Here is a 72,089-nt window from a genome sequence, read left to right as displayed (position 1 = left end):
TTGGGAAAACGTCTGCTCGCTCAGATCGTAGTTGCGCGTGGCGACTGGAGCCGCGCAGGTGACATCAGCTTTTATTTCTAACTTATAGTGAAATCCTGTGTATCCTAAGTGTGTGCCTGTTCAGTATAAATTACCAGAAACTGACATCACGCTTTTGTCCTTCTTACACCTCGATTTCAGCCTTGATCTCTGTTGGTCACATACAGTATGGATGTTACTTTGCACGTTCTAGAATTCTGCAGGTAAACAAATGAGTCATTATGTATGTCAATCCGCGACGGAAAGCGGCCATCGTATTTCTGAAAACTGACACAAATGGCGATGAATTTTTTGATATCGCACGCATTTTATCTCCTAACCAATGTTGAATATAATGTAAACTTCACATTTATCATTCCATAAGGTATATGATAAAACCTTTACGGCCCTGATACGACTTTTGCGGCCCTTGGTCGCACAGCGTACAGCGTACGGTCGTACAGCGTACGGGCCCTCGCACGCTCGGGCCCTTCCGCCGTACGACCTCGGGCCGCAAAACTCGTATCAGGGCCGTAAAGATTAAAATGAAATAATGGGTTATTTATTTATTTATTTATTTATTTCAAGGAAGACCAACGGGAACAAGTCCCATTTACAGGCTCCGAAAAACATAAAGTTTAAAAATACAGAAATTTAAAAATACAAATATACAACCCACAGTACAGAACATTAAAAAGTAAGCAAAATGAAAAAACAAACAAAAAAGTCTACCAATTTAAACATGACAGTTTTACCAAGCGTCTAAAACTTCCGTAAAATGAAAAAAATGTCAATAGCGGGGTTTGAAGTGCACAGTTCATTTAAAGTGCTCATACATCTTTGTAAAGCGGAGTACTTAAAAACATTGAGTTTGCTAACTGGAAGTCTAAAGACTGTGCGAGTTCTAGTAGTTTTCTGGGGGACATTATAAGTAATACGAGAAACAATAAGGGGACAGTCATACATATTATTTACACATTTATATAAAAATATTGTATCTAAAAATCGTCTCCGATGATATAGAGGTGAAAGGTTAAAATGCTGACACAACTCTTCATAATTATTACTGTTGTAAGGGTGATTAGTTTTGAAGCAAAGAAACTTAATGAATTTCATTTGTACTCGTTCTATATTATCCTGTTGTTGTTTTTGCCAAGGAGACCACACTACAGACGCATATTCCAAAATGCTTCTTATATAAACTATGTACAGTGAATTGAGGGAGTTGATATTGGAAAAAGTATTACAACTCCGCTTAATGAAGCCAAGCATGCGAAAAGCTTTGCTGATAATTGTGGAAACATGCATGGAAAAACTCAAATCACTAGCAAATATTACCCAAAGATCCTTAATTTTATCAACTCTTTCTAGTTGGATATTATTTAATGAATAGTGAAAATAAAAGGAACCTTCTTTCTAGTAAAAGAAATCACTGAGCATTTAGAGTTATTTAAAGTTATTTTCCAGGTTAAACACCACTCGTTAAGTCGCTTAATGTCCTCTTGTAACAAAACACAGTCATCTCTTGAATTAATAATATTGTAAATAATACAATGCTAATACTACTGAATCTAAAAGAAAGTACATGACAAAAAACTACTGTCTAAGTTGGGTACAGCAACCTGGGTAAACACCATTACTATAAGGGTTGAAAATTCAACATGCATTTTTTAGTCCAGTCAAAATAGGGTTAGACCCACCACAAATTGTAACAGAATTTTTTCTTCAGATGCATTTTGGAGAGGTGCCCAGAACAACATATCAAAAGTTTACTCTAATCTACCTAGGAGAAATGTGTCTAATTTGCATAAATCAAATATGGCTGCCAGCCGTCCTACAAAATAACATACTTGGCCATATATCACATGTTAAACAAGCTATTTCAGTGATTTCAAAGTCTGACACTACTTTTTTAGCACGGGGCATCACTTTGGAGATATAATGTTGTGCATAGGCAGTTCGTTAATTTGCATAATTCCAATATGGCCGCTAACATTCCTAATATTTGTGGTCATATACCACGTAATAAACAAGCTATTTCAGTGATTGTTAAGTTAAACGTATATTTCTTTGGTATGGACAAACAATTTTGGAGTTACAATGTTCTGTACAGGCAATTTGTTGACTGCCTAGCTTATAAGGGAAAGTTACCAGTCCTTTTTGTTGAGTCCATTCGGGGCAAGGGTGTCAAGCTCATTAATAATTTGGAGTTCTAATTGCTTTCTGATGGCGGTTTTCCCTGAAAAAACTTTACAGATACCGGAAAATTGAAAATTCCCAATGCAGTGGTTATTTTGATTAAAATGTTGGGCGACTACTATGCATTTATGGTTTTTTATATTGTACATGTGTTCGTAAATACGTGTTCGTAATTGTCTCTTGGTCTCCCCGACGTATAGTTTGTTGCATTTGGAACAGGTAATGAGATAAATTAAATTTCGTGTGTTGCAGTTCATGGTTCCAGTTATTTTAAAGAATTTATTTGTGATTTGGTTAATGATTTCTTGTCTTGTGTGAAACATGTATTTGCAAAATTGGCATTGGTTGCAGGGGGTACAGTGTCCTTCTTCGCTTATCTTGGCGTCGGGGTGAAGTTTCGATTTCACTATCATCATTTTCAAGTTTGGTGGCTGTCGGTAAGCAATTACAGGTGTTGACGAGAATGTTTCCTTGGCAAGTCTGTTTGATTGTAGAATGCTCCAGTGTTTCTTGACAATGTCGGAGATACTGGGAAGTGATGGGTGAAAGGTGATAATGAGTGATACAGGTCTGATTTTGTCACTCTTTTGTTATGGTAATTTATGAGTTCTCTTCGATCAATACTTTGGGCCTTGGCGATGGCTGTTCTGATGGTAGATGTGTTATAGTTTCGTACTGCAAAGTGCCCTTGAAGTTTGATGGCATCTGCATCATAGAGATCATCATTCGAACATATTGCCAGAGTCTTGCCTTCCTATCAAACCCATTGACGTTTACTTCAAGCTCTGGCTTCTTATATAATATCGTAGAGTGCCTATTGCTGTAGTTGGACTGACCTAGTTTATCTACCAAACCAGGTTTTAATGTCAATAAGGTTCTGGAATGGTATGTAGCACTAAGAACCTATCAAGAAGAATTGTGAAGTGTTTAGACATTTGTGGTTACAATGGTGGTTTTTCTTTATATGACGGCTAAAAATGTTTGTTAGCCGTCTGCATTATATTTTTTCCTCGATAACATTGCGTTCATCTGTATACGACATTATTTGTAAGTTGTATGGGTGTTTAACACTATACAGTGTCAAAACATGTAATCTGTAATGTTTACTGTTTAAAGAAACTACTGAACCTCCTCCTATTGACGAGTACATCTGGAAGTACATCTGGAAAAATGACACTTTTGTGTATTATGAGACTTAAACAAACGGTCTGATAGTAATTGTGTTTGCTCATGTTATTCGAAGTTAGGACATTTGGTGGGATTGTGAGTTCTAATGTATTGTCTGTGTTTTTTGTATGCGATAATCAGTTGTTTTGGAAATAGATTCTTTAAACTTTTTCTTAAATTCACACCACTTTTCAGTCAGGGCTTGTTTGATTCTCTTAGTTCTGATGTATGGACTTCATTGTTGTGAAAAATAGACTCTCTTCCTTGGTTTTATTTGCTACATTTCGTTCCACTTGCCTTCTTGCTTTACGCACTGTTCCTCCGATGATATGTTCTCTTTCCCGTTTTTCGTAATGTCAGTCTTGTCGGTATTTCACTACAGTATGTCACTTTCTGTGTAAAATCATTTTTGTTTTTGCATGTTCTAATATTCCTCAATGAGGCCCTTTAATGTTGCCCTAGCGTGACATGGCTTTCTGCGATTTAACTTGAATGTATCAGTTGCTTTTGTTTGTTCCGGTGGCGAGAATTTTCTTTGTTGTGTCCGCGACCTTTAAAATAGACTGCTAGGCCTGAATGTTATTAATTAAAGTGCTGATAAATTTTGTGCCTCGTGATCGAGTTTTGTGTATTTTTGGCAGGAGGTACGGAAGTGGTGTCTGTATTTACTGTTTAATAGACTAAGATATTTATGTGATAATTGATGTGTTTTTATCATACATTTTGTTGTTAGGTTGTTTATTTCTTCTATTGTTCGTTTTGTGCCATCTGCTGTTAACTTTGTCTGGTATCGCTACTCTCCCAGTTGTTTCCGAAGTTTCCTTATGTTATCATCAGTGTCTATAGCTGCTGTTCCCCTATATTTATCAAATTTATAATTGCTATATTCTTATTCTTAGATAGAATTTTCAATGCCTTGCGTTCTGTAAGCATCGTGTGATTTTTCTGGTTTTGAAAGGGGATTTTCACAAGTGTCAGTTACTTAGCTTTCAAATAGTTTTCTAAACTTTGTGTTTTCTGTTGTTATGCGAGGTTCAATTTGATTTCACTATGAAGGGAAGTTTCGTGGTTTGTTAAAGACACATTATATAACGAAGTGTCTTTTTTACCAGATGTACAGGTTCGTATTGTGTAACAGTTTGATTCCGTTGGGCTGATTAAGTGTTTGAATGAATTTTAAGCCTTTGCTAAGCATGCAGTTTTCAATTTTTGTAAGTTTGTGTGTTGATAAGGTTTTTATGAGTCTGACATTGTTTGCAACAATGCTAAGTTTTAATTTGTGTGTATTGTGGCCTTTGTTATTTTTGATCAAATTATTTTTTTGTATCTGCATTTTTATTAGCTTTGTTTTGTTTATTGTAGTTTTGCTGTTATATGTAATGACTTCTTGCCTATCATCTAGGGGGATCTAGTAAAGATGCACTCGTCCATAAGAAGGGAGTTCAGTTTAAATAAAAAACTAAAGATTTTGTACGCGTCTTTTTAAATAAAACCCAGTAAACATTACAGATTACATGTTTTGACAAAGTACAATATTAAACACCCATACAAATTACAAATAATACCGTACACAGATGAATCCAATGTTACATTCAGAAAGAGAATATATTCGGACAACTAAAATATCTATTAAAATCGAATGACTTTCTAACATCTCAAATAGCAAATGCGCATCAGCATCTACTTATTTAAATCCATTATTAAAGGCGGAGCCTCCGTTAAAGGACGCGAAGCTATGGCGGCGTTCATTGTGTAAGTGGACATCAAACGGGCAACACGCGGGCACACGCTCCAAATGCTACTTTTTACTTTTCCCCGGCCGCAAAAACGCAGACAGGCTGGCAAACTGTCAGCGCGAAGCTTCTGCCGATCAAACGGTGGTTATACTCAAAGTCTAACGCGATTGGAAGATAATTTTTAGGAAAGTCGAGCGTTTGTGATGGGGAATCAATGACCATTGGCGATTTGAACCGACAGTCAACACTTTTATAAACTCTGTTTGCAGGATTAGAAAAAAGTGACAAAAGGTTGAGATCAGTTTGTGTAATTAATGTTATAGAAATCAAGCATTGTACTGGCTAAGTGTTTGACTGGGAGGAGATACCACTAATGCGAGAACCTGGGATTGAAAAGTGCGGCTTTAAGTCATATATGTAAGGCTGCCAAATTCGCTTTAATTTTTTTTTTCCAAAATACAGTATATTTATGGGGTATTTTAACGCATTGAGGTACCACAAACACCTACAAAATTAATTTTAATTCTGAAATGCATCGTTACTATAAATAAATTTATAGGATATTTTTCACATTTTCAAAAATAAATGTCTCAGGACTTTACAGTTTCTTCTTGATAGATTCCTAGCTAGTGCTATAAACTATACCATTGACATTTGAAACCTATTAAACAATGGGACAATGGGACTATGCAAATTATCAAAGCGTCTTTTTATAACATTGAACCACCAAAAGTGTTCCTTCATGCCCAAGAAATATATTTTAACTTTGAAATCACTGAAATAGCTTATTTACTATGTGGTATATGACCGCAAATGTGCTTAGTAGGTATGTTGGCCGCCATATTGGATTTATACAAATTAACAAAGTGCCTACACAAACCATTGAATCTCCAAAATTGTTTGTCCATGCCAAAGAATTATACTATTGTCCGAAAATGTATTTTTTTGGAATGTTAGCGGCCATATTTGAAACATGGAAATTAACAAACTGCCTATACGCAACATTATATCCCCAAAATGATTGCCCGTGCCAAATAAGTAATGTCAGACTTTGAAATGACTGAAATGTCATGTTTAACATGTAATATATGGCCAATTATGTTATTTTGTAGGACTGCTGGCAGATAGGTAGATTCGAGTAAAATTTTGATATGTTGTTCTGGGTACTTCTTCAAAATGCATTCTGAAGAAAAAAATAATGTTGCAATTTGTGGTGGGTTAGGTGCCACAATCTCGTAGAATGACTGGACTATTTTGAAAACAGTGTACATCAGCTCACTACAGCCCTTTCACTACATCATTCATGCACCTTCACACACTACCATACGTCCGAGCTACACATTCGCGACAATGCATCTGCATTTGTATTGCTTCGATGCCTATTATAAATATATCATTCGAGTTAATCGCAATGGATATTGTAGGTCCCTTGAAAAGAATGCGACGCGGAAACAAGTTTATTCCAGTCATCATAGATTTTGCAACTCGGTATCCCAAGGCTATACCAGACCAGAAAGCCGAAACCGTTGCTACAGCATTGATCGAAGTTTTTAGTCCTATTGGACTACCTGGTGAAATTTTGACAGATTTTGGTACAAACTTTATGTCGCGTCTTATGACTGATATGTGTGTTAAGTTGAATATCTCAAAGATTAAAACTAGCCCATATCACATACAAGGAAACGTTTCATCTGAGAGATTTAACGGCTATTTACAATGTTTTGTAGCAGAAGACCCGAAAGTGTAGGGCCGATATTTGCCGTACCTTCTTTTTGCATACAGAGAAGTACCGCAAGCGAGTACCAATTTTTCACCTTTCGAGCTAATGTATGGTCGAAGTATAAGGGGACCACTAGCTGTGATCAAGGATTAGTGGACTGGGAAAAGTTCACAAGAGGAAAACTTAGCGCAATACGTAATAACGATGTGAGAAAGGCTTGCTGACATGAGTAAAACTGTCAAGAAGAACATGGAAAACACCAAGGCACGACAAAAAAGGTGGTATGATAGGGGAGCAAGGAAACATTCTTTTAAGAACGGCGATAAAGTACTTGTACTTTTACCAGCCTCCATGCTTAAGTTGAGTGCTCAGTGGCAAGGACCATTCACTGTGGTAAGGAAGGTCTTAAACGTTGATTATGAAATTGAGCGAGGTGGCTGTAGAAAACCTCAGTGGGTTTATCATATCAACATGTTCAGTTCACCTGAAGCAATCATGAGCAGAGAATGGCGTAAGTTACTCAGCAGTGACGTGACTGCTTTGGTTTTCCTTGCCGATGACAGTCGCCCTTTGCCGTTTCGAATTCGGGATGTTGGAGGACGGCGAAGTAATTTGCAAAAGACGTTTGCTACGCGTAGTCACATTGGGCAAAATACCGCGGCGGGATTTGAGATTACTTTCAAGTGCGTCCATTTTCGCCCGACCAGCATACAAACTTTGCATGTTGTCGTAGCATCTCTTGCAAATACTGGACCATTTATGTAGATCTAGGGTCAGGTTTACGTTGTAAATTTGCTGCAACTTCTGATGAATGTCCGTGGTATCAGAAAAGATAGATCGTCTTTTCCTTGCGTCCAATGTGTCACCGCAAACTCTGCATTCAGTCAACGTCAACGAGAACGACCCCAGAAAATTGTCTTCATAGGTGTTGCTTTAACGCCATGTAAGAATATAGAACCAAAATTCAAATGAAGAAAATTTCCATAAAACTTGAACAACTTGCGTACACCCAAATGCGGTCTCGAAAGCAGATGCAGTGTGCTAGTACGCTCTCACCTACGTAGAAATGCTTTGATTTGAGTCAATTATGCAATCCCCGATATACCCCATATTTGAGATCCAAGACTGACTGTCTCGGCTAAGCTGTTGATTGACAGATATTGTCATTGCTACCGGAGTATTATGCATGCAAATAAAGTTGGAAGATGAATATTTAAATTAGATCACTCGGGAAGTTTGCGTATATCGGCAGGTTCGGGCGTGGCTTTTTTTCTTTGATGCAGCCGGCTAAATGTACAGACTGCTCACAGTCGTGTTTTCGGGGGCGGAGGTACGGAGCACCCGCACACCACTGGGCTTTACAGTCTAGAGCAGGTAGTGCGCTGCTTTTTTCAATTTTTTCAACTTCTGAAGCAAATAACCTATGTGCCACATTCCTACGTTTCTTGTTCGACTAGAAGTTATGCCGCTCCGCGAAAAAAAAACAAAAACAAAAAAACCCCACTCGTATACAGGCCTGGCCCTTGCGCAGATGGACTGTAAAGCCCAGTCGTGTGCGGGCGCTCCGTACCTCCGCCCCCGAAAACACGACTGTGAGCAGTCTGTACATTTAGCCGGCTGCATCAAAGAAAAAAAGCCACGCCCGAACCTGCCGATATACGCAAACTTCCCAAGTGATTTAATTTAAATATTCATCTTCCAACTTTATTTGCATGTATAATACTCTTGTAGCCATGACAATATCTGTCAATCAACAGCTTAGCCGAGACAGTCAGTCTGGGATCTCAAATATGGGGTATCGAGGATTGCATAATTGACCCAAATCAAAGCATCACAACGTGAGAACGTACTAGCACACTGCATCTGTGTTCAAGACCGCGTTTGGGAGTACGCAAGTTGTTCAAGTTTCATGGAAATTTTCTTCATTTGAATTTTGGTTCTATATTCTTACATGGCATTAAAGCAACACCTACGAAGACAATTTTCTGGGGTCGTTCTCGTTGACGTTGACTGAATATGCAGTTTGCGGTGACACATTGGACGCAAGGAAAAGACGATTTATCTTTTCTGATACCACGGACATTCATCAGAAGTTGCAGCAAATTTACATCGTAAACCTGACCCCAGGATCTACATAAATGGTCCAGTATTTGCAAGAGATGCTACGACAACATGCAAAGTTTGTATGCTGGTCGGGCGAAAATGGACGCACTTTAAAGTTATCTCAAATCCCGCCGCGGCATTTCCCAAATGTGACTACGCGTAGCAAACGTCTTTTGCAAATTACTTCGCCGTCCTCCAACATCCCGAATTCGAAACGGCAAAGGGCGACTGTCATCGGCAATGAAAACCAAAGCAGTTATATGGAAAGCCGCAGCTGTCTTAAGTGACGTCAAATGATGATTTGATGAACATTTGTTATATGGTGATGCACATTCGTTATATGGTGACGGGAATTTGCTATATGGTGATGCGTATTTGTTATATGGTGATGAGCATTCGTTATATGGTGATGCGCATTTGTTATATGGTGATGTGCATTTGTTATACGGTGATGGGCATTTGTTATATGGTGATGTGCATTTGTTATATGGTGATGGGCATTCGTTATATGGTGATGGGTATTTGTTATACAGTGATGAGCATTTGTTATATTGTGATGCACATTTGTTATATGGCGATGGACATTTGCTAAATGATGATGCATATTTGTTGATGATGGGCATTTGTTATATAGTGATAGGCATTTGTTATATGCTGATGTGCATCTGTTATATGGTGATGGGCATTTGTTATATGGTGATGGGCATTTGTTATATGGTGATGTGCATCTGTTATATGGTGATGGGCATTTGTTATATGGTGATGGGCATTTGTTATATGGTGATGGGCATTTGTTATATGGTGATGGGCATTTGTTATATGGTGATGGTAATTTGTTATGTGGTGATGTGCATTTGTTATGTGGTGATTGGCATTTGTTATATTGTGATGTGCATTTGTTATATGGTGATTGGCATTTGTTATATGGTGATGGGCATTTGTTATATAGTGATGGGCATTTGTTATATGGTGATGGGCATTTGTTATATGGTGATGGGTATTTGTGATATAGTGATGGGACCTTGTTATATGGTGATTGGCATTTGTTATATGGTGATTGGCATTTGTTATATGGTGATTGACATTTGTTTTATGGTGATAGGCATTTGAAATATTGTGATGGGCATTTATAATATAGTGATGGACATTTGTTATATAAAGATGAACATTTTTATACTGTGATTGGTAATGTGCATTTGTTTTGTTGTGATGATCATTCATCATCTTATAATTTAGATTTTTATATGGTGATTTGCCATCGTTATATTGAGATGTGGATATGTCATATTATATTGTGATGTGTGATTGTTTTTTTGTGATGTTGATTCTTTCTATTTTGATTTGGAATCTTCGTGATAACGGTGACTGTAAACTTTCGAATTGTGAGTTTCAAAATTTTTAGTTGCATAAGTAAGTTTTTAATCATTTAATCATTTTCAAATGTCAAACTAAGAATTTGGTTTATCAGTACTTAGTACGTCTATTGGTTGAAAATACCAGCATTCTATAGTACTGTAGGCCTAGTATTTATATTTTGCGGTACCCTCTGTGAGGCCATTATTCTATTAATCCCGAGGAGGACTGACTGTCTAGGGATATTGTGTGTCGGATTTCCCGCCTGATCAGCGACAATTACCCAAGAATTTGCACCACAGCAACTGGGCAGACTTTGAACTGTGAACGACATTGGACGATTGCTGTCGTATAAAGTGAACACCAGTTCAATGATATGAACTTGGACAGAGAGTGAGAGACGTGTTTGGAGTTTTCGTTTTCTATCATTAGAATTGCCGGGTGGTCATTGTAACCCTTTTTTACTTAATTAGTCACCTCCCCTCTCACACTATTTAAAACAAGTCATGCCATTCCAAGAACATGAACAAATTATAGAAAAGCTCGCAGCATGACTGAATGTCTTTGTCTCCCCTCTCAACCAGAGTCTAACAGTTTATGCCCGCCCTGTTGCCATAGTGACTGTTGTCTTTCCATTCAGAAAATCCGTACAAGACAAAGACTGACACTGCACAGTGATATTTATTTTTATCTGCAGCCTAGATCGGGACAAACCTCTATACCATCAGCAATAAACCACAAAAGTACACGATACAGCATATATCTCGATATTAAGATCTTAGAAAATTTGCACAGGAACATTGACGTGTGGAGTTCGTACACCCATGACAGCCATGAGTCGCCTAAGCCTTAAGCCGCAAAAACTGCGTGTGTTTTTTTTCGGCCAAACGATTGTGGCCTAATACACCGATGTCAAATGGGCCGGTGCAAAAGTTACGCTACAAGCCGTTTAATCTACAACGAACACGTCGGCTAATGAACAGAAGCGAAATAGCCTGGCGGTTCAGTATACGTGCACAGGAATAACTTCCGGTTCTCTTCCGGTCAAGCTGGTACACGTCTGTAAACTACAATATATCCGTCCGTGTGATCAAAATTTGAGAGTATTGTCGCATACTGTGATATCCAAAACATTGATATAAAAACACTCCGCAATAAAACTAATGCTACCACAAATGATGATAATAATTAAATAATAAAAGGGTTCACGATGATTAGCGTCAAGTCTGTTTAATAACGAAAAAAGACTCTAGCTATGTCTTTAGCCCCGGTCTTACATGTGCGGTTATCGAGGTTCATGTCATTCATTTCGTGTTCACTCATTACATAGCCGTGCAATATATGTCCAGCAGAATTGTTCGGAGTTCAGAATCCGCGACGGTCCTGTTGCTATCGTTGCAAATTCCATTGGTAACGGTAACTTTGCTGCAGTCATTGTCGCCTGTGGGCCGTACCCCAGCTTTTTCTGCCGTGTTCGCTATGTAGCGCCGGGCGGTGTTTGTGTAGCGCTATACGGGCCGGCGCTGCGCTACACAGCCAACAAGGCAGAAAAAAGCCGGCGCACAGCCCGTCGGCTACAACTATTTCAGCTTCATGTAACTTTAACCAATCCGACTGTGAAAATCAAGCTCACAACTTCGTCAGACAGTCCTCCTTTGGGATTGCGCGGGCTTCCGGCTTCTCAGAGGACGCTTTCTTAACCCCGGTCGTGGTCGTACCGTAAAAATTGTATTACGCCAGCGATGCTATATTACGAGTGGTTATAATTTCAGTTTTTTAAACATATTAGGCGGTGATATACCTAATTCTTAGTTATATGATATTGTATCATATGCCTAGCTACCGTTTAGAAATTGAGTTTCATTATTCTAAACGTTTCTTGAATACACAAATATTTATTTGCATCTCAAAAATAGGCGTTGTATGGTCCTCATCACATCATGAAAAGTCCACAGCACAACATGATGAATCCACATTACAATATAAAGAATGCCCATCACCATATAAAGAATGCTCATCATAATATAACGAAGGCGTATCACAATATAAAGAATATGTGTCACAATATAAGAAATGGCTATCACAATATGAGGAATACACAGCACAATATAACAAATGCCGGTCGCAAAATAAAAAATGCCCATCACAACATAACAAATGCTCATTATAATATTACAAGTACCCATCACTATATAACAAATGTGCATCATCATACAACAAATGTGCATCACTATGTAACAAACCCGCATCAGCGCATAAAAAAGTGCCCATTACCATATAACAAGTACCCATCACTATATAACAAATGCACATCACCATATAACACATGCCCACCACTATATAACGAATGCCCATCACCATATAAGAAATGCCCATCACCATATAACAAATACCCATCACTATATAACAAATACCCATCACCATATAACAAATGACCATCACCATATAACGAATGCCCATCACAATATAACAGATGCCCATCACCATATAACAAATGCATATCACCATATAAAAAATGCACATCACCATGTAACAAATGCGCATCACCATATAAAAAATGCCCATCACCATATAACAAATACCCATCACTATATAACAAATGCCCATCACCATATAACAAGTGCACGTCACCATATAATAAATACCCATCACCATATAACGAATGTGCATCACCATATAAACAATGCGCATCACCATATAACAAATGCACATCACTATATAACAAATGTACATCACCATATAACAAATGCGCATCACCATATAACAAATGCACATCACTATATAACAAGTGCACATCACCATATAACGAATGCACATCACCATATAACAAATGGGCATCACTATATAACAAATGTCCATCACTATATAACAAATGTCCATCACTATATAACGAATGTGCATTACTTTATAACAAATGCACGTTAAATAACCATTATACTTCACTTAAGACAGCTACGGCTAGAAAGCCGTAGCTGTCTTAAGTGAAGTATAATGGTTATTTAACATCCATTTGTTATAAAGTAATGCACATTCGTTATTTAGTGATGGACATTTGTTATATAGTGATGGACATTTGTTATATAGTGATGCCCATTTGTTTATATGGTGATGTGCACTCGTTATATGGTGATGTGCACTTGTTATATAGTGATGTGCATTTGTAATATGGTGATGCGCAAATGTTCATCAAATCATCATTTGACGTCACTTAAGACAGCTGCGGCTTTCCATAGCTTTCCATACAGTTACGTCACTGCTGAGTAGCTTACGCCATTCTCTGCTCATGATTGCTTCAGGTAACTGAACACCACTTGGACTTTGCCGAGCCAAATTTGCTCTCGCGTGTCCGCATCCCGCAAGGCTGAACCGATGAGGGCCGCTCTGATGCCAAGCTCCCTACACTTTTTAACTTGATCTTTCATTAGTGAAATCAACGGTGATATTACCAAAATAATAGAGCCCGAACGATCGTTTAGAAGGTGCATAACTCGGTGTGCCAGTGAGTAGATCAACGATTTCCCGTATCCAGTCGGTAAAGTTACCAACACGTCGTACCCACTGCAAAAATTCTCGAGAGCGTCTCTTTGTTCACGTTTCAATTCGATACCGCACTCATTGGAGCACTTTTCCGCGGCTTCAGCAACTCGATCTGACGACAGTTGTTCCATGTTGTAGAACAGGCTTATTCACGGGTATCGGAAACTACGGGAATCCCAAGGTGTTTGTTGATGTTGGCATGTAAATTGGCGAATTTGGGCGGAGTAACTTCTACGCCACTGTTTACTTGTATGCTAATGTTGATCACTCAAGTTGGAGCTGTCATGTCGGCTTGCACAAACAGCAGACAATCACATGTCTGAATAATGCAATGTGATTGGCTCCAACAAAAAATTGTTGGAGCCGGCTAAATGTACAGACTGCTCACAGTCGTGTTTTCGGGGGCGGAGGTACGGAGCGCCCGCACACGACTGGGCTTTACAGTCTATTGCACAGAGTGATCGAGTCAATCTATTTTCACTAGGTTAGGGGGTCTTTTCATCACCTAGGATACGTACATTTGTACCCGCTGGCCATGACAGTGATCTATATCTTTTTAAAAGTGATCTATATCTTTTTAAAGGTGATCTACAAGTCCAGGCAAAAGTGATCTATATCTTTTTAAAAGTGGTCTATATCTTTTAAAATTGATCTATAAGCCAGGCAAAAAAGTTATCTATATCTTTCCAAGTGGTCTATTTTCAGTAGGCTAGGGGGTCTTTCCCTCACCTAGGAAACGTGGGTCTTTCCATCACCAAGGAGACATACGTTTGTATCAGTCGGCCATGACAGTGGTCGTTCCAAAAAAAAAGACCCCCTAACTTACCCAAATGTTCTATATCTTCTCATAAAGGCCCCCTAACTTCCAAAGTGGTCTATGCAAGCCCCTGCACAGGTGGTCTATACAAGCCCCTGCACAGGAAGTGGTCTATACAAGCCCCTGTACAGGAAGTGGTCTATACAAGCCCCTGCACAGGAAGTGGTCTATACTGCCCATGTACTATTCCCCACATATATGTTTAAATTTGAAAAAAGAAAATTAGGCTCCATCAACAGTAATTTTGGCTACTTCTTCAGTATTTCAGTACTATTTATCAATTACAGTTTCTTAACCATCCTACAGCATAAAATGCCAAGTATGTTTGTAAACACAGCCTGTATATTTGTTATGACTGACAATTGAATTCTCATCCCACCCATGTAGAAAAGACTGCCCTGAGAAGCTAAATATTAGGGATTTCATCATGCTTCAATGACTTGAATGGGAAACTAAAGTTGATATGCAGAACAAAAATGCTTGGAAAAAAGCCCCCTAAGTTGTGGCTAATTGAGATAAGAATAACAGTACTGAGCCATAATCTACCAAGTTAACATATGATTCATGTGTACCCATTTTTTGGCATATCTTACTCACTGAGAATACGTCATCTTAAAAAGTCGTAGTACAAGGATCATTTTGTGCGGAAAAGCCAATATTGAGGGGGGGGGGTTTGAAGTAAAATATGAGTAAGAATCTATCACATACCCTTAATGTGCACAGGGAACCTTTCACATCTTAGCACAGGGCTGTGCCAACATCCTAGCAAAGCTTTGAGAAGCACATCCCTGTACCAGCTATGTACTTGACAAAACTGTAGCAGCCATAATTTGTACAGAGCTCTAGTATGGGGATGTGTGCTGTAGGCATGTAATGTGCCCAGCACTATATACATGTACCAGAAGTGCTTTTCACTTGTGGCACAGTGATGAACGCATCCGCATACCAGCCCTGTTGAAATTTTCAGCCCTTTTTTCACCTTGGACACATATATACTTACCTCCCTGTACTAGTCTTATTGTAAATACACAGTGCCGCTGTGGCTATGCATCCATTCATGTACCAGCTATGTTGGAATTTCCCCAATACAGAACTGTATACATTGCTGGTACAGGGCTGACTGAGAAGCAGATGGTCAAGCAGAGTTTTTCAAACCCATGTTTTGCAAAACTATTGTACTGGACTGTTGACACACTAGGCACATGAATGTGAAATTAAACATATTTTTTGACACGAAATACTTATGTCACAATTGTAACTATTTTTCAACTGCAGTTTTTCTGCCAAAGACACTCTTGAGAAAAAAACTGCCAACATTTTGATGCCTGTTTAACAGTAAGGAAAATGGCAAATTATGTTTAGTTTTGATACATCCAAGTAAAATTCAATATCATAAACAAGGTGCATGCAAGTGGCTCCCCTCATATGATTGATTATTATACACCTGCGTCTGTAACCTATGGAGTTTCGTCGTACTGTAAGTTTTGGTATCAGAGGACGCGGAGTCCAATAACTTTGTGGTTGAGTACAATAATTTTTGGTGTTATTGGACGCTATTTGACATTTGACCTCAAAAAACCTTTACGTTCGCGCAGGGAAAAAGGAGAGATGATTTTAAACTGTAAAAGTATCAATATTACCAGATATAGTCCCGAAATTGCCTATATTTATCAGGTATATATCGGCGATTTCGCAGACCCGGGATGTCGAGATAAGAGACGCTTTGAGTAGGTTCGTCTTCAGACATTAAGCTTAGAGACCCGAAATCGACAATATTAATATTTGTCTGGTTAAAGCCGGCGATAGTAGGCTGACTCCAATACCAACCACATTGTGTAGTATCGACTAGTATCGATTATAGAGTCCCAAAATCCCTTATAAAATAATCATCCTTGAAAGGTACGGAGCATAACTTTGTATCTTTGACAGTTTTTAACATGAGTCGCCCGACTTTCTTTAGCCAATCTCTTCGAAAAAGCTGTTCTGTGGGAAAACGGTAAAAACTAACACCGTTTTTGTTCTTCCTTGAGTCATTTTTGCACCCAACTGCACAACAGTTAATCATTTTTCATGCTACTGAGCATTAAAAAGTTGTAACGTGCAGAACTGCACTAATACAGTCATAGACTCCAATGCTACGGTAAGCTGTCACACACGTTCGTGTATCGCCGATGACGTCACGCACGCTCCTCCCATGAGCCCTTTCGCGCCCATGGGATTCCGAGCTCATTTTCATAAATGTCGTCTACTTCAACGTCTCCTTTCGTCGCGCCGTAGTCGTTGGCGCGTGCAAATATGTGGCAAATTTGAGCTGCATTTTATTCAAGAGTGATTTTAGAAGGGATAAATGGTGGGTGACATTCGCTGGACTTAGGTTTCTCTTAAGCATTTCAACCAGGAAACGCGACGCGACGTTACACAGTGTTCGCGCCGCTGAGATTCAGTCGATTTTAGTTCTAGAACAATAAGGTAACTTTTTCTCAGATAAATGTCTAGGCCTATAATGCCATCTTTAAAATAACTTCCTGGAAGGTAGTGTTGTGTCAGATCATCAGCTGGCATTTGCTCCGTACACAAACGTTAGTGCCGTGAGCCTCGCTCACACGACAGACAACTTGGAATTATTGACAACTAACCCACGGCATAATGATATTACTCAAAAAAGTGGTTCAGAAGTTTAAACGCGGAATTGTTGAGGGAAAACTCTTTTTATTTTGCAAACTTTCCTTGTGCATGTGATAATTATTACGTATATTATTTCTTTATTCTGCTCTGAAAATACTCGTAATGTAATACCCATGTTACCGCTCGTCTTCGACTTGTGGTGGCATGGTCATTATGTCACTCGTATTATCCTTTGACGAACGAAGAAAAATATAAAAGAATAATATCTAATTACCTCAAAATATCTTAACGTACACAGCAACCTTTATCAAATTTTGTCGACGCTAACAAATGTATATCCTTATTTAGGAAAGCTAAGTAAAAATACAGATTATAAGCTGATGTAAATCCAGACATACATTCACTATTACAAAGTTAATTTTAGGACAATTAGTGATCATTATCTTTTGTAAAAATGCCAAACAATTTTCATTACTGTTACATCATAGTATCTTCATTGTGTGTAGCAAATTCCATCGACTTTAGTTGAGGCAATCTAGATATATATTCCTCAGTTGGAAAGTTCGTATAATTTGCATATTACTGTTTGTTCGATATGAATATACAAATTGGCTTTTAATTATGCTTTATCATAGTATCTTCAATATACATTGCTAGTTTCGTAACCTTTGGTTGATTCATTGGAATATATATCCCTTATCGGAAATTTCATTTAACAAGTCATCGTTGATGACACAGTCCCCACTTGTTAATGGGTGCTTTGATTACAGGTCCTCAGAGAGGATAGAGTCCTCTTCAATAGGTCTGTGATAAAAATACTTTTGAATAAATTCGCTTGATACATGTCTGAGTTGTAGTTCAGGACATGAAAAAATCGTAATAAAATGGCCACATGGTGGCCATATTGGATCGTATCACAAAACAAATTGATGTGCATAGCTATGACATTGGTCAATGTCCTTGTACCAACTTTGAATAAAATCTAGAAACATGCCTGAGTTATGGCTCTGTACATGAAAAATCGTAACAAAATGGCCGCACGGCGGCCATATTGGATCGTATCACAAAAAGAATTTACGTGCATATCTATGACATTGGTCAATGTCCTTGTACCAACTTTGAATAAAATCAGTTGAAACATGCCTGAATTATGGCTCTGTACATGAAAAAATCGTTATAAAATGGCCGCCTGGCAGCCATATTGGATTGTATCACAAAACAAATCGACGTGCATCTGTATGACATATGAAGTAATCCTTTTACCAAGTTTGAATGAAATCGCTTCAGGCATCTCTGAGATATCTGCGTGAACGGACGGACGCACGCACGCACGGACGCACGCACGCACACACGCACGGACATGACCAAACCTATAAGTCCCCCCGGACGGTGTCCGTGGGGACTAAAAAGCAAATGAGTCATCGTCATATAAACGTTTTGCACTGTACATGACATGAAATCAGTCTTATATTTCAATGATTAACATCGGTAAAGAGATTAATAATATATATTACTGTCATCAGCTCTGAGAATATCTGATTTCTATCAAAATAATTATGCAGTTTAGTGTAAATCTCCAATCAATTCTTTCAATTCCGATACCAAATTTTTTTACCAAATTTGATTCGCCCCTAAAACGCTGCTTTTGAGATATTATGCCAACAAACAGACAACATAACAGACATACACATATTTAGGACAACACCTACTGTGTGTGCGCAAGTCAGTTAACCAGATTTGAAATGAAAATGCTCCCGTGTTTCAGTATATATTTCAATCGTCTATAGGAATAATAAGTGATATTTATATATTCAGTACTACAGGCCATTGGCCTTCATGTACAATGTATCTTCACAGTTTATAAAAGAACATGTAGTCACTTGAGATGATATCTCACATAAACAAAAATCATTTTTCTTTTATCAAAAACATTAACTATGTTCATCAAGAAGATTCTGGCGCTTTTTGAAAGAATGAAAGACATACTTTCCTAGGTTTTCTAAGGTATTTGGATTTTCTGACTGTAATAGTAAGAGGAATTTCCATTTACTTGCAGGTAAGTAGAAAAATTGACAAATAAATCTAGATCTAATGTTCTCATATTTTGGACATACAAGAATAAAATGATATTCATCCTCGATACAATTGCAACCAAATGGACATAATCTCTGTTCACGTGGAATGCCAAGTTCTCTACCCTTCTCAATAAGGAGGCAATGTGATGATAATCTAAGACGCGATAATGCATTTCGGTATATAATATTTGGGATACATGCATGATATTAAAGGCGGAGCCTCCCTTTAAAAGACGCCAAGTTATGGCGGCGTTCATTGTGTAAGTGGACACCAAACAGGCAACACGCAGGCACACGCTCCAGAAAATGCAACTTTTTAGTTTTCCCCGGCCGCAAAAACACAGACAGACTGCCAAGCGGTCAGCGCGAAGTTGCTGCCGATCGAACTCTGTGGTTATATTCAAAGTCTAACGCGACTGGAAGACAATTTTTTAGGAAATTCAAGCGTTTGTGGTGGGGAATCAATGACCGTTGGCGATTTGAACCGACCGTCAATCAAAAGCTTGCATAAACTCTGTTTGCAGGATTAGCAAAATGTGACAAAAGGTTGAGATCAGTTTGTGTAGGCCCTAATCAATGGTATAGAAATCAAACATCGTACTGGCCAAGCGTTTGACTGGGAGGAGAACTCCACTAATGCGAGAACCTGGGATTGAAAAGTGCGGCTTTAAGATACTTTTCACATGTCAAGTGAAATTTAAATTTTGAGTAGGTACATAACTTTGAACTTTGACATATCTCAGAATGCCACTTTTGCATCGCAATATCGCAACATCGCTGTTTAAATTGTTGAAGAAAGACTCCATTATTTGTCACATGTTGGTTCAACCATACCTCACCAAAACCAAAGTTACAAAGCAAGTTTTTGACATATAATGCCCAGCAGTTAAAACCTTTCTGTGCTCTATCATATTGATATTCATAACAATCTTTCACTATTTCAGGGCAGTCAACCTGTATACACTTGAGCCAGAAACGTAAAATTTGCATATCTATATGAACTCTGATAGGATATCTTCCGAGTTCCCCCCTTACAGCAGAATTTGTAGTATTCATATTAACCCCCAAAATAAACTTACAGAACTTATGATGTATTTTCTCAATTTCTACACAATCGTGGGTTCCATACATAGCACTGCCATATAGGAGAACAGGAAGGATCTTACAATCAAAATATGAAATGCTAAATCAGGTTGAACTCCATTACATTTAATAAGTGTTTTTTTCTAAACTAAACAAAGCTTTCCTAGCTTGAACAGCAATATATTTTTGTGCTTGATACCAAGCACCAGAACTAGAAAATATAACACCCAAGTAATTATATTTTGGAACAACTTCGATTCTTTGGCCTTGCCAGAACCATTTCTCGGTTTTCTTCAACCCCCCTGCTTTGCGGACACAATAATTTTAGTTTTGGCAAGATTTACATTAAGTCTCCATTCTTTACAATAACCAGCTAATCGGTTGAGGAGACGTTGCAAACCAATGGGGGTACTACTAATTAAAACCAAATCATCAGCATATAAAAGATACAATAGTTTTAACATACTAGAATACACCACTGTTTCAGTACCTTGTTTCAGTGCCTCCTCTAGATCATTTATGTAAAAACAGAACAAAAGTGGGGATATTACAGATCCTTGTTGCACATCAATATTAATGTCAAAATAATCTGTGATGCCTTGGGGTGTTTTAACCGTAGCTTTCACATGAGAATACATAGAAAAAAGAGAAGATAAAAATTTCCCTCTTATACCTGTTTTTGGAATTTTATAGAATAATGAATAATAGTGAATCCTGTCAAACGCTTTTTCAAAGTCTATAAAGGCGCAATACAGTCGACTCTTTTAATGGAATACATATTTTTCTATAAGGGTGCGCACAATAAAAACATTTAACAAGAGTGCTTCTTTTTTTCCTGAATCCACATTGTGCTTCAACTATCTCTTAATGCTCATCAAACCACTTACCAAGCTGTCAGATATAATATTTGTGTAAATTTTACTAATAACATTAAGTAGCATGATACTACGATAGTTACCCGGAAGGTCTTTACTTCCCTTCTTGTATACTGGATTTATCAAACCCAATGCCCATTGTTCAGGAAAACTACCACTATTAAATATTTCATTAAATAAAATATGTAACATGTCATAAATTTCTGTGGGTGCATATTTCCAAAATTCTGCTGGAATCCCATCTTCTCCAGAAGCCTTGTTATTTTTCAATCTATGAATACTAGTTTTTATTTCTACCATGGAAATGGGACAATTCAGACTTGAACAGTCAATATCAGAACTATCCAAATCTTCCCAGTCCAATTCATCAACAAAGTTCTGAATTGAAGAGTAAAAATCTTCCATGTCCTCTGCTTCCGTTAAATCTGGGTTAAACAAATCATTGAAATAATTAAACCATTCCTGCTGGGAAATTTGACTTGAAATACCAGTGGACTTCTGTCTCAGCCTTTGCCAGAATAACTTTGAATTTGGATTGGTTGCTAACCGTTCAAGCTCTTCCCGTTTCTGTTTCTGATACAACAACTTTTTTCTCCTTATTAAATTTCTATAACTATTTTTAATCTGAATGTAATAATCTAGATTCTTTTGATTACGAAAATTTCTGAAATGATTTAATGATCTATAAAACTGCTTTCCTTGTCATAAGACATTTATTATCAAACCACGGGTTCTGTCTATTACTTCTATTATATTGTAACTCCATCTTCATTTCACTACAACATGAATGAACAATATTTACCAGACACTTTGCTGCATCAATCGTCTATAAATCGATACTTTCCTCTGACATTATTGCCATGAGTTTGTAACTCAGTAATATTCTTAAAATCAGCGTAACGAGCAATATTCATCAATTAATTTTCAACATAAATAATTTAGTATGTAAACCGGTAATCAGCAGAAATTAAAATGAAAAAGTTCTTGCATTGCTATTATATCATCGTATTATCACTTTCTGTAGTAATTAAATGGTCCTGTACCATCTTGGAAGCCAACAATAATGAAGCTCTGGTGACCTTATTGATGTAAGTGGTTGAAAATCAGGTATTAAAGTAGATGTGTACACAATTTCTACACAATTCTTCACTGTTTTTTTCCACGTTTACAAGCTTATTGACAACAAAGGGTTCTTTGTGTGCGTAACTGTTTGTGCTTGCACTCAGGAGTACAGTCTCATGTGAATATTCCTATCTCTGGTGACCTTATTGATGTAAGTGGTTGAAAATCAGGTATTAAAGTAGATGTGTACACAATTTCTACACAATTCTTCACTGTTTTTCCACGTTTACAAGCTTATTGACAACAAAGGGTTCTTTGTGTGCGTAACTGTTTGTGCTTGCACTCAGGAGTACAGTCTCGTGTGAATATTCCTATCTGCCAGGGAAACGAACGTATTTCCTTCGTAATACAGCTATAAACAGAGTTCCTCTATGAAGGAATTTCCAGAGAGTGACTCGATGTATGTATATTTCACTTACAAAACATATGTTTAACTTGGGTTTCATAACGCATTCAAAGCCACCGACTCATTGATTAATTACAGTAAACCAACAAGGTGCAACCGCTCTGTCTAGACTGTGAGATACACTTATCTACAATGTGTGGCTTTTTTATTGACTTTCTGTTGAGAAAACCTTCAGCTCTTTAACTCTTAGCTGAAATTGTGAAAACAGTTACATTGTAAATTAAATGTTTTGAACTTTTATCTCTCTGTCCAGACAGAAAGGCTGCCCCTTGCAGGTTTATTGTAATTAATAAATGATTCGGTGGCTTTGAAATGCGTCATGATACCCGAGCTAAAGGTTTGTTTTGTAAGTGAAATGTATCCGTCTCATACACTAAGTTGCGGTACCTAGGTGAAACGCACTGTAGATGCCATATGTTGTGAGTTCGAACACGATTGAAAACACCGTATTGATTGTAACAGGATGTTCAGATCTGTTGGAAAATTACAATATGCAATGCATACACACTGTAAAGTTAAGTGTTACAGGATAGAACACCGATTAAACGCCTTTTTGTGACACTTTTTGAACGCGTCCAGACGTTCAGAAATTTAACACTACGTGTTCAACCAACGTTCAATTTTTGAACACACGTGTGCAGATTTTGAACGCTACGTGTTCATCAGACATTATATTGAACACAATAGTGTTCCATATTAGAACACTCGTTGCACATGAAATGTGTTCAAAAGATTGAACGCATTTACGCGTTCAAAGGGCTGTAACACTTTTTGAACGCATGGACGCCGTTCATCAATAAGTGTGTTAAAGGCTAGAACACATGATGCGCGCTTGTTGAACACCTTTAATTTTGGGCGTTCAGGGGTGTTCAAGCCTTGAAATAACATTACAGACCACTGATATTCAGTAAAATTATTTTATTCTAAAAATACATAAAACATTTATGCGGTACAATACAATAATTTACTGTAAAATGGGCAAATAAACATTGCTACTTTGTATGTAAAGTTTGTCAGAGGAAACTACCAACGGTGTTAACACCCTCCTATCAAAAACATAAGCAATAAAAAAATCCCCATAAACACTGTAGATCGTTTTAAAAAATATGAACAAAGTAATGACAAAACTGTTTTACTTAAATATTACGGATTACTTTTATGTTCATACTTGTTTAAAACGTACGAAACTCATCTGAAAAAGCTCACAATTTGGCTTACATTTTGTGCGAAAACACGTATATGTATAAAATGCATATTCCATTTTGTAAGATGGCTTCTTAAAGACATTTCCTCTTGTGTAGACAATTGTAAATTTTGAAGAAAAAAAGTTAGTCAAGGCTTCTCTAGTGCACATGGTATATAGTTGTCCTCACTAAAGTAAACACAACATGTCAAGTTGTCAAAGTGTCACAGTAAGGCACAACATGCAGAAAGTGGGGAAAGTGGGTCCTTGGCAGGATAAAACCTATTTCCTTGTCCAACGAAGTCCTTCATAAACAAAAAGGTTTGTTTGTTTGTAATATCTTTAAATAAACCCTGAAATAAATCGGTGACATTTCAAAAATCTACTTTTCAGAAATTAAAAACATATTCGTAAGACCTTTCAAATTCTGGTGTACCCTGCTATTAATTTTTATACAAATTTTTTTACCAAAAATGGTAAAAATCACCCTTAAAAATAAAAACAAATGTAGATTTCATCATAACTTGAATATATTACATTCTGGTAATCCCTAATGTCTTTAAAATGTCTGAAATGTCTTTAATGTCTTAAAAATACAAAGTTGCAAATTTCTGCATAATTTGAACAATCTGAAAAAGGCTATCAGTAGAGATCTATGTCCTAAATATCAAAGCTGTTAAATTAGCAGTTTGAAGAAGATTTTTTAAAGATTTTTTCACCAAAAATGACAAAAATTGCCATGAAATATAAAAATTTGAATATTTCATCACAATTAGCACAAATTTGACTAAGGTCATTATTAGGGACATGTTTACCAAATAATAAAGACGTCAGTAAAAGAGAAGAAGATTTTTGCCAAAAAATAGCAAAACTAGCCTCAAAAACATAAATCTGCATATTTCATCATAATTTAAACATATCTGATTAGGGTAATCCCTGGGAACCTGTAATCCAAATATTAAAGGATTCGTACAGGCTGTTTTGAAGAAAAACCTTGTTATGTACAAATTTGAGTACAATGCTACACATCCACTTATTTAGCTGACAGCAAAGCTAAAAAACAGTTGCTAAGAACAAGAAACGCTTTGAGCTACAATACAAAATAATCTTAGGTTTGATAGCAGGCTACGATCAACTATTACAGGGGCATAAGCTTTCAAAAACGTGAAGTCTCCTTCATCAGATGCAAGGGGAATGAAAATTGAAGCAGAAAGTGACAGAAAATTCAGAGTGAAAATTTAAGAAAATTCAGTAATTCAGAGTGGACATTTTTTTTTCTGAATTTTCTGTTGCTTTCAGCTTTAATTTTTCATTCCACCCTTGCATCTGATGAGGGAGATTACACGGCTGTGAAAGCTTATTCTCCGGCAACATATAGTTGATCATAGCATGCTACCAAGCTTAGATTAATAAAGAACACACATACAGAAACTTATCAAAATTCATTTACTGACCCTTGAAAGTTTAAATCTACATTAGAGATGAATTGGGGTCTCAAGCTTGGTTCCAGACAGCTACCTCTTCTGTAACAACACTTCAATATTCAGTTAAGTCCATTTTTTATATCCTGAAAATAATGCAACAATAGGTAATATGGCGAGATGAAACTTTTTAGGAAAGACAGGGGCTGATTAGGTTAAGGAAAAGGGGGCCTGTTTTCAATGCTGTTACAAAATATTTGCTTATTCTTGTCATCAACTGATTAAAATAAAAAAGCCAAACTCTCATATGCTGAAACAATACATTGTATAATCTACGATGTTTAATTGATGTTTTACATGCGATTGTCTCTACTAAAAGACATGTTTTAGCTGTGATTACGCAGCGGTACTATGAAGGCGTATCGATCGCGCTCAGGTCAAGCGTTATCGCTACAGTTGTGTTGCGATGACCCTTGACCCGAGTGAGATCCATCGATAGGCCATGGCCAAAAGTACCACTGCGTATTCACAGCTAGTTGTTGGTATACCAGCCACTGAAAGAAAAAAGGTTTCTTCACGTAGTTAAGCTATTTCAAAGTACAATACAATTAATTTCAAAGGATAATAATACAGATGCTTCAAAATCTAAAACCTTTTACTATTTTGGAGAGAAAACCTACCCTTTCAGTCTTGTTTCCGCACGATCACGACTTCAGCATGCGATTACAAGGAAAATGTCGCAACTTCCGTTTTGATGCATCATGGGATAAGAAAAGGCACTAAACTTGAACACCAAGTGTTTAGAAGTAGAACGCCTCTTGCACGCCGATGTTAAAATTTAAACGTTCATGGTGGTTTTCTGATTGTCTTTTCAAATTTTCAAAATTTAAACCCGTAATAAACGTGTAAAATTATTTTTTATACTTCCTTTTTTAGAAAAAACATGCTTTCAGCAATTGTAGACCGGAAATATTTTTCACTTAGTGTGAAATTTGTCATACCAAAATCCGTGTACGTATGCCGGACAGCGAGGCAGTAGTAAAGTTAATATAGCAATTGTAAAGTAAAAAAAACCAAATGATTGTTAACTGTTTCAGAGTACTGTAACATTTCTGTGATGCTGAGTTTTTGAACACTTGAAGGAGATGGTTGTTAACACATCGTGTTCAGGCTTAGAACATCATTGTTAATAATATGAACACTAGTGTTAACAATGTGAACACTAGCCGTTCAAATTTGAACACCGACATGTACATTTTGAACGCGTAAAGACGCGTCTAGCGTCCGCTATTTTTACAGTGCAGGGTGCTACGAGTGTGCACTGAAAATAAAAAAATAATGATTGAAAATAATTTTTGCTTGCAGTGTTGATGTATTTTTCTCCCATCTTCATTATTTTTAAAAGCAACCTGTTGGAATATTTGGCCAAAGAAATCCCCCAGACCCCTGATATCAAAGTATCATTTTCGTAAATAAAGTTATAAAGATATAAATTATAAATGCGTAAGTCTTAAATGCCTATGGTCGCATCAAACTCGGAATGGTAATAATCAATCCTCCCTATGAAGTACAGAATGATGCAGCCCTATATCTCATGTGTCATCTGCGCATGTCATTAGATACCTCATTTTGCCTTATTTTGGTATGACTTCTTCTCTCAACGTGTCCGCCAATGAACATTTGTGTCTAATTTTGGATCGACTTGTATGAGCATAATGTTAAGCTGCAGCATGAAGCATGTGCATTGTACAGTAAAAGTAAACTTTAATGAACACCTGTATACATTTGCTACTTTTGCTTCAATACCATCTTGTGTATTCTTATTGGACATGGACATGTCTTACTTTGATTGACACTTCGAATGCACTCTACTAATATCATTTTCCTTGTTTTGTTTCTCTTCACAGATTTCTACAGGGTCGATTACTATTAGGTCAATATAAATTCGAATCATAGAACACACTCACAAACACAAATAAAGGCAAACTTCAATTATCACACATCAAGTAGTGCAAAACAACATCACTTGCAACATGATACAATCAGTATTAAATCTTAACTATAACATTAAACTCCCCACCTTATGGATCACAGTGTGTGAAACAAACACTGTTCCAAGGTGTTCCTAAGTTTAGCAAATCATGACATAATTTGATCATCGTTCAACAGTCATTCATGACCTGACATTGTATTTTATTTAAAAATAAAAGTATAATAATTACATAGACCAAGAACCATTAATATGTTTTAACATATTCCAGAGGAATTCCCGTAGAATTTCATCGACAAAATAAATCCACTTTCCTGGTGAATTTAATGATCACATTTCCTACTCAAACCAATTTTCCATCCTCAAAAACATCAACTATGCCCACTTGCTCAAGTTAAATCTTACTTTGATTCACAGTAGGCTTGCCTACGTCAACTTCAATGAAAAGGCCTACCATTGATACATTTTTCAAAGATGATAACCACAAAATACAAACGTCATATAAAACAAAAATAACTAGTAGTTGCCCTTTTTCCTTTCACATATTTCTGAAGACCTTTATGACAATACCTTATAAAATGAGTATGAATTTAAACTATATATTACTTTAATGAAAAAAATAATGGCATAATATGACTAGCTATCTATTCAACACGCGAGTTTATGCTTTCAATAAAGTTTTATACCATAGGTCCCTTTTGTGATGAGTTTTGTAATTACACATTTTGTTATTCAAACCAATATCTTGCATTTAATCTTCCATTTTTCAATCATTGCCGCGTTGGCAACTTAAAAGGACATAAGCTGTAACTTATGGCAAGTTTTTTAGTATTCTACTTCTGTATATCAACTATCGTCTATGACCGTGTATGACCCTAATCCGTTTGTCATGCTGAAATTTCGAGTATTCTTTTTGTCAACACAGCTTGTATGTGTGTAGTGATCATTGTTCATTGTTTACAAATGAATTCTAGTCCGGACTGAGTACACTCTCACAATAACAATGTAGATTATACTCATATAGGTTGTGTTGATATGCTAAATTACTTTGCATGAAATTACAGTTTAGGGATTTAAAGCAGACAGTGTAGGGAAACCACAAAACAAAAGTTCTGAAAAATAGCCAAAAGATACAGCATACGGAGCTTTAAGTTTTACTTTGATTTATTATATAGCTTAACTCAGACAATTGTCACTGTGTTTTTTTGGCGAAAGCAGCTTGGCGTCAAAACAGTTGCCATGTATGTTTACATTTTGCTCTGTTTATTTAATGATCAATAATGCAAAATGAATATACAAATTTACAAATCGGCAAATATCATAAGCGATTCACTTATCTAAACTGGCTTGCAGAGAAAGTTTCAACAATATTACTTATTCCTGATCGCACAACCATCAGATCATGATAAAAATTGTTTAAATCTTATACTCGTTTGTTTACATGTTGAAGTTTTGTGGCCAGCAACATTCATTAAAGGCAAAACAAATTTAGGGTAAATATGAAAGCGACTACCAACAAATTATATACTGCTTAATATCACAACTTAATGCCAAATTGGCGGGCTTTTTCCCAAGACGCAAATGTGGCCAAAGGTAAATCATAATGATAACTATAAATAATAGTTCTCAGAGGCTAAAGTAGCCAATTTTGATTGTATGAGAATACCTGCAATTTGTTTCGAAGGCTTACTTTATGAGATTGAATTAATACATGTATATATTTTATAGGAACCCATTATTGTTATTGGTATTATCTCAAAGACTATGTGCCGATACACAATATTTTGGGTGAACACGATATTTTTAAAACTCTGTATTAATAATGCTCGTCACTTTTATTATATATTGGTTAACCCAATATGTAATGAAAACTTCCATGGATTGTCTAGTTATATTTTATTACATATTTAGTTAACCCAATATGCAATAAAACTTTCGTCCATTGTCTCTGGAAACTTTATTACATATTGGGTAAATGGCTCGGTATAAGTTTAGGTAAATTTTGATATTGAACACAATGTCATCACCAAAATGTGCATATTACTTAGTGCTATTTGACGACATTTTTCAAAAAGTTTTAAACGTCTGACAGAACATTTTAAGGTTGCCTTTATTTTTATATAGCAGAAGATGCCCATGTACACATCTATTTCTTGTGTGATTGAGTAATAACTTCCTTACGGAAATTCTGTGACCAGTAAGTGATCGGTAATTTAATGATTGCACGTTGAATTTTCTATCCATGTCCATGCACTCAACGATCAACAGCAGTATTCCTCAAGTGCGAAAATGAACTTAATTGCAAAATAAATTTGTTGCAGACTCTGCGTTTGTTATATTTTGTGCATTTAGTTACTCATATAATCGTGAATATCGTGTTTTTCTTGCAAAAGCAACTGAACTTTAGGCAGTTACCAAGGATTAAAAGCAGTGGCCATACATTTTCCTTTATTTACTGACCTAAAAATCGCCGACTTGCTGGGCATACTTATTATTTTTTGCAACTTTGCTGACCTCAATAATAATCACCATCTACAGTTTCATCACAACGTTTAAAGTGCCGTTGGTTATTAAGGACGTAGTAATGGTTGCTACTTTTGTCTTATTTTGCTCAGTATTATATCCCAAGTTAAGTGTTATTACATATAGGGTCAAGTGTTATTACATATTAGGTTAGTATTAGATATTGGGTTAGTGTGACAGTATTACAGTTAATTGTTGCATATTGGGGTGATACAGCTGACGTTCAAATATTGAGAGATGTGTAGAAATATTGGAAAGTCGCTACTACAGTTGAAAATATGTACAGCAGAACCAGAAACTGTAGACTATGCCGCAAAATACAGGCAACGCATAACTAAGTTGCAGTATCTAGGTCACAAAAACGTCATGTTAAATCAGCAACCGCCAAAGCAGCAGACTGAAAAGTGGTGTAGGAGTATCGTGGACAGTACGTGAACATGAACTGAAGACAAATTGTTGTTTAGCATACGGGGAAATGTGTAGAAAGAGAAAAACAGAGAGAGATGGAGAGATAGATATATGGATGGAGGGATGGATGGATAGATGGATGGATGGAGGGATGGATAGATAGATAGATAGATAGATAGATAGATAGATAGATAGATAGATAGATAGATTTTTTGTATATTTTAAACATTCAGTATTTCTGTGTTTTAATGAAATTGTTGACATGTCAGTTGTAAGATAGGAATTTTAAAGTTTCAATTTTAAAGTATTCCTTTGTTTATCGTGCAATAAATTATTTTAACAATTTACGTACTGTTTTTCACAATATCACCTCTGTACGCCAATTTAAACGAATGCTTAAATCCTCCAGTGTGATTATGTGTAGGTTTTGCAGTATTGTATACATTTGTATATTGTTGTCTTTTTGTTGCCACGTGATTTTACTTTGTCTACCTTGCTATGTATATTGCTTTTTATTCCCTTTTAGTGTTATTTAAGTTTTATTTATTGCAATGTTTTATTTTGTTTTACACTGGTCCTCCATGGAAATCAATACATTTTTGACTGAGGGAGCTAAACAGTATAAAGATAAATAAATAAATAAAAAATAAAGATAAAAGTAGTTTGAATGAGCTGTGAATATATTTAACACTTTCTATGCATAACCAGATGTCCAGAACTGCTGACATAAATGGATGTCAATCATTAATATTAAAGAGAACAGCAGTAAGTCAAAAACTTCGATGGGGTTATAGACTTACCATCCAATTACATGTCCTAAGAAGCCATGGAGAGCCATTTTTATTGGTTGCAGCGAAATCTTATATGCGCAGTGTCTGAGGGGACCTTTTCTTTAACATTGAAACCATGAAAGCACAGCTAATAGTGACAAGAATGCCTTTTGTGTTAAATATCATTTTAGTCTAACAAAACACCTTGTATTCGAAAACCTATGACACATAGGAAAATAATTGCATCAATGAAAACGAAAAACATCTTGTCATTTTTTTCTTTCTAAAATATATCAAATGCATTTTGAAATATTAGTGCATGTTGCTTTCTTATACTGAATTCTCATAGAGGAAAACAGAACAGAATCAGGATTTGTTGTGTTTTTATATGAACTGCAGATTTCATAATGATTACGCTTTGCAAAACAGACTTTGATTTGCAAACATCCAGATATATCTGATATTTCTCTAATATATTAAAGTTATGCGCCCGAAAGGCACGTCGAAAACTGAAATGATGCAATTTGTGGCGCATCGTCTGATATATTGAAGTTACACACCCGAAAGGCGCAACGAAAATGCAATTGAATGATGAAATTCATGGCTTGTACGGCGTATTTTAGGCAAGTATAGGTCCGTGTTCTAATTCAAAAACACACTCACTCCGCTATTGAGCATTTCAAACATGTTGATCCCCCTCATCACCAAGCAAAAACAGGGTGACCCCAACTATGAATCCACCCCCGGCCAAAGAAACTGGCTTATTGACCCTCAATGACTTATATCCAGACATTTTTGGTGACATGCGGAAATGCAACATTTTCCTCTGAAAAATGCATCTATGTGAAAATTCAAAACGGAGACCAGTCCGAGGCCTCATGATTGTTTTAATAAAACTTGTGGGTGATTTTTTTGAAAAGATAAATTTATTCCAAAAAAGTGGCAATTAAACATATCTACATAACTGTGAATGTGTCAAGCGTTTCAGCTAAATTACAAGGCAACTAGTCTGAAAAAAATCAGCTATTTAACTAAGAAGATCATCATCTAAATCCATGCAGGGCGCATCCTTCTTCAATGTTTCTTCTTCTACAAGGCTTGAAAACTTTATGATAAAACTCAGCTAATGTATTCATCCATGAGGAAAGAAAAGTGACTTAGTTTGGACACCGCTCTTTGTCAGATAATAATTCTCGAATTCTAAAATATCAAAGTTTTCTTCATTTTGGATGTTTAAAGTGATGATTGTTTTCAGGAATCTGGAATAGAATTGAGAAATGATTCATACTCTGTCTTAATTTCCTCTTGTGCATGTCTATTTATACCTCCTCTAATTTTTGCAATTATTTCCCACTGTTCAAGCCATTCATTTCTGTTATCATTCGAGATGTCTTTAAGCCTTATAATTCTACTCTTTGACCATTTTTCATAAAAGAGGACACTTCCTTTATTCTTTATTATTGCATTCTACCTCAGAAATTCACTAAGAAGATTATGTTTTGATGTCGGTAAATTCACTCTTGTAAGTCTAAGTGACTACCAGGTATTCAACATATTCCCATACACCATTTGATTCGGTTGTTGTTAGTCCATGCGTAGCGCATGGGACTAGTAGATTAGGTCCGTCTGTCATCCGTGCATCCGTCACCAATGATATCTCAGCCATTTGTAAAGGGATTTAGAACAACTTGGGCTCAGTATTGAACCCTATGACCACTCAATGCACGCCACTTTTTCACAAATAATCCAATTTGACCACCAAATATTTTTTTTTTGGCTTGACCACCAAATATTTTTTTTTGGCTATTCAGAGCTACATCCCTTGAATCTGATCAAAATTACCCTTGACATCTGGTATTCAGACTCGTATTTTCTGAATCCGAATCCGAAGTCATGTCCATCCGTCATCTGTAACCAGCCATTTCTCAGTCATTTCTGAAGCGATTTTTCAACAACTTGGTTTAAGTATAGTACCCTATGGCCTCCCAATGCACGCCTGTTGTCTTCACAAAATACCCAATTTGGCTACCAAGGATTCACATTTTTGGGCTATTCCGAGCTACAACCCCTGAATCAGAATCTAAAATTACCCTTGGTGTCTGGTATTCAGACATGTTTTCTCTGAAGCCGATTCCGAAATGAATGTTGAATCGTCTCTCCAACGTGAACGTGAAAAGACACTCAGATCCCAGTTTGTCTCAGTACATAGGACGCGCCTCATTCTACCCAAATTTTGAGGGATAAAAAGGTAGGTGTTTTTTTTACATTGGCAATGCTTCGCCTTAGTATATATAGATCATTTCATTCAATCGCTTAATGGGAGATATAAAGTGGGACATGGCGAAGACGATCGATTGTGTCTTACTCGGCTGAAGCTAGCAGACAAAACCCAGCAGACATACTTTATCGTGGAAGCTGGCAGACAAAACGAGTACTCTTCTCTACGACCTCAACTTTGACTGAAGACTACTATATTACCATATTTATACTGCGAAGAGTTAAAATATCCCATATTTTTTTCGGAAAAATAATGTCGACGGCTTGAAGTATTAGACGGAATACGGCAGTACGGCGACAGTACGTTGCACTTCCTGCCACTTAACTTGGCATACAACGATGCTGAAATTAGACTCAGTTTCGGATTCGGTTTCGGATTCGAATAAATGAGAATGGTTTTATTATTACTTTATTTTATAAAATTTTATTTTATTATTTTTTCGAAGGATATAATAACTACTGATACACAAGGAGATATTTTAACTAGATCACCTTACTACACATGTAACATGTATTTCATGACATAAATGTTTAATACATAATCATAATTTAAACAGTTTAAAAAACAAAACACTTAAGGCAGTAGAGCAAGAAACTATAGTGCATAAAAACACTAGACAAAACTGCTGAAAAATTAGTCAAAAGTTACAACTTATAAAAACAATGGGCATTTTGCAGTTTGGACTATTCAAGCTAACTGTACTAAGCACAATACAAAGAAGTGAATTCAATGCAATCTTTATTATACAACATATTAACTGATAGTTTTAGTCAGGGAGTTTAGTATGGTACATTTGAAATGAAATCTATGTAGAAGAACACCAATCAAAACAAAAAAGTAATACTACACATTAGCATTACACCACGTGATACACATTGTGACAAATAAACAAATTAAAGTATAAATGTTTTTGTAAATGTTGTTTTCCTTGCTCGACACTTCTTTCAATTTTGAATTAAAGTAGTTTGAAATTTTCTGTAATTTCTATTTTTTTACTATTTTAATTGTGAAAACAAGCACACAATTTAGATTTAAAATATATACTAGTAAAAATTGTTCTTGACGACAAGTATTTATCTTTGCATACAAGGTACTGCTCACAATTTATTTTAACCAGAATTTATTTTAGCCGAAAACAGATTTTCATTGTTTGCTTACACTACACTGAACTGTGTGAGGGCGCTTTTTCTTGATCGGTGAGCAGACCTTTTTACACATATTATACAAAATATAATATTGGGTAAAAATTCGATAAATACGTGTGAAAAACTTGTATATCTTCCCTTAAAAATGCATATGTCGTCTAAGATTAACTTAATTTCTGCATAAAATTACTATATTTATGTCACACCATCGAATAATCTCATTTAATTTTTGTATTGCACTCAATGAAAGAACAAAATTGACTTCAGGCATTTCAAATTGAGTGTGCATCCATCTCAACTAGCGTGTCTAATTCACATATACCCATACTACCACAAAATACAAATGTCATTGTCTAATTAGTTTCTTTGCATAAATTATCTTCAGTCTAATCAGCTCCTGAAAACCAAATTTGTACTTTTGCCTCTAATAAAACACTGTCTGCTGGCATTTCAAATTGAGTGTGCATCCATCTCACCTACCAGGTCTAATTCATATATACCCATACAACCACAAAATACACATGTAATTGTCCAATTAGTTTCTTTGCATAAATTATCTTCACTCTAATTAGCATCTGAAACCTGAATTTCTACTTTTGCCTCTAATAAAACACTGTCTGCTGGTATTTCAAATTGAGTGTGCATCCATCTCACCTACCAGGTCTAGTTCACATATAATTGTACTACAACAAAATACACATGTCATTGTCTAATTAGTTTCTTTGCATAAATTATCTTCAGTCTAATTAGCACCTGAAACCTGAATTTCTACTTCTGCCTCTAATAAAACACTGTCTGCTGGCATTTCAAATTGAGTGTGCATCCATCTTACCTACCAGGTCTAATTCATATATACCTATACTACCACAAAATACACATGTCATTGTCTAATTAGTTTCTTTGCATAAATTATCTCCAGTCGAATTAGCACCAGCAAACCATATTTGTACTTTTGCCTCTAATAAAACACTGTTTGCTGGTATTTCAAATTGAGTGTGCATCCATCTTACTTACCAGGTCTAATTCATATATACCTATACTACCAAAAAATACACATGTCATTGTCTAATTAGTTTCTTTGCATAAATTATCTTCAGTCGAATTAGCACCAGCAAACCATATTTGTACTTTTGCCTCTGATAAAACACTGTCTGCTGGCATTTCAAATTGAGTGTGCATCCATCTTACTTACCAGGTCTAATTCATATATACCTATACTACCACAAAATACACATGTCATTGTCTAATTAGTTTCTTTGCATAAATTATCTTCAGTCTAATTAGCATCTGAAACCTGAATTTCTACTTTTGCCTCTAATAAAACACTGTCTGCTGGTATTTCAAATTGAGTGTGCATCCATCTCACCTACCAGGTCTAATTCATATATACCTATACTACCACAAAATACACATGTCATTGTCTAATTAGTTTCTTTGCATAAATTATCTTCAGTGTGATAGTACGTGAAACCTGAATTTCTACTTCTGCCTCTAATAAAACACTGTTTGCTGGTATTTCAAATTGAGTGTGCATCCATCTTACTTACCAGGTCTAATTCATATATACCTATACTACCACAAAATACACATGTCATTGTCTAATTAGTTTCTTTGCATAAATTATCTTCAGTCTAATTAGCACCACAAAACCAACTTTGTACCTTTGCCTCTAATAAAATACTGTCTGCTGGCATTTCAAATTGAGTGTGCATCCATCTCACCTACCAGGTCTAGTTCACATATAATTGTACTACAACAAAATACACATGTCATTGTCTAATTAGTTTCTTTGCATAAATTATCTTCAATCTAATTAGAACCTGAAACCTGAATTTCTACATCTGCCTCTAATAAAACACTGTCTGCTGGCATTTCAAATTGAGTGTGCATCCATCCCACCTACCAGGTCTATTTCATATATACCTATACTACCACAAAATACACATGTCATTGTCTAATTAGTTTCTTTGCATAAATTATCTTCAGTCTAATTAGCATCTGAAACCTGAATTTCTACTTTAGCCTCTAATAAAACACTGTCTGCTGGCATTTCAAATTGAGTGTGCATCCATCTCACCTACCAGGTCTAATTCAAATATACCTATACTACCACAAAATACACATGTCATTGTCTAATTAGTTTCTTTGCATAAATTATCTTCAGTCTAATTAGCATCTGAAACCTAAATTTCTACTTTAGCCTCTAATAAAACACTGTCTGCTGGCATTTCAAATTGAGTGTGCATCCATCCCACCTACCAGGTCTAATTTACATATACTCATACTACCACAAAATACACATGTCATTGTCTTATTAGTTTCTTTGCATAAATTATCTTCAGTCTAATAAGCACCTTAAACCTGAATTTCTATTTCTACCTCTTATAAAACACTCTCTGCTGGTATTTCAAATTGAGTGTGCATCCATCTCACCTACCAGGTCTAGTTTACATATAATTGTACTACCACAAAATACACATGTCATTGTCTAATTAGTTTCTTTGCATAAATTAACTTCTGTCTAATTAGCACCTGAAACCTTGATTTCTACTTCTGCCCCTAATAAAACACTGTCTGCTGGCATTTCAAATTGAGTGTGCATCCATCTCACCTACCAGGTCTAATTCACATATACCCATACTATCACAAATGACACATGTAAATATATAGTTAGTTTCTTTGCATAAATTATCTTCAGTCTAATTAGCACCACAAAACGAAATTTGTTCCTTTGCCTCTAATAAAACACTGTCTGCTGGCATTTCAAATTGAGTGTGCATCCATCTCACCTACCAGGTCTAATTTACATATACCTATACTACCACAAAATACACATGTCATTGTCTTATTAGTTTCTTTGCATAAATTATCTTCAGTGTGATTAATACCTGAAACCTGAATTTCTACTTCTGCCTAAAATAAAACACTGTCTGCTGTCATTTCAAATTGAGTGTGCATCCATCTTACCTACCAGGTCTAATTCATATTTACCTATACTACCACAAAATACATTTTCCATGCTTTTAAATTGACCTTTTTACCATTTTTAGCTCCCATATATGCATATATATATATGCAAATGGGAGGTATTCGTATAAGGTGGAAAAATGTCGTCTGTATGTATGTATGTATGTATGTACGTATGTATGTATGTATGTATGTATGTATGTATATATCTATGTCTGTCCACATCAAAAACTCCTAAACCGTAGCACCTACTGTCTAGGTATTTGGTGTACAGGTGCACCTAGGGGTGGAGATGTGAATTTGTTCAAATGAACATGTCAGTGCCAAAAATATGCAAATGAGGGAAAAAAAGGAAAAAATCCTGCAAATGGCTAAAACTCAGTAAGCATTGGTCAGATTTTGTTCAAACTTGGTATGCAGATTTCTTTAGATATTCTAAATTATGTGTGCAAAAATTGGGATGAAATTTGCATGTTTGTATTTTTAGGGTATTTTTTCTGCTTTTAGTCAAAAAATCTTGTTCTCTGAAATTGCTCGTCTGATTGCCATGAAACTTAATATTCATGTTCCTCAGGATGACCTCAGTCATGCTTGTACAAATTGTATTGATATTGTCATATTTGTAATTTTGGGGCAATTTTCCCAATTTTTGATAAAAAATTGTTTTATCCAAAAACTACTGATTTGATAGCTTTGATATTTGGTATACAGGTATCTAAGATTAATCTCAATATAATGTATTGAAGGTATGTTGAAACTGGCAATTTTTTTTATTTTTGGTGCAATTTTTTGCCTTTTTTGGTCAAAAAAATTTTCTCCTAAAACTTCTGATCTGGTAGCTTTGATATCTAGTGTACAGGTTCCTAGAGTTTATGTTAATTAAATATATTTAAAATTAGGATGAAATGTGCAATTTTGTATTTTGGGGGCAATTTTTCTCATTTTTGGTCAAAAAACTGTTTCTCAAAATTTACCAGTCTGATTGCTTTGATATTTAGTAAACCGGTTCTTAGGGTTTTTGTTAATAAGGTATATTGAAATTAAGTTGAAATCCGGAATTTTGAATTTTTGGGGCAACTTTGCGAAACTGTCAGTTTTACTGGGATATCTTTCATTTTGTATTTTTAAGATTATTTTTGGTAATTTTATACCTACTGGAACTAAGAGTATGTAATGTACGTGATATAGTAAGCATTTGATATGGTAAACTGTATTTGGTGTTGAAATGCGGTAAATAAATCCTGGCCGATTTTGAAAAAAATCCAAACAAATGCCAATAAAAAATTCAACCAGAGAAGGTTTCACAAAAAGAGTGGGGAGAAAAGAATGTACAACAGATCGAATAAAAAAGATAATGTACCTCATCGATCTTCCAGACACCGTCCCTTATCAAATGGTCCACCCAAATGTATTTTTGTGCGCAATTAACCATGCAGTGTATTTTAGTTTAAGATGTCAAGTTAGGTAAGGATTTGAAAGGAATAGTCAAGTTCACCACAGTTTAACTTTATCTCATGTGTCATCATCCTTGTGTAATTGGTTAAGTTTGTAAGTTGTTCCAGATGTGGATGCACCAGCTGTTCTGGAAGAAAACAATGTTTACTTTTCCCTGTAGGGTTTCTGAGTTGATGATTGTATGTTGAAATTTCTCCATGTATCTGGTGTATGGGCAAAGTGTAAACATTGGTTGCATGTTATGTATGATCAGTCTATGTCAAATATTGTAAATGAAAAATCAAGAACAGTTTACTGTGTGCTTGTAAAAGATAACATATTTGTCAATACATAAACTACCTTGCAGATTGATTGTCTTAAAGATTATCACAGGAGTAGTAAAGGAAAATAAACTAATCAAATTGCTGTAACATATTCACTCTCAGTGCCTGAATAGGCCTATACTTAACTATTTTATCATTACATTCAGCTGTTGTTATATCTTTATCACTCTCCATGGCCAAGGCACACTTGGGGTCAATGTCATCACTCTGTGCCAGTCTGTGTATGTCAGTCTGTCTGTATATGTATGTTCATGTTTCATACAATTGTTAACTTGTTTTGATAACTATATGGGAGCAAACAGTGATGTTGTCACTATTTTTTATAAAATGTGTCAATTTAACATAGTTGACCAGCTTTTCCAATAACTTCCTACCACTCATACCCAGAGAGCCTTGGGGGTCGATGGCAATGATTTGCCTTTCTTGTATTTGCACTGTCATCCAACCAAGAATTGTTTATTAAGCCTATGATTTTCTGTTGTTCAATAACAAGTCCATAAATTAAAATGTCCTCCATATTTTTTACATCTTCCACCATCAATTCTGTCCTTTTTTGCTCACGTGTTCACACACGTGAGCATATGGTTTAGCCATGTCTGTCTGTGTGTGTGTGTGTCTGTATCCCCATTATCTCAAAACGGCTGAACGTATTTCAGTCAAATTTGGTAGACATCTTCAGAATTCAAATGGCTAGAACTGAAAAGGTTTTGGTGGGCGTGACTTGCATATTAATGAAGTTATCACAGTTTTAATTTTTTTGATACATGGTAGTCTATGGGAAGCATGATGACCATGGTTCTGGGTATCTGTGGTTTGAGGGCGCTATCCCCACGTTACACTCTGGCCAGACGATGCTGAAGTTAGACACGGTTTCGGATTCGGTTTCGGATTCGAGAGACTGAAAGAAATTTTATATTTTCAGCCAATTGTTACACTGTGGAATACTGGATTTTCCTTACTTTCCCTGGACCTTTTTTCAGCTAAAATAATATCTAATCACACTAGACAAAGTGAAAATAAGATCACAATAAAACAATGCATATATTTCATGGCATAAATTGTGTGCATATATTCACAAATGGTTAAAAAAGTAGAAATTACAGAAAGCTTCAAAGCACTCTAATTTAAAATTTAAAGGAAGTGTCGAGCAAGGAAAACAATATTTACAAAAACATACTTTAATCATTTTATATGTCAATGTGTGTCACATGTTTTAATGTTAATATGTTGTATTAATTTGATGTTTTGATTGATGTTGTTTTACATAATATGTTGCGTAATAAAGATAGCATTGAATGCATTTCTTTGAATTGTGCGTAGTACTGTTAGCTTGAATAGTCTGAACTGCATAATGCCCATAATTGAGATGGACAGCTCATAAGTTGTAACTTTTGACTGATTTTCAGCAGTTTTGTCTTGTGTAGTCATGCATTACAGTTCCTTGCTCTACTGCCTAAAGTGTTTTGATTTTTTAAACTTTATAAATTATCATTATATATGAAACATTTATGTCATGAACTACATGCTACATTTATGTGATAAAATACATGCTATTTGTGCAATTTCATCTAGTTAAAATATCTCCTTGTGTATCAGTAGTTATTATATTCTTCGAAAAAATAATAACATAAGCTGGAAATATAAGAACCGAATCCGAAACCGAATCCGAAACTGAGTCCAACTTCAGCATCGTCTCTGGCTAGAGTAAAGCCGTAGTACTCATCGTCAGAAATATCGTCGAAGGCCGGCTATTGCTGGCAATCCGAAGCAAGGTAACGGCACTAAGCTGCTTTATAAACCTTAGTGCATCTAGAGGACCGTCACAGGAAAAAGTCAGGTAAGTGTTTCACTCTTTTGTATGGTAACAAGTCGCGATGATACGTGTTACTGTTAGTGTTAGTGGAAAAACAAGGTGGCCGATGTGGCTAAGGTGTACGGTAGATTTTGCGTCAAAAGATTAGACTTTGTATTTGTGAAAATAGACAAGATTTCATCTAGCTAAAGGTAAATTTGTTCATTATGGAAGCGATCAATAATTTTGAATCTCGAGAACGGTGTCCTTGATGAGTCGTAAATATGAACAAGTGGTGAGGACACGTGTTAGTGGAAAAACAAGATGGCCGACGTGGCCAAGGTGTACTAGTAAAGTATGCGTATCCGTGCGACGTCAGAAGTTTATTGCGTCAAAAGGTTAGACTTTGAATTTGTGAAAATAGACATGATTTCATCGAGATAAAGATAAATTTGTTCATTATGGTAGTGATCAACAATTTTGAATCTCGAGAACGGTGTCCTTGATGAGTCGTAAATATTCAACAAGTGGTGAGGACACGTGTTAGTGGAAAAACAAGATGGCCGACGTGGCCAAGGTGTACTAGTATGCGTATCCGTGCGACGTCAGAAGTTTATTGCGTCAAAAGGTTAGACTTTGAATTTGTGAAAATAGACACGATTTCATCGGATAAAGATAATTTGTTCATTATGGTAGTGATCAAAAATTTTGAATCTCGAGAACGATGTGCTTGAGGAGTCGTAAATATGGAAAAAAAAATCAAATTCGTTCAATAAAAAATACGCATCTCCAATAGAAATATGGCCGACTATGGTCATTCAAGACACAGTACACATTTTTTCAAGGAACCAAACATTGTATAGAGGGGGAAGTGTAGTTGTTGTATATAAGGGTTGTTTTTCAAAATATTGAAATTGAGCAGATAAATCATAAACGTTTACCTGGAAAATGCCTAGGGTAGGTCCGTTTATTTGCATATTTTATGGTATATGTCTTCCTATTTTTTGTCAAAGAATTTTAGAATTCGATAGACTGATATATTATACAGTTCATGGTGGGCTACATACATGACTCAAATTTGTTGCAGTTATTTGAAAAGTCCTGATCAAATGGGAGCAGTACTTTGGCAGTATTTTTGATAGGGTGACATTTTGTTGGCATGAACTTTCTACTGGTTTTTTTTTGAACTTTAAATTTAGGGACGGACAATTAGACTTTGGGAGGGCAGTGGTCACGACTGGATTCTGAAAATTTTTTTTTTACGTCCGATAATTTTATTTTTTTCAAATGAAAATAGACTTGCAAATTTTTTTTTCTTCTGAGTTTTGCAGAATTTTTTATTATCGGTTACGTTCTGAATATTTTTTATTTTGGAGAGAAGTCTGAAAATTTTGTTTTTCAAATTTTCTGCTCTGAAAATTTTTTTTTCCGGTTCTGACCACCCCTCCCCCCCTTGCCAAAGTCTACAAAGTCTAATGGTCCGTCCCTTAGCCCATGCTGCCACTCAAATCATATATTGATTTTATTTCTTATACAGATTACATCTACAAGCCGAAGTCCTGCACCACTACTGCTCAAGAGGTTGATTTTGCTGTAATAAGGCTTGTATTTGGCCGCTAGAAGGCTCATATTTGCACATTTGGCCGCTGGAAGGCTCATATTTGCATATTTGGCCGTTGGAAGGCTCACATTTGGCCGTTGGAAGGCTCATATTTGGCCGCTAGAAGGCTCATATTTGCACATTTGGCCGTTGGAAGGCTCACAGAACGCTCAGACATTTGGCCGTTAGAAGGCTCACTTTTCACTATTATAACAATCACACCATCATAAGAATCAAATAAATATTTAAAATTGGAAGATTTGAGTACTTGCTTTAATTTAATAGTGACTGCCACAAGATATATATACACAACATACAGAGATATATTTATTTATTCTTGGTGTTTTATCTAATAAACCATCCATCCTAGAGAATACAAGGATAACTTGTACACGAATTCTTGAGTGAAACACAACAGCATTTATTCCAGATTACACCTTTTTGATACTGCAACAACTACAATAATCTGAAGGAATCTTATCACATCTGTTAGAAGTTGAATACATCAATACAATGAGAGTAAAGAAATTAAGCCACAAGGCCAAAATGAAAAGAGAAAATTGCATCTCCAACGTAAAAGACAATGTCCACAAAATTCTTACAGAAAGGTGGTTATTGAGGGTGATGGCAATTGTTTATTTAGGGCTATAAGTCAAGGTCTCTTTGGATCTCAGATTCATCATAATGCTGTAAGATTACAAATTGTCAACTATATAATTGATCATTGGGATCAATATGAGCAGTTCATTAAAGGTGAATATCAGAGATATCATGTGAATAATCAAGATGACTACAGACAGTACATGTCTATATCTGACCCAGGTTTGGCAACTCATGGTGGCCATATTGAAATAAATGCAGCTGCTATGGCATACAGTGTAAAAATTGCAGTTCATCTAGATGTTCTGAATGAACCATTCGACACTGAAGGTGAATCCTCTGAAACAATACACCTATTATACCATGCAATCCGTGTAGAAGGACAAATTGATAGTGGGCACTATGATTTCCTTGAGGAAAGAGATACAGAGACATTTCATGACACGGCTGAAACCACAGACTGTGCAAATTATAGAGAAAAAGAGAAAGTGAAAGACAAGAAAGAAAGCAAGAAAAAAGGAAAATGTAGAGTTCAGAGAAAATGAACAGCAGAGAAATGTTCAATCAATGAAATTAAGACGGTCTGATGAGGTGTACAGACAAAGTGAACAACAGAGAAATGTTCAATCAATGAAATTAAGACGGTCTGATGAAGTGTACAGACACAGTGAACAACAGAGAAATGTGAAATCAATGAAATTAAGACGGTCTGATGAGGTGTACAGACAAAGTGAACAACAGAGAAATGCTAAATCAAAGAAATTAAGACGGTCTGATGAAGTGTACAGACAAGCTGAAAAAGAAGGTGATGCAAGAGCTAAGAAAATTAAAAGAAATTGCAGTGGTGCCAAATCAATTAATGAACTTATTGAAGTTTTCCATAAATCAGTTCAGATGGTCCAACATTTGTATGTGTGTGCTGTGAACAGCTGTGGTACAGAGAAAGTGTTGTAAATTACAATAATATTAAAAGTAAATTGTCATCATTGGCATCATCCTATGTAAATGCCACAGATGATGAAATGTCACCATTATGTCAAACTTGTTACTCATATTTAAAACAGTCCAAGCTGCCACCTTGTGCTGTAGCAAACAAAATGTCATTCCCAGGAATCCCACCAGAGTTAAAATTACATCCACTCGAAGAAAGACTTGTTGCCTTACGTATTCCTTTCATGCAAATCAGAGAATTGCCACGGGGTAGACAAGTTAGTCTCAAAGGCAATATTGTAAATGTCATAGCTGATGTATCTAGCACTGTTTCAACATTACCCAGAACTATCAATGATTCACAAACAATACCTGTCAAATTCAAAAGGAAAATAAGCTACAATCATGCGTACCAAGTTGAAAATATTAGACCTCACAAAGTGATAATGGCAGCAAAGTGGTTAGTTGAAAACAGTCCTTTGTATAAAGCGGAAAAGATAACAATTGGTACAAATTGGAATGTTTGTGATCAGAATGAATCTGATGACTGGGAAGAATTTTTGCAGGACAATGATTGCAATCTTAATTCTGAAATAGATGAACAGGAATCCTGTAATGAAAATGTTGATAATAACAATGATGATGATTGTGATGATAACAATGATGATTGGACAGAAGAAATCAAATTAGAGGATCAGGCTGCTGGAACATTAGATACAATGCTTTCACTTTCTTATGATAGAAACATAGATTCACAAGGAGCATTTTGCTTTGCCCCGGGTGAAGGCAACAGACCTTTAGGTATATTTCAAGATAAGTATTCCGAAGAACTCTCATTTCCAACAATTTTTTGTGGTCAGCCGAGACAAAGTGAACAAAACATCCCAGTATCATACAGTACACTATGCAAATGGGAACTGCGACATAAAGATCGAAGAGTTGCGAAATCTGTTCCGAACATTTTCTTCAAACTGAAAAAGTTACAAATTCAGCAAATCAAAGACAAAGCATCATTATGCTTACGCAAATGTAATCTGAAGGCCGTAAAGTAACAGCTAGTGAAGTGCAATCTCCTCAAAATGTAGACAAGATAGTTAGACTTGATGAAGGATTCAGGGTATAAAAACATTGAGAGGGTCACCACCATATTGGGAAAGTGCTAAGAGAGACATTTTTGCTATGATACGCCAAATTGCAATTCCTACATACTTCATGTCCTTCTCATCAGCAGAGTCCAAGTGGATACATCTTTTGAAAATTCTTGGAAAGACAGTTCATGAAAAGGAGTACACAGACAATGATATATTAAATATGTCATGGAACACTAAGTCTGAACTGATCAAATCAGACCCGGTTACTTGTGCTCGACACTTTGACCATTGCTTTCAGCAATTATGCATGATTTTCTACTCAGTTCACACCATCCACTTGGTGAAATACAGGACTACTTTTACAGAGTCGAGTTTCAACAAAGAGGGTCACCACATGTACACATGCTTGTATGGATCAAAGATGCACCACAGTATGGTGAGAATGATGATGATGAAATTATTAATTTCATAGATCAGTATATTACATGCAGCAATGAAACCAGTGATGAAAACCTTGCAGAGTTGATAAATTATCAGATGCATAGACATGCAAAAACATGTAAAGTCAAAGGTCAGTGTGTTTGTAGATTTGGCTTTCCTCTACCACCTATGCCAAGAACAATGATATTGCAACCATTACCTATGGATATTGATGAAACAACAGAACAGAGCCTTAAAGAACACTATACACGTATTAAAAATGTACTTACTGATTTACAATTTGGTGAAAACATATCATTTTGTGAATTTTTAGACAAAATACAACTTGATGAGGAGACCTACATTAAAGCAATACAGTCATCCCTAACATCTGAAAAAATCTTCCTCAAAAGATCACCTAATGAAATCAGAATAAATAATTATAATGAAATTCTACTGAAAGCATGGAGGGCAAACATGGACATTCAATTTATTATAGATCCATATGCCTGTGCAATGTACATAGCATCTTACATCAGCAAAGCTCAATGAGGAATGAGTAACTTGCTAGCTAGAGCTGTAGATGAAGTGAGAGAAGGAAATCAAGACATCAGGGAGAGTGTCAGACATATAGGAAACAAATTCCTAAATCATGTTGAAGTTAGTGCCCAAGAGGCTGTGTATCTAACTATGCAAATGAAATTGAGGAGAGCATCACGAGATGTCATATTTGTTAATACATCACCCCCTAATGATCGAGTTATTCTACTGAAACCACTGGATGAAATACAAAATATGCCGGCAAATGCTACTGATATAGAAAGTGACAACATCTTGAAAAAATATGAGCGTCGTCCAAAAGCCCTTGAGAAATTGTGCTTGGCAGATTTTGCAGCTTGGTATACTTTTGAAAGGGAAAAACCTGATGAAGTAGAGAAGAAAGACAATGATGATGTTTACAATGATGACAACAACAACAGTGGGACAACTTATCGTGTCGGTAAACTTATCTACAAAAACGCACAAAAAGTAAAGTCATCCGATATGTTCGTTTTCATAAGAGAGAGACTCAGAAAATCATTACAGAGAGTTAGTAATGTTGTTTTATCATTGGAGACATGAAAATCAACTATTGGCTGGTTGTAGTACATACCATGACCGCTATTTGCAAATAAAACAGGAAGTAGATACTAAACAAAAGGATTACAATAAAAATGCTGAGGCATTAGATCTAGCAATTGAAGCAGTACAGAATACAGCTGTGGATATGTTTGACAATATTGCTCCAAATACAGAACATCAGGAAAGACAAGACTCTGCAGAAGGATGCAGACAAAGTGACACAATGAACATATTTGCCCCACAGAATGACAGTCATTCACAATATGACATAGGACAAGACATTGGCATGGCTGTAAACAATCCCAATATTGAAGAACTTCAACACCCACGAATGCCTGACAGTCAGCTGTACCCCATTTTACAGATTCTTAACAAGAAGCAAAAAGAAATATTCTATCATATAATTCATTGGATTAAAACAAAAACAGATCCTTTGCATGTGTTTGTTACAGGTGGAGCAGGTGTTGGTAAATCTGTTGTTCTGAAATCACTTTATCAAGTACTTTTGAAACATCTTTCAAGTCGTCCTGGTGAAAATCCTGACACTGTATTACTATTACTCATGGCACCAACAGGCAAGGCTGCATACAATATTAAAGGGAGTACAATTCACTCAGCGCTGCAGATTCCTGCAAGCCAAGGATTTCACTATAAACCCTTAACATCAGAAAGACTAAATACTTTGCAAGCAAAATACAGGAATTTAAAAATTATTTTCATTGATGAAATCTCCATGGTTGGCAATGGTATGTTCAACTACATCAACCTTCGGCTTCAACAAATCATGGCAAACAATCAGCTATTTGGTGGTGTCAGTATAGTTGCATTTGGGGACCTGTATCAATTGAAGCCTGTCTTTGATGGCTGGATATTTAATGATCTTAGGCATGATTATGGACCACTTGCTTTAAATATCTGGAAAGACCTATTCAAAATGTTTGAATTAACAGATATTATGCGTCAAAAAGATGACTTGGATTTCGCACAATTACTTAATCGTGTACGTGAAGGAAACACACTTCACATGACATCAGTATTCTGAAAACCCGCATAGTACAAACCAATAATGGAAGTCCACCGTACAATGATTCAATAGTGCATCTCTACTGTGAAAACAGACTTGTTGATAACCATAATGTGTTAGTGTACGACAGACTTACAGAAACTAAAACAAATGTATCTGCTACTGATACTGTAATTGGGGATGTCTCTGAAACAGTGAAACAAAAAACATTAACCATAGTTGCAATGTTAGGTCCTCAAAAGACAATGGATTAGTATCTCAATTATCCATTGGAATAAATCAACGAGTTGAACTATGTATGAATCTGTGTGTTGATGATGGATTAATAAATGGCACTCCAGGAGTAATAAAGTTTATTGATGGACCAGACTTAGATCATGTCATGGTTCTATGGATTTTATTTGATGATAGCACTGTTGGCAAAGCACTGCGACAAGAAAAACGACATTTATACCAGAGGAGAGTAACCAAAGCATGGACACCCATTACACAGATATCACGGCAATTCAGAGTAGGAAGACATAAAAATGCTGAAGTTGTTAGAAAACAATTCCCCATCAGACCAGCCAGTGCAAAGACTGTCCACCGTTGCCAAGGTGATACTCTCACTGATGTAGTTGTTGATTTCAGTACTGCTTCAAACAGAAACCAGTGTCATATACACTATGTTGCCCTTAGCAGAGTCACAAAACTTGCTGGTCTTCACATAACCACATTACAGGAAAATCAAATATCTGTCAGCAGTGATGTCACAGAAGAAATGCAACGCATGCGATCACATTCCATGTTACAACTTTGCTTGACTTTTCCATATGATATACCAAACAAATTTATTGTTGCTTATCAAAATGTAAGATCACTTCATTGCCATTTTCAAGATGTTGTCAATGATTTCAGTTTGACATCAGCTCATGTACTTATTTGCAGTGAATCAAGATTACAAAGTGGTGATCAAAATGATGATTACACAATTCCAGGTTTTGAAATTTCCAGACATGACGATACAGAAATCAAACAACAAGACCATATCATGGCCTAGTATTGTATAGCAAAGCGAACATCCTGGAGTCGGTTCCACAATCACACAATTACTTACACTGCGAGTTTATCACAGCAATATACAAAACAACATTTGGCTTACTTCAAGTTGTTGCTATTTATATTCCACCTTCAACACCAATAGGCAATTTAAAAAGAGCTCTTTTAAATCTTAATGAAGAACTCCACAATAATCTACCAACAGTGATACTTGGTGATTTCAATATTGATTTGTTACAAGAAACATCTTCAGCAAAACAATTGATTGAACTTATGACAAACCAACTCAAATATAAACAAGTTATCCAACAACCAACAACAAACTATGGATCTTGCCTTGATCATATTTATACAAATATTCAGTCTACAGATTTTGGTGTACTTGAATCCTACTACAGTGATCACAACCAGTGTGGGTAGCAGTATAAAGAAATTATAACAACAGTCACTCACATAATACTCAGTTATGCAGTCATGTCAAGCACAAAATAATGCAAAAGATAACTTTCAAATGACCTTTTCAATGCCATTCAACATTAAAAAGCATTTCATTCAACTATGCCCTGTTGATGCTGTCATTGTCATTTCAACTTGCCTCCTTTTCTTTAATATCTCAATACTAAAGCTTCAATCTTGAATTCCACATACAAATTACAAACTGATAACTATCACTAATTATTTAATCATCTAATTCCACCATAATTTGACTGCTTAGTATCCATCTATTCCATTGGAAAATATATTCTACTTGTTATACTCAGGATGGTCTTGGTACTTAAATCCCACTAGCTATCAATAAGATAACTGCATAACCAAAAACATCACCATTGTCTAGGATATATTCATGTCATGAATTATTCATTTTATTTCTATTACTCAAATACACTACCAAGAACATCAATACGCAAAAGATCATGATTTCAATACCTAACACTTCCATTTCCTCCCTCACATAATTCTCAAAGCGCAAATGTTATTTCTACTTTCACTAGAATCTATTCAACCATATAAAAACTGCACTAGATAGACAAATACAAGATTGACCTACTTACAGTGAAACCCCTAAGGGATGAACCATTACACTTTGGCAGAGGAGGGGTGGTCAGAAATGGAAAAAAAATTCAGAGTAGAAAATTTAAAACCAAAATTTCCAGAGCACTTTGCAAAATAATGAATTAAATAGAAACGCAAATCTGTAATACAAAAATATACAAGGACATTCAGCGGCAAAAATATTACATATTGAACTTTACATTATACTATCTCAGTTTAACAAGGAAGTCATCTTCTACATGGACATTTCACCTATATTAATAGTTCCCTGAACATTGAGTACTATAAACTTTCCATTCCTCCGGTTTTCTGTAATAAGAACAAAATTTTGATCCAGAACATAAATTTTCATGTTTCTATATGAGATAAATACAAAGTTAACAGATTGTCGAACTTTCATGAGACTGAATTCTTGGCAGAAATTTGACGAAAAAGCCAAAAATTGTCATTTTTCATTATTAAAAAATTCATAACTTTTGATTGAATGAATCAAGCTCCTTCAACCTTTTATTTTTCACCTTCGTACCATACCACTTTACTGTCAAAAGTAGAAAAAAATGCCTTGGCCACCCAACTATAAACAAAATCAGTTCCAACACTTTTATACTAATGTTCTTGTCATTCTGTCAACCAATCACAGTAATGCACGTGAGCATATTCAGTTCATATCTGGTTATCTAGTGTGGTCATTATTTTATTTTGACCATTTATGTTCATGTCTCCTTCTGAACTTTTAACAATATTTATATGTAACTCAGTGGAAATATTTTTTTTTCTTGCTAAGTCTGTCTGTCATACAATGCTAGGCATTCATTGACATTGTAGAACTCTGAGGTTCAGACAGTGTTTTATTAGAGTCAAAAGTAGAAATTCAGGTTTCAGATGCTAATTAGACTAAAGATAATTTATGTAAAGAAACTCATTAGACAATGACATCTGTATTTTGTGGTAGTATAGGTATATATGAATTAGACCTGGTAGGTAAGATGGATGCACACTCGATTTGAAATGCCAGCAGACAGTGTTTTATTAGAGGCAGAAGTAGAAATTTAGGTCTCAGGTACTAATCACATTGAAGATAATTTATGCAAAGAAACTAATTAGACATTGACATGTGCAATTTGTGGTAGTATGGGTATATGTGAACTAGACCTGGTAGGTGAGATGGATGCACACTCAATTTGAAATGCCAGCAGACAGTATTTTATTAGTGGCAAAGGTACACAGTCAGTTTTGTGGTGCTAATTAGATTGAAGATAATTTATGCAAAGAAACTAATTACACAATGACATGTGTATTTTGTGGTAGTATTGGTATATGTGAATTAGACCTGGTAGGTGGGATGGATGCACACTCAATTTGAAATGCCAGCAGACAGTGTTTTATTTTAGGAAAAAGAAGAAATTCAGGTTCCAGGTTCTAATTAGACAGAAGATAATTTATGCAAAGAAACTAATTAGATATTCACATGTGTATTTTGTGGTAGTATAGGTATATTTGAATTAGACCTGGTAGGTGAGATGGATGCACACTCAATTTGAAATGCCAGCAGACAGTGTTTTATTAGAGTCAAAAGTAGAAATTCAGGTTTCAGATGCTAATTAGACTAAAGATAATTTATGCAAAGAAACTCATTAGAAAATGACATCTGTATTTTGTTGTAGAATAGGTATATGTGAATTAGACCTGGTAGGTGGGATGGATCACACTCAATTTGAAATGCCAGCAGACAGTGTTTTATTAAAGTCAAAAGTAGAAATTCAGGTTTCAGATGCTAATTAGACTAAAGATAATTTATGCAAAGAAACTCATTAGAAAATGACATCTGTATTTTGTGGTAGTATAGGTATATGTGAATTAGACCTGGTAGGTGGGATGGATGCACACTCAATTTGAAATGCCAGCAGACAGTGTTTTATTAGAGTCAAAAGTAGAAATTCAGGTTTCAGATGCTAATTAGACTAAAGATAATTTATGCAAAGAAACTCATTAGACAATGACATCTGTATTTTGTGGTAGTATAGGTGTATGTAAGTTAGACCTGGTAGGTGAGATGGATGCACACTCAATTTGAAATGCCAGCAGACAGTGTTTTATTAGAGGCAGAAGTAGAAATTTAGGTCTCAGGTACTAATCACATTGAAGATTATTTATGCAAAGAAACTAATTAGACATTGACATGTGTATTTTGTGGTAGTATAGGTATATGTGAATTAGACCTGGTAGGTGGGATGGATGCACACTCAATTTGAAATGCCAGCAGACAGTGTTTTATTTTAGGCAAAAGTAGAAATTCAGGTTTCAGGTTCTAATTAGACAGAAGATAATTTATGCAAAGAAACTAATTAGATATTCACATGTGTATTTTGTGGTAGTATAGGTATATTTGAATTAGACCTGGTAGGTGAGATGGATGCACACTCAATTTGAAATGCCAGCAGACAGTGTTTTATTAGAGGCAGAAGTAGAAATTCAGGTTTCAGGTTCTAATTAGATTGAAGATAATTTATGCAAAGAAACTAATTAGACAATGACATGTGTATTTTGTGGTAGTATAGGTATATATGAATTAGACCTGGTAGGTAAGATGGATGCACACTCAATTTGAAATGCCAGCAGACAGTGTTTTATTAGAGGCAAAAGTAGAAATTCAGGTTTCAGATGCTAATTAGACTAAAGATAATTTATGCAAAGAAACTAATTAGACAATGACATGTGTATTTTGTGGTAGTATAGGTATATGTGAATTAGACCTGGTAGGTGGGATGGATGCACACTCAATTTGAAATGCCAGCAGACAGTGTTTTATTAGAGGCTAAAGTAGAAATTCAGGTTTCAGATGCTAATTAGACTGAAGATAATTTATGCAAAGAAACTAATTAGACAATGACATGTGTATTTTGTGGTAGTATAGGTATATATGAATTAGACCTGGTAGGTAAGATGGATGCACACTCAATTTGAAATGCCAGCAGACAGTGTTTTATTAGAGGCAAAAGTAGAAATTCAGGTTTCAGGTTCTAATTAGACAGAAGATAATTTATGCAAAGAAACTAATTAGACATTGACATGTGCAATTTGTGGTAGTATGGGTATATGTGAACTAGACCTGGTAGGTGAGATGGATGCACACTCAATTTGAAATGCCAGCAGACAGTATTTTATTAGTGGCAAAGGTACACAGTCAGTTTTGTGGTGCTAATTAGATTGAAGATAATTTATGCAAAGAAACTAATTAGACAATGACATGTGTATTTTGTGGTAGTATAGGTATATGTGAATTAGACCTGGTAGGTGAGATGGATGCACACTCAATTTGAAATGCCAGCAGACAGTGTTTTATTAGAGGCAAAAGTAGAAATTCGGGTTTCAGGTTCTAATTAGACAGAAGATAATTTATGCAAAGAAACTAATTAAACATTGACATGTGTAATTTGTGGTAGTATGGGTATATGTGAATTAGACCTGGTAGGTGAGATGGATGCACACTTAATTTGAAATGCCAGCAGACAGTGTTTTATTAGAGTCAAAAGTAGAAATTCAGGTTTCAGATGCTAATTAGACTAAAGATAATTTATGCAAAGAAACTAATTAGACAATGAACTGTGTATTTTGTGGTGGTATAGGTGTGTGTTAATTAGACCTGGTAGGTGAGATGGATGCACACTCAATTTGAAATGCCAGCAGACACTGTTTTATTAGAGGCAGAAGTAGAAATTGGGTTTTCAGGTGCTAATAAGACTGAAGTTAATTTATGCAAAGAAACTAATTAGACAATGACATGTGTATTTTGTGGTAGTATTGGTATATGTGAATTAGACCTGGTAGGTGAGATGGATGCACACTCAATTTGAAATGCCAGCAGACAGTGTTTTATTAGAGGCAAAAGTAGAAATTCAGGTTTCAGGTTCTAATTAGACAGAAGATAATTTATGCAAAGAAACTAATTAGACAATGACATGTGTATTTTGTGGTAGTATAGGTGTATGTAAATTAGACCTGGTAGGTGAGATGGATGCACACTCAATTTGAAATGCCAGCAGACAGTGTTTTATTAGAGTCAAAAGTAGAAATTCAGGTTTCAGATGCTAATTAGACTAAAGATAATTTATGCAAAGAAACTAATTAGACAATGACATGTGTATTTTGTGGTAGTATAGGTATATGTGAATTAGACCTGGTAGGTGGGATGGATGCACACTCAATTTGAAATGCCAGCAGACAGTGTTTTATTAGAGGCAAAAGTAGAAATTCAGGTTTCAGATGCTAATTAGACTGAAGATAATTTATGCAAAGAAACTCATTAGACAATGACATGTGTATTTTGTGGTAGTATAGGTATATGTGAATTAGACCTGGTAGGTGAGATGGATGCACACTCAATTTGAAATGCCAGCAGACAGTATTTTATTAGTGGCAAAGGTACACAGTCAGTTTTGTGGTGCTAATTAGATTGAAGATAATTTATGCAAAGAAACTAATTACACAATGACATGTGTATTTTGTGGTAGTATTGGTAAATGTGAATTAGACCTGGTAGGTGGGATGGATGCACACTCAATTTGAAATGCCAGCAGACAGTGTTTTATTTTAGGCAAAAGTAGAAATTCAGATTCCAGGTTCTAATTAGACAGAAGATAATTTATGCAAAGAAACTAATTAGATATTCACATGTGTATTTTGTGGTAGTATAGGTATATTTGAATTAGACCTGGTAGGTGAGATGGATGCACACTCAATTTGAAATGCCAGCAGACAGTGTTTTATTAGAGTCAAAAGTAGAAATTCAGGTTTCAGATGCTAATTAGACTAAAGATAATTTATGCAAAGAAACTCATTAGAAAATGACATCTGTATTTTGTTGTAGAATAGGTATATGTGAATTAGACCTGGTAGGTGGGATGGATGCACACTCAATTTGAAATGCCAGCAGACAGTGTTTTATTAGAGGCAAAAGTAGAAATTCAGGTTTCAGATGCTAATTAGACTAAAGATAATTTATGCAAAGAAACTCATTAGAAAATGACATCTGTATTTTGTTGTAGTATAGGTATATGTGAATTAGACCTGGTAGGTGGGATGGATGCACACTCAATTTGAAATGCCAGCAGACAGTGTTTTATTAGAGTCAAAAGTAGAAATTCAGGTTTCAGATGCTAATTAGACTAAAGATAATTTATGCAAAGAAACTCATTAGACAATGACATCTGTATTTTGTGGTAGTATAGGTGTATGTAAGTTAGACCTGGTAGGTGAGATGGATGCACACTCAATTTGAAATGCCAGCAGACAGTGTTTTATTAGAGGCAGAAATAGAAATTTAGGTCTCAGGTACTAATCACATTGAAGATTATTTATGCAAAGAAACTAATTAGACAATGACATGTGTATTTTGTGGTAGTATAGGTATATGTGAATTAGACCTGGTAGGTGGGATGGATGCACACTCAATTTGAAATGCCAGCAGACAGTGTTTTATTTTAGGCAAAAGTAGAAATTCAGGTTTCAGGTTCTAATTAGACAGAAGATAATTTATGCAAAGAAACTAATTAGATATTGACATGTGTATTTTGTGGTAGTATAGGTATATGTAAATTAGACCTGGTAGGTGAGATGGATGCACACTCAATTTGAAATGCCAGCAGACAGTGTTTTATTAGAGGCAAATGTAAATTCAGGTTTCAGGTTCTAATTAGACAGAAGATAATTTATGCAAAGAAACTAATTAGACAATGACATGTGTATTTTGTGGTAGTATAGGTATATATGAATTAGACCTGGTAGGTAAGATGGATGCACACTCAATTTGAAATGCCAGCAGACAGTGTTTCATTAGAGTCGAAAGTAGAAATTCAGGTTTCAGGTGCTAATTAGACTAAAGATAATTTATGCAAAGAAACTCATTAGACAATGACATCTGTATTTTGTTGTAGTATAGGTATATGTGAATTAGACCTGGTAGGTGGGATGGATGCACACTCAATTTGAAATGCCAGCAGACAGTGTTTTATTAGAGGCAAAAGTAGAAATTCAGGTTTCAGATGCTAATTAGACTGAAGATAATTTATGCAAAGAAACTAATTAGACAATGACATGTGTATTTTGTGGTAGTATAGGTATATATGAATTAGACCTGGTAGGTAAGATGGATGCACACTCAATTTGAAATGCCAGCAGACAGTGTTTTATTAGAGGCAAAAGTAGAAATTCAGGTTTCAGGTTCTAATTAGACAGAAGATAATTTATGCAAAGAAACTAATTAGACATTGACTTGTGTAATTTGAGGTAGTATGGGTATATGTTAACTAGACCTTGTAGGTGAGATGGATGCACACTCAATTTGAAATGCCAGCAGACAGTATTTTATTAGTGGCAAAGGTACACAGTCAGTTTTGTGGTGCTAATTAGATTGAAGATAATTTATGTAAAGAAAACTCATTAGAAAATGACATCTGTATTTTGTAGTAGTATTGGTATATGTGAATTAGACCTGGTAGGTGGGATGGATGCACACTCAATTTGAAATGCCAGCAGACAGTGTTTTATTTTAGGCAAAAGTAGAAATTCAGGTTTCAGGTTCTAATTAGACAGAAGATAATTTATGCAAAGAAACTAATTAAACATTGACATGTGTAATTTGTGGTAGTATGGGTATATGTGAATTAGACCTGGTAGGTGAGATGGATGCACACTTAATTTGAAATGCCAGCAGACAGTGTTTTATTAGAGTCAAAAGTAGAAATTCAGGTTTCAGATGCTAATTAGACTAAAGATAATTTATGCAAAGAAACTAATTAGACAATGAACTGTGTATTTTGTGGTGGTATAGGTGTATGTTAATTAGACCTGGTAGGTGAAATGGATGCACACTCAATTTGAAATGCCAGCAGACAGTGTTTTATTAGAGGCAGAAGTAGAAATTTGGTTTTCAGGTGCTAATAAGACTGAAGTTAATTTATGCAAAGGAACTCATTAGACAATGACATGTGTATTTGTGGTAGTATTGGTATATGTGAATTAGACCTGGTAGGTGAGATGGATGCACACTCAATTTGAAATGCCAGCAGACAGTGTTTTATTAGAGTCAAAAGTAGAAATTCAGGTTTCAGGTTCTAATTAGACAAAAGATAATTTATGCAAAGAAACTAATTAGACAATGACATGTGTATTTTGTGGTAGTATAGGTGTATGTAAATTAGACCTGGTAGGTGAGATGGATGCACACTCAATTTGAAATGCCAGCAGACAGTGTTTTTTTTAGAGTTAAAAGTAGAAATTCAGGTTTCAGATGCTAATTAGACTAAAGATAATTTATGCAAAGAAACTCATTAGACAATGACATCTGTATTTTGTGGTAGTATAGGTATATGTAAATTAGACCTGGTAGGTGGGATGGATGCACACTCAATTTGAAATGCCAGCAGACAGTGTTTTATTAGAGGCAAAAGTAGAAATTCAGGTTTCAGATGCTAATTAGACAGAAGATAATTTATGCAAAGAAACTAATTAGACAATGACATGTGTATTTTGTGGTAGTATAGGTATATATGAATTAGACCTGGTAGGTAAGATGGATGCACACTCAATTTGAAATGCCAGCAGACAGTGTTTTATTAGAGGCAAAAGTAGAAATTCGGGTTTCAGGTTCTAATTAGACAGAAGATAATTTATGCAAAGAAACTAATTAGACATTGACATGTGTAATTTGTGGTAGTATGGGTATATGTTAACTAGACCTTGTAGGTGAGATGGATGCACACTCAATTTGAAATGCCAGCAGACAGTATTTTATTAGTGGCAAAGGTACACAGTCAGTTTTGTGGTGCTAATTAGATTGAAGATAATTTATGTAAAGAAACTCATTAGAAAATGACATCTGTATTTTGTTGTAGTATAGGTATATGAGAATTAGACCTGGTAGGTGGGATGGATGCACACTCAATTTGAAATGCCAGCAGACAGTGTTTTATTAGAGGCAAAAGTAGAAATTCGGGTTTCAGGTTCTAATTAGACAGAAGATAATTTATGCAAAGAAACTAATTAAACATTGACATGTGTAATTTGTGGTAGTATGGGTATATGTGAATTAGACCTGGTAGGTGAGATGGATGCACACTCAATTTGAAATGCCAGCAGACAGTGTTTTATTAGAGTCAAAAGTAGAAATTCAGGTTTCAGATGCTAATTAGACTAAAGATAATTTATGCAAAGAAACTATTTAGACAATGATCTGTGTATTTTGTGGTTGTATAGAAGTATGTAATTAGACCTGGTAGGTGAGATGGATGCACACTCAATTTGAAATGCCAGCAGACACTGTTTTATTAGAGGCAGAAGTAGAAATCGGGTTTCAGGTTCTAATAAGACTGAAGTTAATTTATGCAAAGGAACTAATTAGACAATGACATGTGTAATTTGTGGTAGTATGGGTATATGTAAATTAGACCTGGTAGGTGAGATGGATGCACACTCAATTTGAAATGCCAGCAGACAGTGTTTTTTTAGAGTCAAAAGTAGAAATTCAGGTTTCAGGTTCTAATTAGACAGAAGATAATTTATGCAAAGAAACTAATTAGACAATGACATGTGTATTTTGTGGTAGTATAGGTGTATGTAAATTAGACCTGGTAGGTGAGATGGATGCACACTCAATTTGAAATGCCAGCAGACAGTGTTTTATTAGTGGCGAAGGTACAAATTTGGTTTTCAGGTGCTAAATAGACTGAAGATAATTTATGCAACGAAACTAATTAGACAATGACATGTGTAATTTGTGGTAGTATTGGTATATGTAAATTAGATCTGGTAGGTGAGATGGATGCACACTCAATTTGAAATGCCAGCAGACAGTGTTTTATTAGAGTCAAAAGTAGAAATTCAGGTTTCAGATGCTAATTAGACTAAAGATAATTTATGCAAAGAAACTAATTAGACAATGACATGTGTATTTTTTGGTGGTATAGGTGTATGTTAATTAGACCTGGTAGGCAGGATGGATGCGCACTCAATTTGAAATGCCAGCAGACAGTGTTTTTTTTAGAGTCAAAAGTAGAAATTCAGGTTTCAGGTTCTAATTAGACGAAAGATAATTTATGCAAAGAAACTAATTAGACATTGACATGTGTATTTTGTGGTAGTATAGGTGTATGTAAATCAGACCTGGTAGGTGAGATGGATGCACACTCAATTTGAAATGCCAGCAGACAGTGTTTTATTAGAGGCAAAGGTACAAATTTCGTTTAGTGTTGCTAATTAGATTGAAGAGAATTTATGCAAAGAATGTAATTAGACAATGACATGTGTATTTTTTGGTAGTATAGGTATATGTGAATTAGACCTGGTAGGTGAGATGGATGCACACTCAATTTGAAATGCGAGCAGACAGTGTTTTATTTTAGGCAAAAGTAGAAATTCAGGTTTCAGGTTCTAATTAGACAGAAGATAATTTATGCAAAGAAACTAATTAGACAATGACATGTGTATTTTGTGGTAGTATGGGTATATGTGAATTAGACATGGTAGGTGAGATGGATGCACACTCAATTTGAAATGCCAGCAGACAGTGTTTTATTAGAGGTAGAAGTAGAAATTTGGTTTTCAGGTGCTAATTAGACTGAACAACATCAACCAAAACAGCAAAGTAATACAGCACATAAGCATTATACCATGTGATACACATTGTGACATATAAACAAATTAAAGTATAAATGTTTTTGTAAATGTCGTTGTCCTTGCTCGACACTTTCTTTCAATTTCAAATTAAAGTGCTTCGAAGTTTTCTATTTTTTAACTATTTTGAATGTGAACATATGCACACAATTTATGCTTTAAAATATATACTACATATGATGGTAGGTAATCCAGTAAAATCTTGTTCTTGACGACAAGTATTTATCTTTTCATACGAAAGTACTAAAGTCCATTTTATTTTCACTGGAATTTATTTTAACTGAAAACAAATTTTCATTGTGTCACTGTCTTATTTTCACTTTGTCTGGTCTGATTGGATTTTACTGTAGCAGAAAAACAGGTCCGGCGAAAGTAATGAAAATAAATTCCAAGTGAAAATAAAGAATACCACAGTGTAACTAAATCGGCTGAAAATATAAAATTTCTTTCAGTCACTCGAATCCGAAACCGAATCCGAAACTGAATCCGAAACCGAGTCTAACTTCAGCATCGTGAAGTCACCGGCAAGCGAGATGCGGAATTCCTTCTACAATTTCCATCGACGGCGGAGATTTTTCCTGCAAAATATTACATATTTTAATCGTTACCGGTGTTATTTAGGTGATTCGTGAGGTTTTTTTGGCGAAAATTGGAGTTGTTCACGAGCTTTAATACTTGTTTTGTCTGCCAGCTTCCACGCCAAAGTATTGTCTGCTGGGTTTTGTCTGCTAGCTTCAGCCGAGTTTGTGTCTTGAATGATGATATGATCATTGAGCTACCAAAAGATTAGCTGTGGAAACGCAGCTATCTGTTGGCGGGGTAGCATTCGACCTTTGATAACCCACATAGCAACGCACGCTACCCCGCCAACACAGCTACCAAAAGATCAAAGTGTGATGAGTGAATGTAACTACACGGCCTGAAAACCATGTGCATCTGTAGCTGTGATATCGCAGCGGTACTTCACATGCGTTTGTCCCATAGGAACTTAGTAAAAACAATATGGCCGCCCCGTTCGTGTAACAGCGCCCTCTACGGCGATACTTACATTTCTTGCATTGATCATTATCAACGTGTTTTCTATCAATTTAGTGTTTTCTCAGCGATTTTCTTTTGTTTAAATGAGTTTCAAAAGATTGCTTGATATTTTCTTCATCACTTTCAAGTTTCAGATAACGATTTGATGGTTCAAGCAAAATTTTACACAAAGAAAGACATATGAACTCCCAATGTGTGATGAATCACAAAAAATCCTTGCATGGTTTACATACACTTTTACAGCTTTTCTTGACCTTGATCAAGTAAAGATAAAATAACCTGGTCTTAATACTCTTCTTTGCTTACATTAAATAGAAAAGACTCAAACCAAAGCATAATATTAGATTTAATGCTGGTTTAATTTGCCTCAAATAACTATTTACAACACAATGTACAACAGTGACTATGATGTACATACAGTGGTAGCAAGTTGCTGATCTGCTGAAATGTCTTCTCAGATTTTTGAATCATTTTTTTTGTAGGGGCCACATCTGGCAAGCACAGGTGCACAATGTGAAGGGTAGTTCTTGATGTGGTGGTCTTTTATCATCATTTCAATTTTGTTACCTTCATCACCCGGCATACACTGGTAATTTCTTAACGAATCATTCAAAATGTGGTGAATTGATTCAATACCCTGTTCAGATAGAAAGCCCAACCCTCTTTTCATTCTTTGAACCCTTTCGATGACATGGCTTTCCAGAAGATGGAGCTTAGGAAACACGCTTTCCTCAGGAAACACTGATCTGTAGTGGTCCATTAACTTAGTTATACTGGTACCTGAAAGACAGTCCAGAAAACAATTTGGTTGAAGTGAAGGTGTCATTTCTTGTCATAAGATACCATAAAAGACATATATTTTGCTTAACTAAAGTGTATGTGCTCATACAAAGCTTCACTATTATTACCTGTTTGCTATTTTTACTATTTTAGCTCCATACATAAAGCGCACAAAATTGTTTGACACCACATGGTCTGCTGAATGATAAGATACTCAGTATTTGGCTTCTCAACACAGTCAATAAACAAGATGCACTGTTGTTGTTCAAAATAGTATTCATGTCCACTTTTGAATTTGTTTTTTCCATAATAACAGTTCCATTACACATACAAAGGATTTGTTGACAAGCACAGTACAGAGCAGTTTAGAAAATCACATGGAGTAGAACAAGTAAATGTATGAGCATTTGATGTATAGAACAGAAGTATTGAGAATATAGCAAACATAATGTGGAGAAAAAGAGCTGTAACTCAAAGTTTTTTTCAAACATGACAATATTTGTATGTATGATTCCACAAATATTTTCCTCAGTCAAAAGAAAACATACACAATTCTAAGTTTTCATGTTAGTCCTCAGTTTTGCAAAATTACCATTCTTTTTGTTGCAAATAAATTTACTAACACAAGACAGTGTTCATTTTACATGCAATGTTGACAAATCAAATACAATATGTATGTTCAAGGTATAGTGGATCTTAAAACTTACTTCTGAAAAAAGATTCAGAGTTACAGCTACTTTCCCTTCCACATCACATTTGTTGAAATGTTATTAAATAAAATAAAGACAAACACAACATATTAGTTTAGCATGCAAAAATACTTATCTGATTTCTCTAGATTCATACAAATAGCTCGTTGTAGGGTTAACAGAACATCCAAACTCAACTGAATAGAAATACAGTAAAAACATGAATAATGTAAAAATATACGAAGATACAAATAAAATGTAAATGATGCTTCAGAAGATTGAACTGGAAACACCAAAAAATATTGAAGTAATAACTAAACTCTGGAACCAAATTTATTATCAGTCATTAAAATTTATCAAAACATACCCAACTTATCAACCTCATCATCAGTTAGCTCTCTGCTAACAGAATAAATATTGTGGCATGAGGCAAAATGTGTGAAGAGAGGTTGGTGCTTGACCACTATGGTCCTGGCCTTAGGCAGAAAGTCTGGGCAAACTTTCTCAGTATTGGCGATGACACTGTCACATAAAAGAGTTACATTTCTTGGCTGAAATGAAAAGATCAGACTTGTATTTAGAATTACTATACTAGAAAACAAAACAAAACACAATGTTAATGACATGCACCGGTTACTTGACTTGACCAGTGTTTCATCCAGGGTGACATCAACAGGGGGATTTTCTCCCTATACCAGAAAATTTAGGGGGATTTAACCAGTTCATATGTTCTACTTGTATCTCTAAGGTGTGAGTGGCAACATTTCATGGGGGCTGGTCCCCTTGACAAATTCCAAGGAGGTGCCAACATGTCAACAGAGGAGGAATCCCCATCGCCCTTTCTGGATGAACTACTGCTAGACAATGTGTATTGTGTTATGTTCAATCATTATGACAGTAATTGTTTACTGAATTTTCATAACAGTAAGAATGAACCAATTACAAGCTGATTGTGCAAGAATTAAATTTCATCAAATACCCTCAAATACAGACACTGAAAGCTGAAAAGAAATTTTTAAAAATATGTAATGAAATATGAATTTAAAAATGAAACACTGCCAAACTGAGAATTGCCAACAAACCTTGCAACAAGTGTTAACATGATTGCCAACAAATGCTTGGCTGTGATAGTCTTGCAGATGGACATTGATGGTGGCTAAAGCTGATTCCAAACCCTTCACTGTGTAACCAGCTTGCTGAGGGAGCCTTGCCTTCAACTCATTTATCACTGTCATCTGGAAAAGGATGTCATTACTTAAGCTTAAAACATCATGATCAGCAACTACTTAAAAAATGTAGAAATATGAATTGGAATTGAACATAATTCATTACATTAATATTAACCTTCTCTGCTGCCTGTTTTTGCAGCTGTTTCTTTTCTTGCTCCATTTGCTTTATTTGCTGAAGTGAGGGGTAAGCTAAGTCATCATCACCATCATCATCTTCATCATCATCATCATCATCAAGCATGGCATTGTTAATTCGATCCCGCAGTCTGTCTGCTTCAGCATTGCACTTGGCAACCTGTGCATCTTCCATAACAATTTGGTTAATGATGGTAATATATTCATCAAATCGACCACTCCTCAATACCGGCTCATCTATGTCACCTTGCTTTGCCAAATACATTGCCATCTCCATGTCAAGCATTTGACAAGCATGCTGCAGCAACTTGAACCAGCGATGAAATATTCCAAGGGATATATGTAACACTGGCAAGGCAACCTAATGTAAAAATAAGCATTATCAAATACTTGTCACCTCATACCTGCTGGAATAAATATGAAAATGATTATTATAGATAAATTTGGTCATGTTACTAACCCTTGAAAGAGGTATGTTAAAATATGGCTTCCTTATGCAGTTGTGATACTCCTTAGCATCCTTAAGTTTGGAGCCCTTCTCCACATATCTGGCATAGTCAGTCAACATCCTGCTGAGAGTCCTATTTCCAATTGATGGTCTTTCTGCTGGCCTCATATGAGCAGTCTCTTTAGTGACCAAACACCAGAGACAGAAGTACTTTCCTGTAAATGCAATCAATACCAATGGTTTTCATGAGTGCAATGTAAATGTTGTATGGAGGTTATTTGGAAAGGAAATGGACAAAAACTGAGAATAAGCACATACCACTAGCTCCTGACAATCCGTATATTTTGAGAAGATATTCATAGTCTCCACTCAGCCACACAAGTAGTAGTTTGTCCCTGAAAACAAATATCAGACTTAGTCACAATGGGTTAGAAATGTTATTTGAAGTAAACATCTAAATACAGAATACTTGCTTTAAACTACAAAATTATATCATTTCTAAGTCTGAGATAATAGCTTTACTATACATGCTGTTGCATTTAAAGCCACACAGAACTCACATTCTTGACTATGGATATGCCTGGAAGAAAACCAAATTACTCTACAAAACATCTCATGAGTACCAAGTAATGTCTATTGATAAGACATGACATAGAGATGACATAAAGAATGATATTGTCTCCTTTGATTACAAAACTGTCGAGCAGACAGGGTTAATGAAATTATGAAATTTATCCTTTACATGCAATAAACTAGTAACTTACTTCCACCTATATTTATCTAGGGCATCTACATTTCCAGCATTCACAGACATTGCAGTACGTAGGTTTTCGTAGCTATCACCTGCCAGGAAAAGATTCCACACAACAGTGTTCTCTACACTGTTAGGTTTTGTTACATTCAGTATTTGAAACACTGATTTCATGGATCCGCCTCCATGGTCACCACCCACCTTAATCCATATCTCATCTTGTGGGATGATGGTGTGTGTGACAAGTTTTGATGAGCTATTAGAAAAAGAAATATTTATTAGGCACAGTGTACTGAAAGGAAAGATGGCTGTTTAAAAAAAGCATGAAAAGCATGTATTCATGCAGTGAATGCAGAAAAAATGCACATGTCAACTGAAACATTGTGGCAAAATACCTCTCCAAAGCATCAAGTCTGTTCAGCACTGCATCTACAAGATTTGTCACCGCAATGCATGGTGCCAGACGTACTTCGCTGAGTCGACTACCATCAATCCCTCTGACTGGGAATGTAAAAGGCAGCATCAGCGTTTTCACATCAAGCTTCAGTGTATTGGCAAGCTGCCTGTCTTTACTTTCTGCTCCAATGGGGCACTTCCACTGTCTCAGCCACCTTAATAACAAGGAAAAAATAGTTGAGAGGAAACAAATTCTTGAAATAAACACATTATTTCTGTATGGAAAAACTTGTTTTTTATAACACACTGTTGCACACAAAACCTATTATTAAGAGAAACATACCTGTACATAATGATACTGTACTGTTTATACATGTGACAAACCCCATTCACAATGGTCTAATATCATGCACACAATTGCGAATGTAAACTTACCTTCGTAATTTCCTCAGTGTTGACCAAGTGATACCCAAATCTGTTTTCAGAGCAAGGCCAGCTCCTGGAGGTGTATTTGGAGCCAACCCTAATAAATCAACTATTGACTGATTCTCTGTTCTTTGAATCCTCTTCATCTCATCTTTGGCTTGCACCACTGCAGACACTGAATCACCACTCATCTGTTGCCTTACATTAGTAACACTCTGGCTCCTGCTTACAAGTGTGTACCGGCTACATTCTCTACTACTTTTCCTTGGATTTACGATGCGGGTCATAACTAAAGGCTGAGCATTTGATAAATGAAGAAAAAAAGCTTCACAAATATAGTCACTCACCAAAATTTTGAAAAATATCAAATAAATTTCACTTCTGTGTTGTAGTTCAACAGAAAGTCAAATTTGGAAAATATATGTAATTCACAGTCCTGTCATACAAAATCTGCATCTAAGTTGGTCTGTCAATAACACACATTACATGCACATACACTAGGAAATATTTTACTCACCTGCCCTCTAGTCTTTAATTGGATAACTTTGTCATCCGCCATATCTAGTTTTTCTTTGACCAGTGTTGTTGTTAAAACTTCAAACTTTTTAGATGATCTGAACTCAGCCATCTGTTGAAGTAGAGTATCAGCAGCTTCATCTATACAGGGTGGTTCTGTGACACTGCTCTGCTGTGTAGCGTGATTGTCACCAGGGTTGGAGTTTGAAAATTTGCAGTAGTCGTGGTCGCGATACATTGGTAAAGAATATTTACATTGATTCACATGATCCGCAAGGTCTGCAAGGGGCAAACTGTGTCAGAACCATACATCACATAGTCACATGATACACTTAATGATGACAACACATTTGAAAATGCAGAGGGACAGAAGCAATAGAAGACATAAAAATCGACACACGACATATCGGACATGTATGGGTAACAGACTGCACAACCATTGACAAAGACAATCACAACAAAATGTATGAGGCCCCTCACATAACACTTGCACACATGAATCTGCAACATCTTTACAAATGGGACACTCAAACTCTCGGGCGGTAGACGAAGAAAACCTATCTGCGTTGAGTTCCAGTTCACATCTGTACCTTCTACCAGCTTTGGATTGCGTATGTGCACAAAGCACATCAGTGTTCACAGGAACTTTCTGTGAATGTTCAAGTTTCCTGGATTTCACACCATCTCTTGCCTGTCTCAAACTGTCACTGTCAGTACCACGTCTGTTATTTCTTTTCCTGCCACCTTTGCTAAGTGATGTACAAACTGCACAGTTTCCTGCACGCTGGTGTTTTGTCCAATTGTACACCTGAGTCTTCGTGGTATACTGTCTGTTGGCATTTCTAGCAGTAATTTGATGGCTAATCAAGCGCCTACAATCACGGCACAGATAATTTGGATGGACAGTGTCACTGTCGTCTGAAACATTTTGCTGGAAGCACTCTAAGATTTCCAACGGTAAGGCATTTTTGTCGTATTTGGTTGTACTGTCGACCTTGTGAGCACAAATGCGACATCGGTTCTCCAACAAACGCATATGAAAATCAAAATCTCGATTCATTTTACGAGTGACACTATTCCTGAAGCTCTAAAATCAAATTTGGCGCATAAAATGCCGACTGACGCTGTGACCATGGAGACTGGCAGCAAAACATAAACATTGCACACGTCACACACCTCAAACAGTGCAGCGGAAACCATTGTCTACGGTCGCACAAATCGAGAATTCCCGAGACAACAAAATAATTCCCGAACAATCGCACAACAAAACAGACAACGAAAAATAATGACGATCAGAGAAAAACTTATATTCAGTTCCAAAAAACCGATTATTATTTCGAAATTGTCATCTAAATATTACATTACATGTCAAAATCTCACCTCGACGGTTAGCGACGCCATTGCTGTACGTCGGATCGATCCGTCACAAAGGTACTGGTAACTCCGCGTTTGGATGAAACCATCGACGATACATGACAAAAATATCCATCGCGAGTACTTAAAAAGCCAATGTTACTGTTGGTTTCGGAAACTGGTCGTTATTATCCGCAATAACTGATCGAAAAAAAACAGCTGACGAGGCTGCTCGACAACGTGTTGATCGAAATCTCATCCAAATAACGACCTATACGAGATCTCGTCCTATACTTGTTCGTTAATTCTTTACTCAAACTAAGTGCCCATAGGCCGACACAGGCAAACGCATGTGAGCTGTGACGTATATCGAACAGTTTACTGTGGCGATGACCCAAATGACCCGATCGCGTTCGATATACGCCACAAGTACCGCTGCGATATCACAGCTAGTGCATCTGATTCGACCGTTAGTTTTCAGATGTAGTTCATCCGTTAACCTTAACTTGGTAAAATCAATTACGTTTAGGTTTCCTGACATCGTGGTTCAAAATGTGTACACGGTAACAAAGTCGCTTTGGGAAAATCATTTTTACGTTTAGGTTTCCTGGCATCTTTGTTCAAAATGCGTACACACGGTAACAAACTAGCCCTAAGAGTATGGCAAGAGTGTCCGGCTTTGGCTACGCCGACCCAAACTCCGCCATACAAACGCCTTGGCCAAAAAGTGGAGATTTGCGGTCCCAATACGATAATACGGAAGCTTATTAGGGCCATGGTGTGATATTTTTTAAAATTTCGTTTGCGAGGTTTTTTTTTCATTTTCGTTTGCGAGTTTTTTTTTTCATTTTCGTTTGCGAGTTTTTTTTTTCATTTTGTTTGCGAGTTTTTTTTTTCATTTTCGTTTGCGAGTTTGCGAGTTTTTTTTTCATTTTCGTTTGCGATTTTTTTTTCGTTTGCATGTTTTATTTTACTTTTTCTTGGGCATTGACCACACAGGAAGAGATCAGCCATTGTGATCGCAACTTGACAAATGTGACCGTATATTTACATGTTTTAACTTTGATAAGCGCAATAGAATGGCCCCGATATTTAAGTATTTCACATGTTCATTAAGTATTCCCAAAATGGCAAACCGGCTTACACCTATAATACTAAATTTTCTCTTAAATTCTCTCTCAAATAGCATATAATAATGGAGCTATCCATTTTCTAATATCCCGCTATTAGATGTGGGTCACTACTGGTTGTATGAGCTTCCATGCACATAAAGTGTCTGTAGTGTATTATTAAAGAGACAGCTTTCTTTATATCCCATATGAATTATTTAAAGTGACAACAGTTGTAACTTTTGACGATTTTTCACTATTTAACCTGTACATCATCTAAATTTTCTCAGTCTACTCCCAAAGAATGTTTTAAACATCAGTTTCCTGCTCATGAACATAGCATGTACCCATGTAGTGTATTGTTTTTATTTACAATTGTAGACTTAACTTCACTTATCAACAAAAACACTGAAGTCTACACATGTATAGATTGTATTGATAAGGTCACACTCCCTCTATGATAAAGTTTGCAATGGTTGTTAAGACATGCTTCAGGGAACCAAACAAGGAACTGTTGTTGATATACACTGAATAATTGTAAATAATCATTTACAATATAACTTTCATATTGTACAACATCTACCAATTTAACAGATGAGCTTTAAAACGTACAAATTAATGCTGGATAACTAAAGATATCAAACAGTAGTAGAAACCACTTTTTATCCAAAAATTTGAATATTAAACAAACAAAATGCCTGCTCACAAAAGTGAGATCAATCTTTTTTTCAACAAATCTGACTTGATCCTACCCTCCTTTACCTCAGAATTACTGAAGCCGCCCCACCACTCACACTAACTGAAGATGCCCTCCTTTTCGTTTGCGAGTTTTTTCTTTCATTTTCGTTTGCGAGTTTTTTCTTTCATTTTCGTTTGCGAGTTTTTTTTTTATTTTCGTTTGCGAGTTTTTTTTTTCATTTCGTTTGCGAGTTTTTTTTTTCATTTTCGTTTGCGAGTTTTTTTTTTCATTTTCGTTTGCGAGTTTTTTTTTTTTTCATTTTCGTTTGCGAGTTTTTTTTTTTTTTTTCGTTTGCGAGTTTTTTTTTTTATTTCGTTTTCCTGTTTTTTTTATTTTTGTTTGCGTGTTTTTTTTTTTCATTTTTGTTTGTGGGTTTTTTTTATTTTCGTTTGCGAGTTTTTTCTTTCATTTTCGTTTGCTAGTTTTTCAAATATTATAGATTACGATTTTTTTTTTCATTTTGGGATGCATTTCCTGTTTTGGGTAGTAGCTCTTTTTCGTTTGTTGATGTTTTTCTTTCATGCTCGCTATGGCTGAAAGAGCTCACCTATTGCACCATTACCATTCCCTCGGTTTAAACTATTCTGAGATTCGAAGTATGTTACAAGTTCAACATGGTATCGTCATCAGTATCCGACATCTAAAACGTCTGTTGAATCAAATGGGATTATATCGACGAAAGTACAAAAGTGATGTAGATCAGGTAGCAGAATTTATTGAAGAGCAGTTACAAGGCTCGGGGCAGCTCCATGGATACCGTTGGATGCACCTTAAATGTATACAAAACGGGCTTGTTGTTGACAGGGAAACTGTCAGGATTCTACTCATGATCCTGGACCCAGAAGGAGTGCAGTTACGTCGTAAAAAACGTCTACGTCGACGAAGATATCATGCTTGGGGACCAAATTTCATATGGCACATAGATTCCTACGATAAGCTGAAGCCGTACGGAATTTGTATCAATGGGGCCATCGATGGATTTTCTAGACATGTTATGTGGATGGAAGCTTATACAACTAATAGTGACCCACGAGTAATAGCGGGATATTATATAAATGCGGTTGCTGAAAATGTAGTTCGCGGAGACATGGGAACGGAAAATGGTAACGTTGAACAAATGCAGCAGTTTCTCAGAAGAGATGATACTATGCCGCCACATTTTTCTTTCCTTTATGGTAGCAGTCAAAGCAACCAAAGAATAGAATTCTGGTGGAGCATTCTGCGTAAAGAAAATGCCCAATTTTGGATGAATTTGTTTGAGCAGATGAAAGATGACGGACACTTTGATGGTGGTACTCTCGACAAGAGTCTCATACAGTTTTGTTTTTTAGTCCCCACGGACACCGTCCGGGGGGACTTATAGGTTTGGTCATGTCCGTGCGTGCGTCCGTGCGTGTGTGCGTGCGTCCGTGCGTCCGTCCGTTCACACAGATATCTCAGAGATGCAAGAAGCGATTTCATTCAAACTTGGTATAAGGATTACTTCATATGTCATACAGATGCACGTCGATTTGTTTTTGGATACAATCCAATATGGCCGCCAGGCGGCCATTTTATTACGATTTTTCATGTACAGAGCCATAACTCAGACATGTTTCAACCAATTTTATTCAAAGTTGGTACAAGGACATTGACCAATGTCATAGATATGCACGTCAATTTTTTTTGTGATACAATCCAATATGGCCGCCAGGCGGCCATTTTATTACGATTTTTTCATGTACAGAGCCACAACTCAGACATGTTTCAACCGATTTTATTCAACATGGTACAAGGACATTGACGAATTTCATAGATATGCAGGTCGATTTGTTTTGTGATACAATCCAATATGGCCGCTAGGCGGCCATTTTATTACAATTTTTTCATATACGGAGGCATAACTCAGGCATTTCTCAACCGATTTTATTCAAAGTTGATACAAGGACACTGACCAATGTCATAGATATGCACGTCAATTTGTTTTGTGATACGATCCAATATGGCTGCTGTGTGGCCATTTTGTTACGATTTTTTCATATACCGAGGCATAACTCAGGCATATCTCAACCGATTTTATTCAAAGTTGATACAAGGACACTAACCAATGTCATAGATATGCACGTCAATTTGTTTTGTGATACGATCCAATATGGCTGCTGTGTGGCCATTTTGTTACGATTTTTTCATATACAGAAGCATAACTCAGGCATATCTCAACCGATTTTATTCGAAGTTGGTACAAGGACATTGACCTATGTCATACATATGTACGTCGATTTTTTATGTGATACCATCCAATATGGTCGCTAGGCAGCCATTTTATTACGATGTTTTCATGTACAGAGCCATAACTCAGACATATTTCCACCAGTATCATTCAAAGTTGACATTGACCTATTTCATACATATGCTCGTCAATTTGTTTCACGTCATGTAGCAGTAACATGTCAATTATTGAAGTTTCGTAAGTAGGCTGATATGTCAAGAAATATGTACTGCATCAAATTCATGAAACTTTATACAGATGTTAACCGATGTTAAGCTCACATTGCTTTAACATTGAAAAAGACATTTATCAGTGTCATTTTAATTAATTTGTAATTGCATAAGTAATGAACTTTCCTAATTAGGGTGATATAGCCACAAATTAATACAATGTCAAATGTGATGAAACTTGATACAGATGTTGATCTCATAGTGTTGTAAATACTGCATCAAACTTTATGAAATATGGTACCAGTGATAATCTGTTAAGTGTTAGAATTGTATGCAAAAATGTTTTGCAACATCCTGTTGATTAATTCCTAGTTGACTCATTTTATGAACTTTAGGATGGTGGCCTACATTGGTTTTATGTTTT

General features: G+C 35.9%; 2 protein-coding genes across 2 annotated transcripts; one reads left to right on the top strand and one right to left on the bottom strand.

Annotated features, from left to right (window-relative positions):
• The first annotated feature begins 46,287 nt into the window (after positions 1 to 46,287).
• LOC139117715 (uncharacterized) lies at positions 46,288 to 47,896 on the top strand. The gene is made up of 2 exons (XM_070680958.1): positions 46,288 to 46,732; positions 47,028 to 47,896. The coding sequence occupies exons 1-2, from the start codon at positions 46,288 to 46,290 to the stop codon at positions 47,894 to 47,896; spliced, it is 1,314 nt and encodes a 437-aa protein (XP_070537059.1).
• A 14,236-nt stretch (positions 47,897 to 62,132) lies between these two features.
• On the bottom strand, positions 62,133 to 66,329 carry LOC139117416 (uncharacterized). The gene is made up of 10 exons (XM_070680517.1): positions 66,048 to 66,329; positions 65,540 to 65,826; positions 65,104 to 65,319; positions 64,722 to 64,964; positions 64,276 to 64,352; positions 63,970 to 64,172; positions 63,490 to 63,870; positions 63,228 to 63,380; positions 62,513 to 62,696; positions 62,133 to 62,342 (listed from the first exon to the last, which is right to left on the bottom strand). The coding sequence occupies exons 1-10, from the start codon at positions 66,282 to 66,284 to the stop codon at positions 62,278 to 62,280; spliced, it is 2,046 nt and encodes a 681-aa protein (XP_070536618.1). The 5' UTR covers positions 66,285 to 66,329; the 3' UTR covers positions 62,133 to 62,277.
• Positions 66,330 to 72,089: the final 5,760 nt, after the last annotated feature.

Source organism: Ptychodera flava, chromosome 18 (genome assembly GCF_041260155.1).
Source record: "Ptychodera flava strain L36383 chromosome 18, AS_Pfla_20210202, whole genome shotgun sequence".
NCBI lineage: Eukaryota > Metazoa > Hemichordata > Enteropneusta > Ptychoderidae > Ptychodera > Ptychodera flava.
This window is presented reverse-complemented; position numbering and strand designations above follow the sequence as displayed.

Excerpts from the sequence above, each read along its gene's own strand:
- LOC139117715 (XM_070680958.1), top strand. The coding sequence starts at position 46,288 with ATGAGTAACTTGCTAGCTAGAGCTGTAGATGAAGTGAGAGAAGGAAAT. Across the intron at positions 46,733-47,027 it reads TGGGACAACTTATCGTGTCG|AACATCAGGAAAGACAAGAC; the intron begins GTAAACTTATCT and ends CTCCAAATACAG.
- LOC139117416 (XM_070680517.1), bottom strand. The coding sequence starts at position 66,284 with ATGTATCGCGACCACGACTACTGCAAATTTTCAAACTCCAACCCTGGT. Across the intron at positions 63,381-63,489 it reads AAAAACAGGCAGCAGAGAAG|ATGACAGTGATAAATGAGTT; the intron begins GTTAATATTAAT and ends ATCCTTTTCCAG. Across the intron at positions 62,697-63,227 it reads ATGTTAACACTTGTTGCAAG|CCAAGAAATGTAACTCTTTT; the intron begins GTTTGTTGGCAA and ends TTTTCATTTCAG.